General features: G+C 43.2%; 3 protein-coding genes across 4 annotated transcripts; all 3 read right to left on the reverse strand.

Moving 5' to 3' along the window:
- Nucleotides 1-35,037: 35,037 nt before the first annotated feature.
- On the reverse strand, nt 35,038-47,596 carry smek1 (SMEK homolog 1, suppressor of mek1 (Dictyostelium)). 2 transcript variants are annotated; one of them, XM_029425225.1, is made up of 15 exons: nt 46,470-47,596; nt 45,608-45,663; nt 45,418-45,516; nt 44,663-45,280; nt 43,431-43,508; nt 43,216-43,332; nt 41,182-41,298; nt 40,953-41,084; nt 40,248-40,350; nt 39,975-40,133; nt 39,674-39,843; nt 39,197-39,336; nt 37,904-38,094; nt 36,962-37,173; nt 35,038-36,276 (listed from the first exon to the last, which is right to left on the reverse strand). In XM_029425225.1, exons 1-15 carry the CDS (start codon nt 46,609-46,611, stop codon nt 36,148-36,150), a joined length of 2,463 nt encoding a protein of 820 aa, XP_029281085.1. In that variant the 5' UTR covers nt 46,612-47,596; the 3' UTR covers nt 35,038-36,147. The 2 variants fall into 2 exon arrangements, with proteins under 2 accessions (XP_029281085.1, XP_029281084.1); XM_029425224.1 differs by having other exon boundaries at nt 39,197-39,339.
- A 304-nt stretch (nt 47,597-47,900) lies between these two features.
- Nucleotides 47,901-50,069, reverse strand: erh (ERH mRNA splicing and mitosis factor). The gene is made up of 4 exons (XM_029425336.1): nt 49,913-50,069; nt 49,356-49,443; nt 48,792-48,912; nt 47,901-48,678 (listed from the first exon to the last, which is right to left on the reverse strand). Exons 1-4 carry the CDS (start codon nt 49,913-49,915, stop codon nt 48,576-48,578), a joined length of 315 nt encoding a protein of 104 aa, XP_029281196.1. The 5' UTR covers nt 49,916-50,069; the 3' UTR covers nt 47,901-48,575.
- Nucleotides 50,070-50,506: 437 nt separating this feature from the next.
- On the reverse strand, nt 50,507-56,910 carry paplnb (papilin b, proteoglycan-like sulfated glycoprotein). The gene is made up of 13 exons (XM_029426021.1): nt 56,494-56,910; nt 55,736-55,818; nt 55,275-55,384; nt 54,906-54,966; nt 54,687-54,789; nt 54,285-54,415; nt 53,828-54,139; nt 53,053-53,229; nt 52,798-52,948; nt 52,628-52,708; nt 51,880-52,027; nt 51,689-51,767; nt 50,507-51,148 (listed from the first exon to the last, which is right to left on the reverse strand). Exons 2-13 carry the CDS (start codon nt 55,790-55,792, stop codon nt 50,858-50,860), a joined length of 1,701 nt encoding a protein of 566 aa, XP_029281881.1. The 5' UTR covers nt 55,793-55,818; nt 56,494-56,910; the 3' UTR covers nt 50,507-50,857.
- Nucleotides 56,911-60,948: the final 4,038 nt, after the last annotated feature.

Genomic DNA, 60,948 nt, shown 5'->3' on the forward strand with positions numbered 1-60,948 from the left:
TGGTGCTGCCTTTTCCTGTACAAATCCACTTAATCTACCAAAAGCACAACAAGATAACCTGAATAATTATATCAACAAAACACAGGAAGTAATTAGATACATCCTTTTCTTCTCAGATTATTAAAAATAAACAATCCTCTTCTGACTACGATCATGTGTCGAGCCGATGTTATAAGTGCAGCCTGCTGACCAACTGACCTAAAAGTTGAACCTGAAGGAACAAGTCCAATAAAATAACTTCTTCAATAAATACCGGGTCATTGTTTAAGAAACGCCTCAGATACTGCTGCAGGTTTTTGTGCATCATCTCAAGTGCTGTGATTTCTAAGTAGACGAGGGCCTGTGAGGCGCTGCCAGCGATAACAGTATGCGCCTGCCCGCCAGCGTAGCTCTGCATATTCACATGCATGTGGGTGTGAGTGACGGCTGTGTCGGGACCGAGTGACAGGAACCCGTGTGAGTGGTGAATCATAGTGACAGTGCATCGGGGAGAAGGAGCGGGATGGCTCCTGTGGACGAGCGACCTCTGACCTTCGGTGTCAGAACTGAGGCATCCCTAAACAATAGCATGAAGAGACCGAGAGGCCGGCAAGTAGATAAAAAAAAAAAAAGAAAGAGGGGTCTGCTCTGGCTTCCCTGATCCAGCTGTGGAGCCATATCACTGTGTCCATCTCTGACACTAATGCTGTCCTAATGAGGCCGCCGATAATGCCGGCTTAACCGCGGGGATGTGCCGGGAGGGGAAAGGTGTCAGGGGGAGAAGGGAAGAAGGATTTGGGGAACATCGTAGTGACAGAGTGCAAGTATCAGAAGAACATAGCCACAGGTGTGTGTGTGTGTGTGTGTGTGTGTGTGTGTGTGTGTGTGTGTGTGTGTGTGTGTGTGTGTGTGTGTGTGTGTGTGTGTGTGTAGGGTTGGGGTTCAAACCCACTTTTTAAAATCTGAATGCTTATGAACTCCTTATCAAATCTACTTTAATAATACACATTGAAATATTACGTGTAACCGCCTTTGGTGTCAGAATTAAACCCTACATTATGAGGTTTGTAGTGTGTTTTGATTACACACTCCACGATTGTGTTTACGTTGTAAAGCAACAATGTGAAGGTATGCTTTTGTCTCGTCACTGTACAGGAGGATACTGGTGTGCCGTCAACAGCCCCAGTAATCCTGTTATGGTCGTTCATTCAGTATGATGACAGTAAAAAACTGTGACACGCAGAAATGTTAAATGTGTTAAATAAACAGCTGGCTAACACCTTCTTTGTACTCAAAACAGGTGCTCTCAACCAACCCTGCTATGAGCTCTCCCATTGGTTCCCATCAACATGCATTATCCAATACCTTCACAGTTTGTAGTGGAGATGGCCTTGCTATAGGAATGTCAGTGAGAAGGAGAAGATAACCAAGCCTTGTCAACAGTCTCTACTGACAATAGAAACTTGTAATAACACGCAGCTCAAGATGACAAATGACTTTGGTGATGGTCTGATAAATTACTAAATTAGGTGTGAAGTTAGAAAGAATTCAACTGCAGACCTCTGAAGGCCGCTTTTAATTTCTGCTCGAGGCTAGCGGCTCGAGATCTCGTTTTGCATTGTGGGTAATGTAGACAAGGAAGAAGTTTGTGTGGGATAAAAAAAAGACGATATTTCTGGTTTACCTGTCCATCGAGAGTGCAAGGATTGTCAAAAAATGTGTTACCACGGTGCGTCGAACTGACTAGTGAAAACCAATGCTATCTGTGTGTGCTTATACATCTGCCCTCGTCTGCATTAAAAAAAAGGTGGAGGCAGCGATTCTGGAGAAAGATTTGTAATTTGAACTCACCGCCCAATCAAATAGTTACAATAGATTTACCGTCCCTCTTACTCTCACTGCCTTTCTCTAAATATGTGGCCTTTCATCTGTCCTGTGCACGAGCACGAACGCCCCTTGTTGCCGATTGGCTGGAATAGTGTTGTGCGGTTCGGTCCGAGCAACTTGGTTTCTTTCCGGAGCCAAGGCTGTGTATTAAAGAACACACAGAACCCACAGCTAGCGGACCATAGGGAGCAATTTGCTGAATTTGACAAAAGGTGTATTGTATTAGAATCGCTGCCTGCACCTTTAAACATATGAATGTCCATAAACACAACTCCACATACCAAGGTTGAACTAAAGCAACCCGCCCTGTAAACTTTAACACTGCAGAATGACATGCAATGACATTGTGTAAAAGGGCCTTTTTACACCTGTCTATCTTGGCCTGTGTGCCTAAAGCAAACTCATTGCTCAGCTTGGTATCTGCTCTGTCCACACAGTCCCTCTTTAAGCAGGGAGAGGCTCGCGAAGACAGACTCAAGGCTGGAGTATTGACTCACCGGCCGGCACCTTATCACGGTGAGAACTTGCACACATGACGAATGAGTCTATGGCGCGGCAGATAAGACGGCAGGTAAGCGGCAGGGTCATGGGTACAGAGGGTAGACTGCCCTGCTATAACTGCAATATACATATATATAAGTTGAGCATACAGATCTGCTTTGTCTCACTTAGGTTTAGACAGAGGTCAGACACGAGAGACTGACAGAGAAGGACGCAGAGAGGAAGCTTAAACTGGCTAATCTGCCTTTTAAGAGTCTGTTAACCACATACAAGCTGTCAGAAACGCGCCGCGGCACTCTGTACGCCAACATGTGTGCGAGTGGAGAAAAAGACACATAAACACACAATGTGTATGCACAGACACGCACATCGAGTTCAAGGGGCCACTGAGTGCAGGGCAGTAGGTGTTAGATTACAGGAGCGGGCCCATCCAAAGCGCCGCCTGCTCCTATCTTTATTTAACCGCTGATTAGACCGACTCTTTGAAGGCCCCCTTTAATTGCCACGGTGATGGGGCTCTTAAAACCAGGAGGCTTTTTTTTCTTTTTCTTTTTCGTTTTATTGATTCCTCCTTTCATGACACCAATAAAAACGCCCACACTTCTGTTTCTCCTTCGTTTCTTTCTTTCCTCCTTCCCGTCGCTCTCTCTCTCCCTCTGCTGCTTGTTTTTCTCGATCGCCCTCTCTCCACATTTCGTCACTTGTGGTTTGTGATTCAGATTTGCCGGTCACTGCTGCCTCGAGCTAAAAAAAGATGTAATAATAATAATAAAGGCGATACACAGTGAAGCCCCAAGGCAAGAACTCTTTTTGTTGATTATCACATTTCATTAAGTGTGTTTGAGATGAGACATGTTCAAAGAGGACTGAGAACACAGGGAAAGTGATGACAGATTAAGAGACGGACAGAGCTCTGTATTGACGAGCAGGTATTCAGGTGTTTGATTTAATTAGTGTCATGAGCGCAGATCAAATGTTTCCCACACACACAGTCAGACTTCACCGCGAGCAGCTCGGAGAGTCCTGCGTTTATTTGAAGAACTGTGTGAACATTTGCTGCCCTCTCCTTTCATTATTCACAGATTGTTATAAAGATGAAATCAAGTCATTCATTTTTAAAGCCTTAGAAAATCAACAACTTGTTGGCATTTCTGCTCAATAACTGATCAGCTGTTAAAAGTGTTCTTCTGAAAATAAACTAATTAGTTAATTGAATAGACGTTTCAGTACTGACGTCCCGTCAACGTGACACGGCCACTTACTCCATTGGAAGCTAAATATTAGTAAAGATTCTGTTCACTGCTCCAAGTAGCTTTACTTTCCTTTTTTATCAAAAAGAAAAAATGTTTTTAAAGGCAGATGGCATGTACATGTGGAACTTAAATCATAGTAGTGTTACAAATAGTTAGAAACACCTGATCATGTACACATATTATTTTTTTATTTTGTCATTTTGTCAATTCTATGACATTTCTTCTCCATTATTGATTAATCTGTCAATATATTTGTTTCAGTTAATTGATTTGTTGTTTAAGAAATGTCAGGAAACTGAACAATGCCCACTGCCATTACCAAGAATCAACATGACACCTTCAAACAAACGTTTTGAGAAGGTCGTACCGAAGAGTGTTAGACTTTTTTTGCTTTAAAAACGACTTGATAGTGATAAATCTTCTATCAACTAACTAATGGATGAATCGTTTGAGCGCTGTATAATTCCTTTACCACATGAGAACGTAAAAACATTTAAGATTGACACAGACTGACCCTCCACTGGTCATTGCCATAATAGGGCACAATTGAGATTGTGCTAATGAAGGAGACAGTTTACAGCCGTCTGAAGAGCAGAGGGCCACTGAAGGCCTTGACCTTTGACCTCACATCCTACTGGTCGCAACCCCTGCTGCTTCAGATGGCTTCTTCTGCCCATGACCTCAGTCACGGCTCAATTCCACGGGCACGGACCTCCCCCCGTGTCCCTCCTCTCATCAAAGAACTACACTTTTTTTGTTCTCATTGATTACCCAATCGGGCATTAGAATCCACTCCCAGGAAAGCTTTGTGTTTAACGCATCATTAACTAACCGGGGGAATTACCGTTATGACGCATCAACAGGTCTCTGCTGAGCGTTGGTTACCTCTGCTGTCTTTTCTTATTTCTTATGGTCCTCTGATTAGTCAGCATGTCTGAGTCTGAAAGAAAAATAAATGAAGGCGGAAGGATGGTGGGTTTTGTTCTTTATATTCCAAGCACACACGTCTTCGATTCTCTTTGAACTTTATAACCCCTGAAAAACTTGCTGTGATGGATGACAAGCGTCTCTAATATGAGCTGATTTGGTCAGATCCCACCCCTGCGTGAGAGCTGTAACCTTGGGAGGGCTCTGTAGTGACCGTTGGTTCTGATCCCATCACAGACACATTGATCCTCGTCTGGCTCCCGTTCTGCAGCGTCAGCCCTGCTATTGTATTGATTCCAGGTAGAATCAACAAAGGCGCTGACCAGCCATCATCGACTGTCCAGGAGGATAAATACTGGGCTGCCGTGATGCTCTCAGGTGGAGAAAAACTCAATAGGAGGGGGCTATTTCACAGTACCAATTGTACACCAACACCAATAATATCATTAAGCCATCGTAAAGGGAGTCAACAATGTTGGTTAGTAACTCAGCAACCCATGCTGAGACTAATCTGTGTCTGGAAAGTGTTCTTTCTGTTTAACACTGCATGACACAAGTAAGGATGAACAAAATCATCTAACATCAGATCGCACAAAATAACCTCATCCCTTTAAAAGTTTATGTATCGCTTTTAATTTGGGATCCAAATGCTCAAACATGCGTGCAACCGTTTTGTGGACAGACACTTTTTCTAAGTATACCTCAACCTTTAGATCACCCCTGAACTCCTAAAGTCCTCCCACCTCTTCTTCTGCTCATTCTCTCCCGCGCTCAAGGCAGCTGGTGAGACAACTAAGCTGGAGACTGGCACCCTGAGACAGATTAGAGGCGTGTAATTAGGGATTTCCAATCAACTAATTTACAGCACAGTGCCTTGCACATAGCAAGACCTCTGACCCGACCTAAAAAAGCCTCGACATATTCTCTTTGACCTTGGCCAGCATAACTGTGGCGGTGAAGCAGAGGGGCAGGAGGAAAAGATGGAATATATGGGAGGGGGAGGGAGGCAAAGAATGAAATCGATTCTGGGAGCAGGATGTTAGAGAAGAGGGGGTTAAGGATGAAAAGCAGGCTGACGTAAGGACGTGTGGCTGAAGCAATAGCAAGCAAAACTGGTCCGAGCGGTATTCTTTAACAATAACCGAAGAAGCGGTAATTACGTAGATGTGTTCGAAAGCTACTGTGGAGGAGGGGAGTGGGTAGCAAGGCTTGGTTAAGTAATCCTACCAATGACCTGGTTTTATAAAGGTCAACTAATGATGTTACGCCAGCTGACTGATTCCGCCAACACACCCACAACAAACCCCCCCCCCCCTCGGCCGAACCATTCCTAACCCCATCAGCTGACGATGCAACCGCACCTACGCTAAATCAGCTGACGGACGCTAAACCATCACCCCCCCCCTACAAGCCCCTGTCTAGCTCCCTCAACCCCCACCCCAACTGTTCACCTCAAATGAGTCATGCAATCACTCGACCAATACGTTTTCTTCTTCACAGAGAGGTTTCTGAGCGCAGCAATATTTGTTGTACACCAAAACAACATTTCCCGTATGATCGCTGAGTTATCAGCAACTCAACCTAGACTTGATGGCCCAACTTGCTCCGGGGGTGAGACGCAACGCTCATTTAACCAGCGTTTCATCCCCAGCTTAGCCAGGTTCAAATGGTCATTTGGCATGTCAGATCCAGCATGCAATGTGGACATTCTTGTAGTGAAGATGGGATTAGAGAGAATCTGGGTTAAAGACACTACACGGTCCATCTGTTGTTTTGGTCTTTCCCCACCAATGACCACGGGCAACGTTGCCCCTCCCCCTGCCTTAAATCATTCTTAATTTCACCGGAATAAACCGGCAGGGTAAATACTGAAGCGGAGACGATAGAAAGAGGCATGCGATCTGATTATAGCAGCGAGGAGAGAGACAGACGCGCAGAGAAAGAGCAAGAAATAGGTAGTGGCTAGCTTTAAATAACGTGTAACGCATTACGGTAAATCTAACAGTCATCTTCATCTCTCCACAGCAGACAGGAGAATAATAAGAGTTTGTGGGTAATATTTCTTTGTCTCTTTTTCCTTCTCTCTCCCTTCCCTGTAACCCTTTTGTCTTTATCTGTCTTCTGTGTATCTCGGTCTGTTTCAGTTTCCCAGGCTCCTGAAGCTGATAACCCAGTTTAGTGATTTCCACACGGACACACTCGACCCTGGACACACACTCCTTGCCACAGCCACATGCATACAAACACACACATACATACACTTTAGTACCACTTCTATTCCTCTTCACACACCGACTTGATAACTACAAATACAGAGACACCTCTGGCTTCATAGAGGTAAGAGTCTCTCGAAGAATCCTCATTCCCCAGCAGCTTTTACAGTAAATGCTCAATAATTTAATTACAATCAGATTAGGATAACACTCTCTCGACACTCGGAAATAGTCTAATCCATGTAATCACATTAACTAATAATTGATGTAAGCATAACCTGATAAACACATTCAGATGTTTAGTCATTCATTGGAACTATCCGGGCATGTAAACACATCATCTCATTTCACTTAGTGTTGTGACTTTATGCATGCACCACACAGGTCACACAGTGCACCAGATGCAAAGCAGTGCTTCTATATATAACAACAGCATTGCAAGCGGTGGTGGAAAAGTTGATTTAATTAAATGACAACATGCAATCCAGCGAAACTCTTTTTCCTTCCATTTAGCCAAAGAAGCCAAAGTTCTCCAATGTTAAATGGAGTCTGAACACAAGCAACCTTATGGCAGATTTGATGGAAATTAAAAATGTAAAAATTCAGAATCAGTAAATATCTGTTTTTTTTTAAAAAGTCAGTAAACAATATTTGAAATGGTAGCAGACAATTCACCTTTTGGTGCTCAGCCAGGACACATTATCACACCTATAACAATTACTTACACCAAACTAATACCTTAATCTGATTAAGTACAGTAATCAGAGATTAAACCAACAAAGTGTATGATGCAAGTTTGTCCATTAGGCTGTGGAAGAAGTATATTTCTGTCCTATTTCTTAACTATTCCCCTTATAGATTAACCATGTTGCACAAGTTGCAGACAAATTAAGGAATACAGAAACGATGAGCACTGCATCTTTTTGCCAGCGATTGCTTCACTTGGAATCATAAATCTGCTTCGACTGTAACGGAATGGAAATTGAGGATTTTGAATCCTCTTTTAATGGTCACACACATGTACAGCGCACAGCACACACAGTGAAATGTACACTCTGCATTTAACCCATCCTAGTATTAGCAGCAGTGGGCAGCTATTATATTATCAACGCCCGGGGAGCAGAGTGTGGGGGGGGGGGGGGCTTTTTTACTCAAGAAAACCTTGGGAGTGCCCAGGGGGTGAGAACTACTACTATTTTCACAATATGTTTTTTTTTTTTCCACCAAGTGTGGACATAAAGCAGGCTATTCCAATGTAGGTTAAAGGTACACATTCCTATAAATCTACATTTCACCTTTTAACTCAAGATAATGATGTCCCAACTATGGCATTTGCCAAGTGAATTGCAGGCAAGATGAGTATTTAAAAAAAAAAAAACTTGGCAATGTAATGTAGAAATTGCTTGCATCTGTGTTGGGAGCATAAAATGAATGTGTATGTGTATGGTCTTCCACAACAGAGCCATGTGGCCCTTCAGCAAACCCTCCCATGTGTCTGCTCAGGGACCCTGGACCCAACACAGAGGCAATCTTACACCACTGACAAAAAAAAACAGAGGGAATGAGGGAGCGAGAGAAAGGAGGAAAGGATAAATCAAACCCGAAGAAAGACAAAGGCAACTGGCCAAGGGGGCCCAAAGTGTCATCTTGCCTCCACTTGGGGTGAAAAGAAGGGAGGGGGGGGGGGGAAAAGAAAAAAGGAAGTCTAGAGTTTACCAGAGGAAAGTTCTTTTTCTTTTCCTGGACAGCTGAGTGTCTTATTATGGGATTAGATTTAACCAGTGCCCCTCCAGGAATGTGGAACAGAGGGATGGTGGTAATGGGTGGAAGAGTTTGGGGGATGATGTGGGTCGGGCGCTGAGGCGTAGGTGGGGGCCTGGGTTGTGGGGTGGGGTGCCGTTAGGTGGTGGTGGTAGGCCGGGTCAGGAAGGCAGTATGCGGGAGGGCTTGGCAGTGTGCCCAGGGTAGGGGGAAGCCACAGTGCTGGGGCCCGTGTGGACCCTTGCCAACAGTGCAATTACTCCTCATTCTGAACAGCTGGCACATAATGGGTATTCAGGCACTTGTAGTCCTTCGATAGGACATGGAGATCCCAGGTCGTCCCCCCTCGCGTGCCTCAATACAACATGGCAAGCAGAGATCATCCCACCAAGGTGCTGCTGAGGATGCCATCATGCCGATACACACATCGAGGCGAAATGTAATTAAAAATGACCCGTTATACTACTTTGGAAGCGTGAAAGTAAACTAAAAAGGCACACAAGTAGGTGCAAACACAATGCAAGCGCAGACGAACACACAAATGAATCAAAGTGCAAGGATAGGCCTCGTCTGTGTTTGATCTACAGTAATACGCTAGCAGGCTGGGACTCGCGAGTTGAGTGTGGGGGAATTCTGTGTTTATAAATTCAGTCTGTTTGAAACTCAGTCCAAGTTTATAATCCACCCACTGTGTGGCGGCTTTGTGCTTTCCCTCAAAGCGCTCACACAATGTAAACACAGCATTTAAAAAGGGGAGATCTTCTCTCTTTTTTAATCTTAGGTCTAAAACAAAGGGAGCACAGGAAATGGACTTGGTCTTGAAGAGGAAAACAAACAAGACGGCCTGTCAGTCAAGCTCATATGGTGCTGTGATGTCATGGAGGGCGAGATGTGGGACCGTGGAGTTCACCGCGTGTGTGCTCGGGCTACCGCTATTGGTCGTCGGGAGCACATGGCGAGTGCATGTGCGCTCGTAATGTACGCTACATCCGTTAGCAATACAGCTGACTTCCTGTGTTTGAATTCTTCCTTTTGTCAGGTGGTGATAATGATGATTGATGCCTTGTGTGCGATGATGGAGCGGTGAATCAGCCTGGCTCCTGGGCAGCCTCACCGCAATGATTCTAGGAGTCTTTGTGACTCGCAGGAAGCCTCATCCTCGATTCCTCCCTCAGACGATCACACACAGGACGCGCGCAGACCATCAAAGAGGCTGAGTAGGTTGAGACGATCATATCAATACTATTGTGAGCACGCATGTCGCACGCACACATTACGCCTATGCAACTGTGTGGGGCATAAAACAGATGAAAGCCTTATGCTGAACATTATAAAACACTCGGGCCATCTGAGAGAGTTTAACTGCCGTGTTCCACTTCGGTTAAGGAGCAGCAAACAAGGGGATCTCTATGTGCCGCTAAGTCAACACAGACCTTCTTCCACTGCTCTTTTAAAATGTGATAAAAGAGTTGATTGTAGTTCATCTCTCTGCTCTTCATTTTAGCCGCTTTATAATCTCTCCATCACTATTCTAATAAACCTTTCACAAATTCTCATACAGGACGAACACGTGTTAATCGTTTTTTTTCTTTCACAAACATTTATCCAGGGAAGGGTTTATGTGGCAAACATACCGGCCAACCGTTGAGAAGCACTTCTGCATCACCTGGAGATTATGTGCTTTGAGAAAGTCGCTCACAGCCATCGGCAGTTTGGAGGGAAACTTATTTTCACATTCACTTCTCAAATCGTCTCAGTTGGACCAAGGATTCCAACTGGCAGACTCATGGTGCTCACTTATACATCCATGGACTCAAAAAGCAAATAGTACCAGGAACTAAAATCAGGAACTCAAAAGGGAAGTTCCTTTAGTGCATCAATGTTTGCATTTGCAGTGCATCTGGAAAACGACACCGATTAGGAAGATTGGACCAATAACAGACTGAACAGTGATGGCTTTGTTTAACTTACACTTACTGTTGTGGTACAATCAGAGTGGGAAGTGAGACATACAGAGGTACAACAACAGCTTGAAAATGTCAGAGGGCATGATGCCGCCAACAAATGAAGGCTGTGCGAAGTGGTTTTAGTGCCTTACCACATCAGTGCATTGAGACAAACAACAAATAAAGTTGTGTTTCTTTCTTGCATACGTACTGTATATCTCTAATGTGGAATTTAACGCCAATAACATTGCAAAATATTCTCATATTAAGTCTTTTAACTGATCACCTGGATCACCAGTGATGTCACAGAAGGTGTAGATAGAAGAAGCAACATGAGTTCATTCAAAGCTATTTAAATGAGTTATCTTTCAAACACATGCAATTAGAACATATTAATAAAACATCATGGACTAGCCGTTCTTGGAGTATAATAACCAAAAATAGCACTATCATCCCAACAATTGCTTACATTCAAATTTCCGCTAACATTTCTCCGAGCGTCATTCCGGTGCAGAGCGCTGGTGGTGCAGAGCGCTGGTAGTGCAGCGCTGAGGTTTGAGCCTAACATGCGTATCAGCAGGGACCATGCCAAGTACATCAGCTCACGGCTGACCGTAATATGATTAGAAGCACACAACATAAGGCACCGTCTGCCTGTGAGCATAACCATGACTCCCCTGCTCATGGGTAGGATTAAACTAATGTGAGGCCAATGGGTGTGTGTGTCTGTGTGTGTGTCTGTATGATAAAGAGGCAGAGAGAAGGAGAGAAATGAAAATGCTAGCAGCAGTATAAAAAAAATAAAATCACTCATTGTATTGTTTTTCTTTTCTAAAACACTATTGTTTTCCGTCACTCCCATCCTCTATTGTCCTCTCACCTCTCTCTCTCCCTTTCTCACACTTTTCCTTCCATATCAGGTGGCCGGGCCTCAGCATCTGTCCTGTTGGCAAAACCCCATCTGTAGCAGCCAGCAGAGGCTCAGCAGCTCGCTGATGTCAAAAAGACCCTCTTTCATCTAATCATGCTTCATTCAGCAACTCCACTCTATGGCCTGCACTTTACTCTGAGATCGTGTGTGTGTGTGTGTGTGTGTGTGTGTGTGTGTGTGTGTGTGTGTGTGTGTGTGTGTGTGTGTGTACCTTTGGGTGTATTTTCCCCCATGGGGTGGTCCTGAGTTAAGACATACACCTGTTGTTAGCAGTAAAGGAGCCTGGGCGTCCTGTCTGGGTCAGACAAGACGGGTTCAGAGGGAGCAGCTGCCAGGATGACAGAAACCAGCCTTTATAGAAGAAACAGGAGCAGTAGTGATCATTGTAAACATTTGAAAAATACATTTAAATGTAGCCCAGCACTCTTTTTTTTCTTTGTCTGCCATTTAGGCGGGATCTCAAAAACCTATGAAACTAGAAGGTCACTCAAAAAGATCTCTGCCAAAGCCATGCCAAATCTCGTAATGTTAACGAAAATGAAATATCATTTGTGTATCCACCCTGTAATTTGGATCAGCTCCAAAATGTAATGAGTTCTCCCTTGGCTCATGACGCACCCTTCTCCCAAGTTTCACGAAAATGGGGCTAATAGTTTTTCCGTAATCCTCCTGACAAACCACCAAACTGAACCAAAAACATAACCTTCTTGGCGAAGGTAAAGATGGGCCTTCTGCCAAACAAGCCATTTTCAAACGATTACAAATTGATTGACATTCAGATGTGGGACGACTGCCACTACACAAGTGATATTTAGTCCATAATTAAAAAGTGGGGGAGACCGAAATGATACAAAGAGGCAACCAGAACCCTGTGATTACATGGGATTAGTGCCATGTTTTTCTGAGCCATCAGGACGCCACAATCAGGCCAATATTTACATAAATCAATCATGAGTCAGGATAAAAAAAAAATGACTTATTGTCATGGATTAGTGGTACTCAAGGACGTCTCCGCTCTTTAAGGTCACGGGGACTTGTAGATAGGGTCGACCCAAGGGTGCACCCCCACCCCCGAAAAAAAAACAGCTGCTCCTGTTCACACAGTTTGTCCGTGGCCTTGGAGTCAGAAATCATCATCTGAAATAAAGCCCCGGTGCACTTTAAACACTCAGCGTGACATAAACGCAGAGTAACCTCGGGAGCCGGATAACCAAAAATCTAACCACCCGGAGACGTTCACCCAGGGGTCAACGGGGGCCAAGCCTGACACTGGCTCTCAGTGTCTGGGGACATTTATGACGTCTGGGTCCTAGAGCAGGGGTGGCTGCCATGACTTACAGCACTAATCTGAGGGGATATTCAACCCCTAGGAGCTTACAACCGTACCGGCTTTGAAGTCGTATATTGTTATGGCATCTGACTGCATTCCATGGCTCGTAGACGTGATGGGATTGTGTTGTTCGCTGCACATCTGTGTGTTTGCCAGGCAGGATTATTGGCTTGGTGACCGCACTTCAGTCGGGGTGTTTTCTATTTCCGACCCCAGCGGATTTCACATCATAAGAATCTCTGTCAGTCAGACAGGCTTATAATCTATACTGCGTTTAATATCAGTCCGTTTAGTACGGCTACCATTATATCAGACGAAATAATCCCAGTACCTGCGGCACCTCGTCACCGCCGTCACAGGTGACGAGGTGCTTTCATCACATGTTCAATGTCAACTTAGTCGTGAAATGCCTCAGCTGTCATGACGATGCTGGGGTTTTCCAGCAGCGTGTCGGCCAGACATTTTTCACCTCGCTGCTGTGCTCTGCTGTGCCGCTCTCCGCTCGGTGGCACAGAAACATGGGAACTCATTTCCATACTTCTCCCCAAGGAATTGTAATTAAATTTCATAATTACTTTGGGGATCTCAACTCTTCGGCTTCAGCCAAAACAGTAGGAAAGTAGGCTACCGTGTGTGTGTGTGTGTGTGTGTGTGTGTGTGTGTGTGTGTGTGTGTGTGTGTGTGTGTGTGTGTGTTGGGTTACAACTCCCTCCCCCATGCCCAGGTATGTGTGTGTTAGGAAGAGGAGCCAAAGACTGGTCTGGGGTGGGTGGTGGCAGTACAAGGCGTAGAGGGGGCATAAGTGGATGTGTGAGGAGGAAGGAGAGGGGCTCTTAAGTCAGCACCTGTCGCGTGCTGGCCCAGGGGAGTTTTCGTCTGTGTGTGTGTGTGTGTGTGTGTGAGAGTGGATGGGGGACTGAGGGTAGGAGGGGGGAAGAGTAGGAGAAAAAAGTGCTGGAATGCAGCCCAGTCCCTTGGGGTTACCCCCCCCCCCCCCCCCCCCCTCCAATGTCGCCCACCATCCCCCTAATGATTCCTCATCTCTCTTATATAACCCTGTGATCCCCACTCTTGTCACAAGAGGAAGACACCAACAGATACACACAATGTGCACGTGCATGCTGCACAGTGCGGAAAAGGTGTTGGGGAGGTATCATTCACAGGATGGAAGATGTTGGCCGATGTCCAGAGGAGGATTATATCACTTCCCTGTTGCTTTTTACTTCAATACAGGGAAATCTAGTAGAGCCCCAACTGCGCCAGCGCTTCCTCTCCCTGGCACCTCCACACCTCCAGCTGCACATCAACCGGGGATTCAGGGTGGTTAGTAATAGAATATCTACGTCCCGGCGAGCGTTTTGCTGAGCACACACGCTCTTTCTCATCACCGTCATGTTTCACGTCCAGACGGTGCTTACACACACACTTGGGAGCTTCAACTGTAGGTCAGTGAACAGCACCACTGGGCATTTCTGAGTCTTAAGCGCCTTGCTCAAGTACACCTCCAGGGCTGGTAATGAGGACAGAGTGTTATTTTATTCATTTAAGCTTCTTTTTCCTAACTTGCTGCTGCTAAACTCTTATTAAATGTTCATGTTCGTATATCATTTTTATGCTCTGGAAGTGCCCGGTTAATTCTGTGGAGCTAATGGCAATAAAACCATTTGATCCCAAAATGATACGTATCGTTTTCAGACATTAGTCCCATAAAGACTCAAGAATCCCCCCCAATAAAAAGCGTTAAAGTGAGCCGTCTGGACACTTTCACTGCGCCGTGACCTACTGTCGTGACCTTTGACCTGCAGAGTGTACGCACAATGTGGTGCAATGAAACACCAGGGATATGGTAAAGTAGTGGAACTCCCCAAGGTCAGTGACTTTATGGGCCGGAGAGAGATGGAGGGGTGACGCAAGAGGAAATACAAAAAGATGAGAGGAAAAGGAAGTGGGAGCAGAGGTGGTGTTGGTAAAAAAAATGTTTAAATAAAATAATACGTAAAGAAGATTTTATCAAACACACACACACACACAGACACACACACAGACACACACACGCCCTCCTATCTGTGGCCAGCTGTTGTCACATCGGTAGATTTATGTGCTCTGCATTGCAGATGAAGTTTGCCCAGATATATAAATACGAAACACTCAATTTGAGGCGCATCACTGTCACCTACTTTACTTTCTCTGCCTTTCTTCTTTTTTCTTCTCTTGTTACCTTCCTATTGTATTCTCACCTCATCTGTCTTCATATCAGCCTGTTGTCTGGGTTTTTCTATATTTGTCTCTTTCTTTGTTTTTCCTTCTTCTTCCCAGTCTCTTTCCTTTTCCCTAAATCCTTTTGCCAAATCCCCCAAAGTCCCAGAGCATCCTATTGTGTCTCTCTCCATCTCTCTCACTTACTTCATCATTCTATACATTACCTCCTCCTTCTCTCTGCATTAAATTTTCCCTCTCTCCTCTTTCTTTGTCCTTTTTTTTTTTCCGCAGTCTCTCTCCTTCCCCTCCCTCCCTCCCCCTCTCTCTCTCTCTCTCTCTCCTCTCTCTCTCTCTCTCTCTCTCTCTCTCTCTCTCCTCTCTTTATCTTTTTCTCCCTCCCTTGTGTCTATTGGTGTTAGCCAGTGCCAGACTGTTGAAGAGCGAAAGAGAGAGAGAGCGTTGCAGACTCCAGGCGGTTGGTGTTCTTGCCAGCCGTTAGACACACACTCACACACCAACGAGGACAATGTGTCTGGGCTGTGGGGGGGGGAAATGCATGGCTGCGCTGCCACCCTGAGGCGACCGGGGGTATAGCTGCAACAGGGGTCATCGAGGGGAGACACAGAGGATGATGAAATACTGGCAGCTTTTCAGTAACGGCTGAGCCCAGCCGGGGCTGGGTGGGCGGAGTGAGCTGCTGTGAGCTCATTTCTGCCGCTACTAGCTCACGGCTACAGCAGCTATTATGCAAGAGAAAGAAGGGAGAGGGGAGGGATAGGGGAGCGATGCGATGCGAACAACAGCAGGTTCAGTGAGGATAATGCACTGGGTGAGATGATGTACAGAATGTCATCAACGTCGGCGCCTTAAATCTTTCCGACACGTACACACAGACTCATTTTTTTTTACAGCTCCTTTGTCTCCAAAAGTGGAGACTCCTTTCCTTTCTTTAGACGGCATTCCAGTGAAGACGAGCACGTTTTTCCTTTCTGCCCAAGAACAGTAATCATCACAAAAGACAAATGGTGATGTCCTCGGGCACAGCGAGGACCTTTAGCGGATAAATGGCTTTAATTAATCTTGTTGAACATAACTCAGAGATGTTAAATCGATGAAATATGATGAGAATATCCTTAGTTAAATAGATATGCAAATAGTCAACTGCGAGGCAAATTCATTGACATTTGCATTGTTTCTCAACATTGAGTGAGAGTTCAAAGGGGGGCAATTTATCGCGTGCAGAGGAAAACACAAGGTGACCCTGACATGGGAGCTCACATCATTTAAAAGGTTGTGCTGAAGTGGCAAGATTAACATGTTCCTCCGCTGCAGCTTCCCACTCAATATCCATTTTTAAAGGAGTGATGGAGATGATGAGAGTGACAGTCAAGGGCGCGCCAACACTGTAAGTGTGGCGTTACACAACTCTGAGGAAGACGCTGATGGAGGCTGAACGTTTTGCTGAAGGGTTTCGTGAAGGGAATCGCTTTTCTCCCATTCCTCCGTGACAGATCCTTCTCTCTCTCTCTCTCTCTCTCTCTCTCTCTCTCTCTCTCTCTCTCTCTCTCTCTCTCTCTCTCTCTCTCTCTCTCTCAAGACACTCAGACAAATGCGTGCGCTCATAAGTCAATGACGTTCTTCAAAATGTTAAAAAAGTCCACATTCAAGTGTTTTTAAATTAGATCAAGAGGAATTAAAAGCATCAGCTGATTTCAATCTCCTATATGATGCATGGAAAATGTATTCACCCTGACCCTGGAGCTCATGCACTCTGTCTCGTTTGCCTTTGTTTGTGCTTACTCTTCATTTCTATCTCACTCCACTATGCTCTATAACACCCCCCCCCCCCCCCCCCCCCCTGCACACACACACCTGCTCTCAGACTACATTGAATGCTGAGGTGACCTTCAGGATACAGGAAGTGGCACACGTGCATCTTTTCATTCCTAGGTCTTTATTTACCTTCCCATAGGCACATGCTAAGAAATGCGAGTGAGCCAAAGCTTTACAAGCACCAAATAAAAATATATATAATCGTGGATCTTAGTTGCATTTAGTTTTAGTCTGTTTGTTTTCAGCTTTCAAATCTCGTTAATTCTCACGCAGGTGTCAAGTCGGCTTTGTGTTTATTTTTGTCGGCACCTTCCCAGAGCCCTGTCCGCCCAATCAGCACACAGTCCATCAGGAGCATGGGAAAATTGGTGATGAATATGAACCTGAAAGCACCATCAATTAGAAGACAATCAAGGACTGCGAGGACAAAAGGGTAAAGACAAAAAAAGCAGAAACATTTTTCTTTTCACGGCCATCTACGAAGACGGTTTAGATGTGTAAAGTTTTGTGGAATTGAGGCCGACAAGCTCCTTGGAGCCCAGTGGGGTACTTATAATTTGTTGGGGGAGTAAGGGAGGGAGGGAACTGGAGAACAATGGCATTGTCCCTGTTGCACTGGCAGCCTGGGCCGCCGCCACTGCCGGCCTGCCTGAAGATTGTTAGTAGTAATTTGCTTTATGTTGAGTGGAAGCAGGATCAGGGATGAAGTGAGGCGTGCGTTAATTCCTCTGCAGGGATCACATGCCCTTATCAGTCTCCAATCACAACTCCATCAGCGGGGGTTACATAACCCTTGGTACACTGTCACGACGACCACCCAGGGCTGGTCTGCACCTCTGCCAACTTGGTGAGATTACAAGCAACTGGCATCATATAGGGTAATCTGCCAGAAGCAGCATTCATGTTTGATCGGTGCACAGGATCAATATGTAATGCAGGAGCAGAAGGGGTCACTCCGCTTCTTGGCCAATTCTCCTGCAATGCTCAAATTACTTGTTCGTCCTTCCCGCAGCAGCAACACAACAAGGATTGATTATGCCTGGTTGTGATCGATAGCAGACAAACAATTGTCTCAGCGTGGCTTGAGCAAAGCAAAAACCTTAATCCAACATTCAGCTTGGAATAGCTCACATGAAATACTAAATTCAATTGACACGCAGGATCAATAATTGACAGTTTGTCTACTCGTGTCCGGTTAACGGACATCCTCCAGCTTCATTCGTCGTGACAGCAGTAGGGTCAGCGACGAGGGGAAGAGGAGACAGAGAGACTGGGAGACGGAGAGAGCAAGCGAAATAAAAATTAGACACAGCTAATGCGGCAGGACAGTAGCTTTGTACTAGTCATTGTGCTGTCCAGTGTGCGATAGCTTCCCTCAGGCCTCTGTGCCCTTCGTTGGCGGTAATTTGCTGTTGTCACATTTGGTTTATATCAAGACCTGTTCTACAGGCCACATCATACGAAAAGACTTCTACAGTTTCCCTATGCTTTCCCGTGGCTCCTGGTCGGAGGCCTAGCAGAGGGGCTCAATGGCTGAGGCAGCCCAGTGTGACAGCTCTCCGTTTTTTGGGGAGGGCGGCTTGGTGGAGCCCCCGAAGGTTCTCAGCTGCGAGGGGGCCCGAGGACAAGAGGTGGAGGGCCGGTGGAGAGGAAGCACATTTTTCGTTGAAGGGTGTATTGTCACCACCCATCATCTCTCATTGCCCCGTTGTGAGTTGAGGGGCTCAACTCACATTTTTTCTTTTCACTTGCTTTCCCCCCGTTCTCCTATATCACAGGAAAACTTCACAGAATGCATGAGAATCGGTGTTGTAGTGCAGAAAACACCACAAGCACATGGTCTCTCTCACACACACACACACACACACACACACACACACACACACACACACACACACACACACACACACACACACACACACACCAGCTACTCATACACTAATGCTCTCATCAACTGCGTCTATTAACCTCACGGGGGCCTCTTAGGATTTTGGTCTGTCTCTAAACATTTCAGGCTCATCATTGATATCGCAGACACATTTAGACACAGCGGTCCATTCTCCCGTATCCCTTCGGCTTTGATCTTCCATTTTCTCCTCTGCCACGATTGATATTTACATTACATTACCAGTGAAACACACACGCAGACAGACCATATGTGCATACACACACACATACACACACGCCCCATCACAGAGTGGTACTGACACCTCCCAGTGGGGTCCTAGTGGCGGAAGATATCCTGCACATCAAGACCGCAGGGTCGTTATTAGTGCACTATATGGCGAAGAGGAGGCTCCATCACTCAACTAAATGCTGTGAGAGACAGGAAGAGGAGAGAGATGTGTGTGTTCCACGGCGGAGAGGGATTAAGAGACCAAGGTGGGGGGTGGGGGGAGCTCGGTGGGGTTGAAAAAAGAGAGTGATGGTGAGAAGAAAAAGGAAAAGCAGAAGAAGTGTGAGTGAAAACAAAAGAAACAAAGACAAAGGCAAAAATGGGGCAACAAAGAAAGGTAGGTTGCAAGACAAAGGCACAAAGAGAGTTGGAGGGTGAGAGAGAGAGAGAGAGAGAGAGAGAGAGAGAGAGAGAGAGAGAGAGAGAGAGAGAGAGAGAGAGAGAGAGAGACAGAGAGACAGAGAGAGACAGACAAAGGGAGATGATCCACTACCTATGCAGACTACAGCAGGAAAATCTGTCTGGCCTCCCCTCCCCGAGCAGAGCGCGGCACGGCAGGCTATTACAGTAATGAGTGCAACCGCCAGGGTGACGTCATGCATCTATAGCATTACTACATTCACTGATGTATAGGACAAAGAAGATGAGGGAGAAAAGCAAAGCAAAAGAGGGAGGCAGGGATAAAGAGACGGAGAAAGACTGAGAGAGTAGAGGGATGCAGGGGGATTAGAGGGCGGTATACATTAATGAGAAACAGAAGGGGTTAAAGACAAAGAAAACAGCGATATAAGGAAATTAATTTGTGTAGGCCCCTCCCTTTTTTGACTCGTCTGGCTTTGTTACATTTGCAGGTGGAAAAATCATCTTATTAGATAACAGCCCCCCCCCCCCCCCCCGCCCCGCCTCCATCCTCTCTCTCTCCCTCATCACACACCAACATTCAATTCCCCTCCACAGTCCAGTTCACAAAAACAATAAAAACACTTATTGCACACATATGCATGTTGGTGGCTCCTCCACCCGACATGATTAGGATAATGAATGCGGTGACAAAAGGAGACTACCAATTATCTGGTTCTTCAATCCTAATTGGCTGGAGATTACTATCCCTCTCTAATCTGATGCACAAAGCTTCCAAACACCCTGAGCACACAGTTAGACTGAAATCTTGTGCTTGTGCTGAAATTATGTGACAATCAAGCTTATCCTGTATTCATGTATGGAAAGTAATTGAGGCACGCTTGAGCACATTCCCACAGTTCCATGCATTGACAACTGGGAGCTGCCCAGTACACCCAGTCTTCATTTATTGGCCACTGAGCAACTCTGAGCAGCTGGTTCAAGGGCACCTTGATGGTACACTGCAAGAAAAAGAATCCACCCTCTAGAAATAAGCTAAATATTAGCAAATGTAGAGAAAAGTGTCAAACGAAACAACATGCAAATGGAGTACGCAAAAACTCAAATAAACATCATGACGCTACAAACGTCGTCTGAGCTTGAAACTAATGTTAAAATAACATATAAGTAATAAAACTAAAATCAAGATAAAAGGGGAGGAGCTTCACTAGGAGACAGTACCGCAAAAATACAGGCAAAGTTTATTACCTTGACTTTAAAGTTTTCCCTTAATAGATTTCAAGGTTCTGAGCGTGACAACCGTGCAACTTTAACAGTAGATTGAATATCCTTCTTAGAAAAACAAGAGACCAGTTAACAGTCGGTCAACAAGATCATTTATCGTGGATAGTAAGATCCTCCTCCAATGAGATACAATGACTTTCTTGAATTGCCCTTTTTTGCAGTTGCAGTTGCGATCTTTAGGCTACTGCAATTCAATAATCTTTACTTTTTTTAAAGACTTCCAGACAAACCATTTTTTTCCTTTTTTCTTTTAAACATCTTAATTTTGTACATACAGACGTGTCCCCCATTAAGAGTTATGATGAATGTCCGCGTTGGCAGTTGCAACACAAGCTTCTTGGCGGAAGTATATCACTGATGTTTCCAGGGCACAAAAGACAGAGAGGCTCTTTATTTTCAGCAGGCATGGCAGGGGGCGACCTGAGGAGCTATGAAACAGGGGGCCTCTTGAGTGCGACCACCCCAAAGACAGCCCGCTGCCTCGGCTGACACTGTGAGAGCTGCACAGGAATTTACCGTGACAGCGGAAACAGCCTCTCCTCAGGTGGACGTTCGTAAAGACAGAACCAGGGCGTGTGCACACACCACACACACACACACACACACACACACACACACACACACACACACACACACACACACACACACACACACACACACACATGTCCAGACCTTAGCAGTGAACCCTGCCAAAGCTCACCTCCCTGTAACCTTGGTGGTTGGATTCTAAGACAATGTTCCTCACCTTTTGATCCTTCAAATGTTCTCAGCCTGGCCTGTGCAGGGCCACCCTGTCAACACAGTGTCAGATTAACACTTGTATTATCAGATTTCTCAAAGAGCAAACATGCACACTAACTATTAAGTCTGAAGTCTGCCTTCCTGCAACTTTCAGCGTCTAAACAACGCATTTCTAAGTCGAGTTGAATGTTTATGTATGAGCGCAACTAGTTAGTTCCGAGAAGCCTTGTTTCCCGGGGGCATAATTAGTGAGGGATAAACACTTCCTGTTACATGAACAAGTATTTCAAACGTAGTGGTATTGGGGCCTTGGTATGGAACGAGACAGGGCTGTTTACATCATGGTACTGTTGCTTTGTTGAGAGTCCAAAAAAACGTCACATGGCAAAAATGAAACCGAGGGAGCCATTATAACATCCAGTCGCTGTCGTCAAACTAAAGATGGGGTTGGAAGCCGGGGCAGGCCTGTGCTTGATCAGCAGGGCCTCTTCAGCAGGCGTCCAACCAGAGCCAACCTGGTGGTGCATTAGTAACCAGCTCGATCTACTGTACCCGAGGGCAGAACCATTCCGTTCCGATCCAGATCAATCAGAGGGGTATGCCTGTGAAGAACGTCTGAACTCTGCTGACCTGGCAGCGCAGGATAAAACAACGTGCATCCTGGCATCCTACTTCCAGGTATTTCCGGAGTGCACCTTGGGCCTATTTTACAGTGAACCCTCATATCGCCTTTCAAACTGAAAGTAAGTGAATTTGTGTGCATAAGCGCACATGTATGTTGCCCGCGCATGTACTCTCCGCACATATGCATGTGTGTCGCTAACATGTGTTTTTGATGAGTCAATATAGATCTGCATTTCAAATAAAGATAATGGGAAGCAGAGCAAGACTGAATGAAAGGGAGAGGGGGGTGGAGTATGGTATCTATAGGTGGGGGTGGGGCATTCCTGGGGCCTGATGTCGGAGGTAAATTAAAAATATCCCCGGCTGCTTGGAGGGGGTCCAAGGCGGCTGACACACACTGCTCAGTAAGGGAGCTCGCTGCTGATCCAGTAAGCGCTCACTCACGGCCAATTATGCTTCCTGTGATGTGTGTTCAACACCCCACCGACACCCCCGCCACCCTGCCTTTACCCCTCTAGCAACACCAGCCAGAGAGAGAAAGCTGTCAAAGAGCTGGGATCAAACCTCCAATCAAACACTGGCTGTCACACACCCAGGTGATGATTAATGGCTTATATTCTCTGACCCAGAGAAGAAAGGAGAACAGAGAGGGAGCTGCAGATGGGAGTTTTCAACTCATTACAAAGCACAGTAACATGTGTGGAGAAGACCAGGCATCATCCATGTGTTCATGTAGCCCAGCAACTGGCCCTAGCAGGCAATTACGGTGTTAAGAGATGAAAGTTTCACAGCATTTAGAAAGCAAGGTTGTCAAGGTTTTCGTCGCTTCTGGATAAATTAACTAATTAGATACAAGAGGTTTGCTATTCACCTGTGTTTCACTCTCTCGTACAGACGACCAGAGGTTCTCCTTTCCCTTCACACACACACACACACACACACACACACACACACACACACACACACACAGTAAGGGTCTCGCCACTGGCGTCCAACCGTGTTCTGCGGTGGAAACCAAACACTGGCCTGTTTTGACTGGATGTGATCCTCGTTTCCGGGCGGAATGCTGCCAGAGGCGGATTGATGGCTCTCACCCAGAGGAGGACGTTTACAGGAAAATCCTCCTGGCTGGAATTCTCCTTCTTTTTTATATTGGACTCGAAACACAGGGTCGCAGTCATGGCTGCCCCGGGGCCAAGTGTTCCCCAAGTGATAATGAAGGGAATGCTGTGCATATCGCCCCACACACACACACACACACACACACACACGCTTGTACTCCTGTACTCCTGGGGGCTGCCATTGACATGATGCAGTCTCTAGCCCCTAACCTTAACAATCACAACTACATGCCTAACTCTGACCAGTAACCTAACCTTGACCTCAACCTATTCCTAAAGGATAGTTCTGGTTTATTACAACTGGGGTTTCTATAAATAGTTGTGGCCATCGTATCTATTTACTGTGATGAAATAGTGTTCACCGAAGTAAAAGCTTGAGCTCTTACACAAGTGGTCAGATGACCTTGCAGGTTGTAAGCAAGCCAACAGTCATATAGTCTTAAAACAACTCTATTCGTAGTTGAAGCAGGAACTTATAACGGGTGTTGGTTGTTCAATATGACTTCTTTTTAGCAATGTCATTGCAAGTCCAGGCGGTCCCTATTGACGGAAAGCTTTACTATTTACAAATGGCTGGTTTGTGCAGGATGTCCCGTGTTGCGCAAGTGACAATTCTAGTTGCCTGCGATGTTTTAACTCAACTTTATAGTATCGGCTTGGCTCGCTTGGAACCTGGTACCGACAAAATAAAGCGCCAGATGCTATCCAAAACTTTTGTAAAATGGAAAACCAAAAAAGCGTTTAGTGGAGTCGTGCTGTACCATACAGTGCAAAAACTGCTCTTAACAAAATATAGAAGTGCACACACAACTCTCTAATACAGGCTATAGTAGCCCACACATATACACACACATTAAAGAACATACTCGTCCAAACAACCCTTCTCCGTCCCTTTCTAGCTTAAGCACTTATGCGCTCACAAAAGATGCACAGAATGACTTCTTTGTGCACACATACAGTATACGCATAGACCTGCACACAAACTCGATTTACAGTATGCAGCATGCCTCCTCTGTGAACTTCTTGTGTACCAGTAATCATGCACACACACACACACACACACACACACACACACACACACACACACACACACACACACACTGGTTGAATCCATATAAATGAAAAAGCTCCCCTGCCACATTCCTCCTCAGCAGCAGGCAGACAGACCAGTTGCTTCCGCAGTGGATCGATAGAAGAGGAAAGACGGACACGGAGTGAAGTAGCAGAGGAAAAAATAGAGAAAGGCAAGGAGACGAGAGGAAGGAGGGAAAAGGTTGGGCAGGATGTGGAGAGAGGAGAAGATGACAGACTATGTGTGGATAAAGATACTCACACAGGAATCATTTCAATTCATTTAAATATACACTGTTTGATGTAACAATAACGTAATTGATTTATTGGACTTTTTTGTTAATACTGTATCTTAGATTGTGTTTGTGTTTGTGTTTGTGTCACTGGTAGTGTGATCACTTGCTTTGGCAGCATAGGAGAAGATAGACTGTAGATACACAGAGAAAGGGAGGGGCAGGAAATAGAGGAAAAGGCTGAGTGAAGAAGAAGACAGAAAGAGACAGAGTGAGTAGAGAAGGGAGGAAGGGAGAGAGACGGGGAGTGGTGACAGTGACAGAGAGCAAGCGGACTCCTGGGACAGCAGTAGAGGCGAGTCCATCGATCCAGGACAGTGAGCTGGCTCACATTTCACCTCCTCAGCAGTAACACCGGCGCTTTGCCATGGAACTGAGCCCTATATCCCGTCTGGACAGGGTCACCTCCACTGTGTGTGTGTGTGTGTGTGTGTGTGTGTGTGTGTGTGTGTGTGTGTGTGTGTGTGTGTGTGTGTGTGTGAGAGAGAGAGAGAGAGAGAGAGAGAGAGAGACAGGAAAACAGATATGAAAAAAATAAAACAAATATTTTTTGCTACTATTGTGCATCAAATTATTTTTAAAAATCTTGATAGAAATTTTTTAAAAAGGAAAACAAAACTTTAAAACTGAAGAACAAAACAAATCAAAACAAACTGAAACTAAATAAATGATATTTCTGATATGATAGGTATCCCAGCGTAGGAACATGGGTTTATATTGCGCTTCTGTACCACCACATGGCATTCAAAGACTTTATCCAATTATGATCGCTCCCTAAGTCACACATTGCCCTCATCAGGGGCAACTGATAGCCTGAATAAAATCGCATCCATCCGTAAGTGGTGGGCTGTAAAGGGGACTGGGCCCAGCTCTCAAAGCCATCCACTGTCATCGGAGACAGGCCGAGCCATGTGACAGACGACCGAGCATGTGGCATCTCGCTGACCCTTGACCCGGAAACCTTTCCCCTATCTGCCCCTGCTGTTCCTAACGGATGGCCCAGAACCTCGGCGACCACAGGCCACTGGGGCTCTTTTGTGCGAGTGGTCAATCACATCAGAAAAGGTCACATGGGGGTCAGATCAGAAACAGGTGAACTTTGACCCCCCCGGTGAAGGCCGTAGGTTGTGGTATTTGGCTGTGTAGGGGCATTGATGAGACTCGTAGACAGATGACATAATGATTGTTAGCAATGATAGTATATATGTATGAAAACAAATAAAACACTAAGGATATATTTCTTATAGCTAACACACATGACATTCCTTACACGTTGAGCAGAAACAGGACAACGTGGGCATCCACACTGAAGTTCTCTTTTCCTCACGACATGTTACATTCAAGTTCACATTCAGTTGCAGCCCTAGTTCAGTCCAGCAACTGCACGGTCCTTTTTCCAGACTAGATGTTTGACTTTATTCATCAACCACATGTTTATTTTGGCTCTCTGCCATTAACAACTGGGCAGTTAGTGTTCAATATGTTCTGCACCGAGCTGCCTTATTGATTCTCTGTGTGATCTGCAGTACGAACAACCATGCTTTCTGCAGGGTTCACTAAAGCTAAACTTAAGACTTTGTAAGACATCTCTATTACCCTAGAATGTAATTTGTTTTACGGTTCTATTACATACAAAACAAAGGCTAGGAAAATGCTGAAATGAGTGATTTTTAAGACTTTAAGACCTGCAGATGTCACATGTTTGAGAGACATTTGATTAAACATTGCATTTTAAATACTGCTTAATGTAGCTTTAAAGCAGGTTTACACTCTACTGACTGTATCAAAAACGACAGTACAAGATGGAAAAACACTTTTAAAGTGTTTTCCAAACCCTCCCACTAAAACAATGTGCCATCTATTGAGACCTATAAGAGATCGTAAGCAAGTTAACCAAATGCACCATAAAGAAAATCTACAATTTCCCTGGCAGATCTTTTCATATCATTCCAGCTGGAGGCCTGAGGGCCAGCTAAGGACTTTTTTTCTGGACCCGGTCCAAAAACTTTTCAGCACCCGTTGGGTTTATAACCCCACCTGACAAACATGACCACCCAGCAGGCCAGTGACATTTACAGTGAGCCGTTTCAGCCCATTAGCCAGCATCAGATCCTCACGCTGCGGCACCTCGTGAGCGTCATGACCAGCGCGTCCAGGATTTAACTGAACCTCAACACCACCATCATCACCACCGCCTCCTCGGCTTCTGATGGAACAATAAAAGCTTGGTGCTGTAACAGGAAGAGGAAATACGGTTCCCCGTGGATTCTTCCTCGCTGTTCCTGCTACTATTTCACATAGATTTGCACCCGATATCAAGGATGATGGAATGACAAAGGGAAACCGTGGCTAACAGCTCACATCCTCTACATGAGAGGGTGTGTGTGTGTGTGTGTGTGTTAAAGAAAGACCCACATGTCCCACCAGGAAGTAGTATATACAGATACGAGTCATTGATTGATTTACATTAAAAAAAAATAAAAAAAAGATCCTTCAAGAAGTTCAAAGACATAATAATAAAAATATGTTTTAATACTCACAACATTTCTTGGACAGCACTGTAGAAATGTTCATATAGTTTCATTTCCTACACTCCACAGCCTGAACTTGCACTGAGCCAAGGTCAGAGTTAAAACCCACAAAGGACCCGTCACACAGGATCCCTAAACTCACAGTGCTCTTGTCCCAGGTCGGCTTCAGAGCTCGAGGGACACATCTACAACATTGCTAAACTAACATCTCCCTGGTCTCAGGTCGGAAATTAAACACAGGGGAAAAAGAGGGGCTGTGGTATGATTTCGCCGCTTTCCCCCTGGATGTTTATTTTTGTTCAGAGCCGTACGACTCGCATGCAATCAAAACATCCACGTACGTAACTGCAAATGCACACTTTCACACATAAACACACACACATTAGTGATTAGCAAGGAAATTCGCTACGTCGTGCTAACGTCTTATACAATCCTTGAATGTTTATTTATACTCTTTTTTTCCCCCACAGCGGCACACAAAAGACCTTTCACTGCGATGATCTGGACATGCATTCCCTCGCTATAGCCTCCACAACATTTCCGCTCTCTTACAGTAAGTAGAATAAGAATTTCTTTTTCATGCACCCTCGAGGTCAACTGTCTGTCTGTGTGTCTGTGTGTCTGTCTGTCTGTGTGTCTGTGTGTCTGTCTGTCTGACCATATGGCTGTTCAAATGGATAGTGGTCTCAAAAGGTCACGAGAGATCTGGTCCATCGTGACCTTGTCAATATCACTGCTGCACTTATCTGTAATGGAAGACACTTTGTGGGGACGATAGCCATGTGGGGGGTCGTGGACAGGGTGCGATGCGCGAGTGTGTTTATGCATTTGTCTTTCCACATGGGAGCGGTGACTGTGTTCAAAATGATTGAAGTGTGATACGCGATGATCACAGCCAGCGTAGTGCCCTTGAAACACTCACCGGTCAAGGGTGCGTCGGTCAACTGTGTGTTGGCGAGAGTGTTTGAGTAACACAATAAAAGGACTAAGTAAGTGTGTCGCCTGGCTCTGGGAAACTGTTACAGCCTGAAGTCCTTGACTACACTGACTAAGTAACGCAATGTATGCAGGAGTAGCGGAGCCTATAAAAAGCCTTGTTGGATTGAAAGCGGAGCTCTCCTCCCCGTAGCAAGCTGTGATAGCGTAGCCCTTCCTGCACTGGAGCCAGATAATAATGAAACGCTGGTGTCAGACAGGAGACAGAGGGAAAGAATCAGGCCTGTGGAACAGAGAGCTAATAATAGAAACTGAAACTGTGTTATTCCCACCACTGGCTGAGGAACCATCATTACACGTCTACACACTCACACAGACACAAACACACACACACACACACACAGTCTTTGGCACAAAGTTTGAACAGTAACCTGATCAAGCCACTGCAGAAACCAAAGCAATCAAGTATGTGCACAAGCGTGCGTGTGCCGCACAAATATGGGTGTGTGCGGATGTGTGTGTGCGCAGGGAGTAGGGCGAGCAAGCCTAAGATAAATGGAAGCAGAGTTTGGTGGAAACCACTTTTCCCTACATAAAGCAAGGAGCGCATGCCTCTGATGTGCCCTACCAGAGAGGAAAGAGGGCCTTTCATTCAGCATGAGGAGATCTGTCTCTTCTCCTTTAGCCCCTCACTTCCCCCCGCGTCTTCTCTCCTAGAGAGCATCTGAAGCCCATTCTCTCCCTCTCCTCCCCTCTCCATCACCCGCAAATATAACAACGTCTCTCTCAGCGACAAGACGAAAGGCTTTTTTGCTTCTAATTGTACCCAGACGTCACAGAGACGAAAGAGGTGAGCGGATCGGGAGAGAGGGGAGGAAAAAGGAGAGGAGAGGAGAAAGGAGTGAGGCAGGGAGGAGGAGGAGGAGGAGTCAAAGGAAGAGAGAAGAAAAGGAGAAATGAAAGATGTGTTTGTTCAGTACCACAGGCTGACACATCTCTCTTATCTCTTGCCCAGCCAAACCATATGCCCCTAGGCCACAAAGGGAGGGAGGGGAGAAAGATGAGGTGCAAGTGTGTGCGGGGGAGGGTGGGGGTCGATAAAAATACGTCTTAGCAGGATGCAGAAAATCTTAAAAGGAGGCACATGCCATGCGTACAGTAGGTAAAAGTTATTCGAGGTCAGCCAGAAATATAAAGATGAATAGAAACGGGAGCGTGAAGGGCGGACACTGAACAGATACATGGCGAGGCACTGACTTGAACCGAAGGGGGCTTCTGCCTCGACCCCGCAGCCCTCTCGATCTCCTACAGCTTCCCAGCCGCCTGTTGACCACACACGCCGCCTGGCACCGCGCGGACGCCCAACGCCACACGACACAGAGCCGCCGTCAAAAGCCTCAGACACTCCAGCAGCAGGAGCCATCAGGCAGGGCTGCATGGAAGAAGAAACTCAAAGAGTTTTGAATATAAACAGACATTCACTCTCTGGAAACAAAAGTGGACACAAATTGTGAATGTCAAACACCATTTTGACTGCTACTGTATTTTGGGAAAAGTTCTGTTTGGATAGTTTTGTGTTACCTGCAAGAACCCAAAGCCTGCCAAGACATTAACTTATAGCTAGAGGTTTGATTTGTTAAGTTGAATGTACACAGTAGTATCCTGACTGGGTGACCGGGGAGCTGCGTGTGTGTGTGTGTGTGTGTGTGTGCGTGCGTGTGTGTGTCTGGTCCCACATGTTCAACTCCTGCTGAACCATGCGTCCGATTCCCCTATTTATTGCCTGGAAGCTGATACCTTTAAGGGCTTCATTCATGCTACATTACGTGAGGTAAATTCAATAGCCCAGGCATCATGGTTCGGTCATTCACCTTCTTGCCCTGGGTGATTTTTACATGTTGGATGTCTGCCTCTCTGCGTTTCCCTGCACAGAAGCCATTCTGTTTCAGCTGCACAGCCTCATTTCAAATAACACCTCCAGCCCCAGGCAGCTATACACGCCCAGAGGGCTGGTGAAGTTAGTTTTATTTTATTCAGTGTGAGTTTTACGTGCTTTTAATAGGCGCAGAAATTTATACGGTTGGGGATTTTATCTGCTATATCCCAATGCTCGACTTACTGGAGGACCATTAAATGTAAATTCCTGGAAAGTACGCCGCTTCTAGGAATAGATCCAAGTGTGCATGTGTGTGCAAGTCAGTGTGTGACCAGCTATCTGCAGCTCATGGTGTGGATTTGCCTCCAGAGTACACTTCCGACCCATCTCTCTCAAACACACACACACACACACACACACACACACACACACACACACACACACACACACACACACACACACACACACACACACACACTCCTGGGTGCGGAAGGTGCGCTCTTTATCACTGTGACATTTCCATTTAGCACGCAGCCCAAGAGCTCTTACATTCACATCCATGTTTCCTGTGCCCCATGCTGAGGCACAATACCAACCACTTAACATTTAGCAATGGCAGATCAACCCCAAATTCTTCCAGTCCCAACGCGGCCATGGGAAAGCTCATTATTTGTCTTTGATTTAGAGCGACAAGAGTTATGAAGGGACCACGGCCTGCTACCAAGAAACAAAGGAAGCACGGGCTTAGTGCTGGTTTATGGGGGCACATTTAGGAACAGTTGTATCTGCTCTGAACTTAAGCGTTGAGCTGCAGTGAATGCAAGTTATGAGCAGAGCCAAAAGACATGTGTGCAGAGTGTGGTTTCCAATGTGGGGATTGAGACCCCCCTACCCCACCCCAAAAGGCTCCCAAGATAAATCTAACAGGTCAAAATGAAAAGGATAATGAAGATACAAACTCATTTCTGGTGTGAAAGGGAAAACTTACTCTTGTCCATAACTAATGTCCACCCGGGCCATAACCCCCAAGTAGGGATTTTAATTGCGGAATACTTTTTCAATTCACGGTTTAGTATTTAAAATGTCATGAAATAGTGAAAAATGCAAATATGACGTCTTCAAATGACGTCCAAACAGCTCCAAATTCAAAAAGATATTCAATACACTATCCCTCAAGGCAAACTAAAGAAGGAAATCTTCACATTGAGACAATTTTGTTTATCAAATAACGTATAAATGTTCTGTTGGTCATCATTTCAGTTCTGGATTTGCATTTAGGGGTCACCAGCCAAGAGGGTTAGGAATCACTTCACTAGACTTGCAAAGCATTTAAAAAGCAAATACCTTTGCAGAGAGGACACATACTCAATCCAAAACATTTCAGAAGTTCTGTTTAGAAAGGCCCTAATCATTAGGTAGGCTAGTTTACATCCAGCATCACAACTTTCAAACCAAGAGATGGGCCTACTTTGTGGTTGGGATCCATCTTGAGGAAGACGTTTCTCTCATGTAGAAAACATGGGGCCTACATACAGATATTTAGGATGTATTGAATATCATGATGTCAGTTTGGAGACTGACCTCTAGACTCTTACGTCTTCAGAGTTCAGTAACTCACCTAAAAGGGAGCTCTGATGAGAAGTGTGGTGGAATTCACTGTATCTCACCTCTGCCTTAATGTAAACCAGATGTGACGGATGATGACTTTTCTCAACTCTACCGACAGATGAGGACCCGAGGCGTCATGGCTGCCCGGGGTCCCTGTCGGCCTGCCGCCTCTCTCCGCTCCGTTGATTAATCACACGCAGCGGCGGGCGTGCTGTGCTGAACACGGCCAATCACCTCCATTAGAGAGGGGCTGGGGGGGGGGGGAGCTCCAGCGGACACAGAGAGCACTGTGTGCCGGGGAAACACAGGTCATTGTCCGCCGCGACGCCAGGCCCGGTGGGCAGACATGAGGCTGGACTTTGTGCGGGTGTTTTGACAGCCTCGGCTAGATTTCCGAAAACCGCATGTGTGCCACATTTCCTATTTCATATCCTGGCTTGGTTACCTGGACTATGTGGGATTTAAATAAACTGTTTTGTCATTTTACTGTTATATTTCATTCAGTTTCGGTTACTCCACAAACAGTATGCAGCAGCAACAACAACACAAGTTTGTGAACAAACTAATTGACAAGTCGTTACGGCCTGTGAGCTAACGAGGAGTTATTTCTTTATCTCCACAAATGGTCTCCAGCGCCCCCTACAGGTCCTGCCATGCTGTTGCCAGTTGTGTGAGTGACCTACCGTACATTGCAAATACAAAAGTAGTTTTATTCTTAACTATTAACTATTGAACCAACTGTTTATTACACTAAATTCTAATAATTGCTAATAAAAGTTAAAAAAAAAAAAAGATTACTACTTGGCTGAAAGTATTGTGTATTGTGTAACAATTGTGTGTTTAAAATCCTACTTAAGTTAAAGTACAGAAGTAGTTGTACTATTAGTTTTTGATCATTTATATACTGTTGATTTAATGGGGTACGAAATGAGAAAAAAACACAGCTCCGCTACATACATTTTGATTGATTTTTCAGCATTTCTGTGAGATATTGAAGAGTTTTGATGAATGTGAGAAGTTTAGAGGGAGAATGTAAATTCTCAATTGAAAAATTGTACTTAAGTTACATTTCACCATCAAAGTTCTGTTAAATCTGGCTGATTTCTGTGTGATAGTGGTTTGTAGTGATTATCCAAGACTTAAATGCTTTTGGTGGACTTCAGGTACTATATATTACAAACTTAGTGTACTTTTATCCTTGAGACATGATCTGGTTAAACTGTTACTCACTTCGATGTCACTCTCTTCATCTGGAGCTTTTGACTGTAACACATGGCCCACACGAGCAAATTAAGTTTGCTCGGTTGTTGTAAAAAATGGTCAAAAGCTCCAAAATGAGCGAGTAAGTACAACTTAAATACAACTTAAGTACAAACACTATCTTTGAGTTGGGATTGTTTTTATCAACTGCTGTTTACAGGGTCAAGAATGAACCTTCAAGCTCAAGTATAAATGTTATTTGAGATATAATACAATAATAATATAATCAAGTAATTGATCAAATATAGCTTAGCATTTCTAATGCAACCTAAAAATAAATGTTCTCTTCCTAGGACAGTAGGAGAGCGCAGATCTCCGCCAAAGGCCGTTCTGCTCCAACATTTAATGGGTTCTTCCTTGGCCCGTGCTACACCACTCCACCAAGTTTCATGAAAATGGGTCCAGCAGTTTTTCTGTAAATCCTGCTGACAAACACACAAACAGACCAACCGGAAAACATAACAAGTGCTCAACAGCACTCAGTGATGTCAGGAAAATGACTATGAAATATTTGGCGGTGTGTTTGAGTTAATTCAACGTGTATGGGAGGATGGCAGCAGGATAATTCCTAGTTTCATCCTTGCTTGCAATATGTAATTATGGTTGTGTCTCATGAAAATACGCATACAAACATTTCCCCAACACAGTACACTGTGGTATGCAGCGCATCATCACATGCTGGATATCTACTGATGTGATCAATCCAGAGACAGTTGATAACTGGCAGACTGGGTGCTTAGGGAGCCGAGCCAATCAAGAGAGCTGTCAAAGAGGCTTTTCATTGGCCCAGCAGGAAGCTGGACAGCAGTGTCACTGATGGGGACTCTTCAGTCTGGCAGACATACAGGCGGGCAGAGTCGGGTGAGCGCCTTGGCACTGGAAGTGGAGCCGGCATTCTGGTGGAGCAGTGGCTGGCACCAGGAGCAGACTGGCCTCTCCAGTGGCAAAGAGGGAGATCACACACACACTCTGCCACACTCCTGCTGAGGAGCAAACGGAGGCTGGCAGGGAGGGCTGCTCCTGAAAAGCTGCCGTTGTCTGTTGATGGCTTTCATGTCAATGGGAGCCTTAATAGGCGTTGTGTGACGGCTCTCGCTGCACGCTGAGTACCGCGTGATCCTCTTGTTGGCTTATTTAATTAATAAGCAATGTTTGAAGGCCACAATGCACTTGGAGGGACAACACAGTGACTCCTCGGTGGCCTTGATGCTGTTTGTTTTTGAGTCGTACTCAAACTCCCACTGAGGTGACCACATGAGCTGGGAGGTGCTGACATTTTTCATAAACTATTTTCTCTCATTGTAAAAAATAAAAAGACTCTTTTAGGTCTACCCGTGTGCTGTGGCTTTCAGTTATGATACTGAAAGAGTATGTCGACTCGACCTTTTATCAAACTGAATAACAGTAATTATGAGCAAAACAATGTTACACAGTTAAACATGTAGGTGAAATGAATCATACGCACATGAAGACAACTTTCAATAATCTTCTAAATAAAGAGCACTTGTTGGTATAATCGTGTTATTACTCCAGAATGTGAAATTACTGCGTTAGTCAACGTGGAGGATTGTAGAGTTATGATTCAATATTTAATTAGATCATCATATTTGAGTTTATAGTGATGCAGTGCCTTTTTTTGAACACTTACCATCATGATGAATGTGACAAGCCAAGAGGATCAATCTGCCACTTTATTACATTACCTACAAAAGATACCCGTCCATCTTTGCTAAAGCAGTATTGATATAATTGTTATATATAATAACTGTAACGACAGCACCAGAGCCATGTCATGGGCAATATATGAATCAAATGTTCACTTAAATTTTCAGACAGTGTTAACCGAGGGAGTGCTAAATTGACACCCTCCCAAACATATTTACTGTCAGTTACAAAAGGGACAGGCAACACGTTTCTTTTATGGACTTATGGTTCCACCTGGTGGATGATAAAGACATCAGCTACTGAGGTCTGCCCATAAAAGGAACTAAATGTAGAAGTAAACCTGATTTTCACAATATAAATGACATTTATTTTTATCCTGGAAGAACTCCAAGATAGGTGTGAAATTCATCTTGAAAGTGGAGTCAAATCATGTTTGTCCTAGTACGAGAAAATCGGACCATATATTGTGTCGTCTACATGCTTTTACATCACTTTGTTGGGAATAACATGTTTCAAACTATTCAAATGTTTTCTAAAAGTTCCCATTTTTACAGTTTCAGGGTGCGATTGGAAGTCTTTAACCTTCAGAGTTTGGAGTCGAGTGGCCTGATAATAGTTTGTTGAACCCAACGGCACCTTCTGTGCTACAATTATAGGGGTCAACTTCTTGTAGTGCCAAGGAAACCCAGACTGATGAAAAACAGCACGATGCAGCAAGGAGACACCTGAGGTATTAGGACATCTTACAGCAAAGATCATTTTAATGGTCCCAAATATTCTGAACAGCTATGTGTACACTCATGTAAAATGAAAATAAAATAAAAAGATATGACAAAATTCATCACATCTAGAATTCCACTCAATCTTTAATCAAGACGGGATTACAAATTCTCCAAAACATCTGCAGTTTCAAAGGGCAAAAAGGGTAAAACTAGCTCACCTACGGAGGTCTTTAAAAACCTGTTCAAGTGTGACTGAAAACGTCCTGAACATTTAAAGGCAGGTCTTTTTTGTCGTCATTTACAAAAAACAGGAGAACGATTGAGACGAGTAGAGAACAAAAACAAAATAATGAAGAAACTGCTGGCTTTTTTTCTCTTCAGAGAAAGAACGTCCGCTGAGGAACGACGACACGGATGACATCATCAAACGACAACAAGGACAGCTCTTTGCAACATGCTGCCTCCCGTCTGGTCCTATATACTAACTTAAAAAAAAAAAAAAAGAAGTGACAAAAAAGCAACAGACAAAGAAAGGGAGAAAGAGCAGAGGAGAAAAAGAAGTAGAAAGAAAAACGGAGGAACACGAATTCTAGGGAAGGGGGGATGGGGGGTGCGAGTGGTGGTTCTGGGTCTGAATTGGCCGACCCGTTTGGGCCGCTGTGATGTCCTTCCCTGAGTGGGGGGCGGGGGGGGGGGGGGCAGTGGGTTATGGTCTGAGCTTGCGAGCTCTCTGGGATTTCAGTCGGCGTGTACATGTGTTTTCGTGTGTGTTCTTTTCCTCAAGTTGCTAAATAACCAAACTCCAACCCGTGTCATACTGTCCGAGTCTGCCGACGATGAATTGAGTGCGATCTTTTCTCCCCCAACTTTCACCCGTCCGCTCCACGTTTCAGACGGTTTTTCACTCCTGGTTTCCTGATTGGCACTTGTATGAAGTGGGCTAGTCTGAGGAGGCTTCGTATCCGTTCACAGTCTGCTCCTCTTGTGGCCACCCACTGACGGCGAGGGGGTGGCTTTTCATTCATTCAATTTGTTTACAAGTTTGATCATTCCTGTGTAAAGTCTATGCGCTGAAACTGTCTGAGCAGAGCGGAGCAAAGCAGAGACAGTGAAGCTTCTTTAGGAACTCAGTTTGGACTTCTTCGAAGGTGGCAGAGGGTCCTCTTTACTCTCCACATCCTCCTCCTCTTCCTCCTCCTCCTCGTCGTCGTCATCATCCGGATAGTCCACCAGTCCCACTAAACCTCCCTTAAGAAGACAAAAGACACACCAATTAGTCACACACTTAAAAGTATAATTTAGTCGGGATAATAATACCAGCCTCCAGGTATTCTTCTGGCTTGCTAAGCAATACTACCTGCAAATGAATCAGACGGGAAACTTTAAAGGCGTGTGTCCATGTAGTGTTTTTACAGAAGATCTCTGGAAGTCATCATGTAGTGCGTTTTGTTTCTATGGCTCTCCACAGAAATCCATCAATTGTGGGAAACATCTCAACGCACAAAGCACCCCCCGTATTTTGTCTCAATTCATCGCTTCGTTACCGTCGTTATGTTTCTCTTGTGCATCATTATCATTTGATCATTTTGCTCTTTTAGTGACGTGATGTTGCCGTCTTTGTTAATGCAATCATTTTAAATCTGACTTCTGCGGTAAATCACATGGATGTGTTTATGGGACACCCGTAGTCTGTCTCCCTCCCTCCCTCCAGTCTAAATAAAGCTAACAAATACAACGTGTGTACAGTCCTATTGCACGCTGGTGGCGATGACAATTCTTTGTAACACACAACAAGGATAGCGGTGGGAAGATTCATAGTTAAAGCAAAATTATGTCTGGCTTCGTCTGTAAACTGTTAACACTGAAGATAAGTGGACTGTCCTCCCAGAACACAACTTAGGTTAAAGATCTACAACTTTATGCTGACAGGTACCTTTGTGGTTACAGTTGTGGTGGAGGGTGAGCTCCGTGCCCCTGAGCCTGGAGAGCCTGGTGATCCCGGAGAACCTGGGTTCAATGAGGCAGATGAAGGAGGGCTGGACAGGCTGGTTTTAGTGGCGCCGGAGAAGGAGAGCTTGAAGCTAGGGTTCTGCCGGCCTGATAAGCTCGACTTCCCCAGTACGTCTTTGTCGTCTGTGTCTTTCACTGGGGGGGGGGCGAGAGGGAGTGGTAAACAAGAAATGGTCACTCTCTCCATTTAACAAAAATGTTTTACAATTTCATGAGTGAACAAAATGCATCTTCTGTAACCACGACTTCTTTTTACAAGGAAACATTTCCTTTTTGTTACGGGAACGTATTGTGTGTTTAACCCAACGAGTGTTTCTAGAAAAAGGCCCGGCTCAACCATCTTAACAGACCTAACTTGTGTGTGTAGAAGTAAATGTTTCTGAGTGACTGAATGTGCTCAATTACAACCACGTTTCATCAAGCCAGAACATGCAACTACAGTTTTCTGTACATTATATTCTAAAAAGGGAGACATACGGGACAGTTCCCCTCAAAATACATATTTTCCCTCTTAATAACTGTAGTGAGATGCACTGAACATTTATCATGACTGCACCTAAAGTAGCACTTTAACAACATCAGAAAGTTTATGGCAAAAGGTTATCTTTTAAAATGGCATGTTGACTAATTGCAGATGAGTATTTAGAGCCTGTAGATAAAGCTATGTGAACTTTGTCCTGATAGTAATCCCTCCTAGATCTTTCTCACACTGATAACCGTCATAAAAAGTGCATCAGCCATGAACCAACATTATTACGACAAATATTCTGTCCTGTAATAAATATCAACAAGATGTGATTTTCTCCAACCAGTTTCACCCCAAAGTATCTAGTGAAGGTGGAAAACAATGCATTTCAATACGTACATTTCTTTCTCTCCATGAACTTGCTTATAGGCTCCATGAGGTCTTCCTCGCTTTTCATCTTGTCAGAGGGAGGAACCACTGCCTCACCATCCTCGAGGTCATCCTCATCTGTGTTGAACCACATCTCCTCTTCATCCTCCAGCGTCCGTGCATCCCGACGGAAGCGGTGGTTCCTCAGGATGGAGCGCATGCTGGAGTATAAAGCACCGCTTAGAGGTCAGAAGACAAAATACTTTCACTTTCTTAAATATTATGAAAGGTAGTTTTGGTCAAGTCCTTGGTGTATGATGTTTTCATGCATTACATGATTTACAGGTGTAGTCAAAAACTATTCCACACACATGTATGGACAAAACATTCAGTCTCATCTACCGGGACCAAACAGAGGTATGATATAATGCAGCTGTGTGTATTGTAATTGCATTTAAATTGTAGCTGTAAACCACAAGCATATGAAATGTTAGTGATAAAAACATTGTGTAAGCCCACACATTGGTATAAAAAAGAGCAGCAGAATAAGCATGAACCGTTCCCGACTGATTGCCGTGTGTAGTGGTTGATTAACAAAACAAAAACAAATCAGAGGCTCAAAGTACAGCTTAAAAAAAAGGAAACACCCGTGGGTGTTGGCAAGTATGCGAGTTTAAGTTGCGGCAACATGATAAGTGTGAAGCTCTTGACTGTGTGAACTTCAGTCAGAGTCACAGATGAGTAACTGGTTCATTGCACAATCTCGGCCAGTCACAGCACTCATTCCCTTTAACTGAGAAACCTGTAGCACAACAAGTGTGCAAATAAAGTGGACAATATTAAAACAAGACGACACTTGTTGGTCATTTTAACACTTTTACACTGACCTTGTTCTTTCCATTTGTTGTGAGACAGTCACAGACAAAGGATTGCCTCACTCATTAAATCATTAGTGATGGTGTAATAGTAGTAATAGTAGTAGTAGTAGTAGTAGTATTAGTAATAGTAGTAGTAGTCGTAATAGTAGTAATAGTAGTAGCAGTAATAGTAATAGTAGCAGTAGCAGTAATAGTAGCAGTAATAGTAGCAGTTGCAGTAGTAATAGTAGTAGTAGTAGTCGTAATAGTAGTAGCAGTATTAGTAATAGTAGTCGTAGTCGTAATAGTAGTAGCAGTATTAGTAATAGTAGTAGTAGTCGTAATAGTAGTAGCAGTATTAGTAATAGTAGTCGTAGTCGTAATAGTAGTAGCAGTAGCAGTAATAGTAGCAGTAGTAGTAGCAGTAGCAGTAGCAGTAATAGTAGTGCAGCCTTGGATTTCTCACCTATCCAGTTTGGGGTTGTCTTGCCTCTCTCGCTGCTGTTCATACCGCAGCTTTAGGCCCTTGAACGTTTGGACATAGTCAACATCCTCCAGAGCTTTCCAGTAGTTCTCTACTATATGAGCTGTGAGAGACTTCACGTCCTCCTAGGGGCAATGGGAGTAGAGAGAAAGAGGAGTGTAGAGACACAGTAGTAGGGGAAAAGTATGGAAGACGAGTAGTTTAGAGTTTTAGGACAGAGAGCCAGAAGAGGAGGAATAAGGTGTGGAGAACATGAGCATGAGAAAGAAAGAGAGGAGAACACACCAAACAAGTTAAAGTAAAATCAATAAAATGTTGTATGTTCCACAATTTATCACATTTGGTGATGGGATTTGACGGCCTTTTTTTACTTAAGATTACCCTATCATTTGCCCAAAATATTTGTTTTATAAAACTGTTAAGAAATAATAATGTGGGAAAATTAAAGAAAATACTCACCACACGGACATACTCAAACATCTCAATGATGGCCGAGTTCATGAGATTGTAGCGTGAGCCGTTATTGAGGAAGGCCTTGATGACCGGCTCGAAGAGAAAGTTTCTCATGATGTAGCGATTGTAGAATTCATCCTTCAGACCAATGATCCTCCGCATGAAGCGTAGAGCACCTGGGCACAGAATAATCTGGATGAATATTGAGCTCAAAACAAAATTCATTTATAATCAAAATTTGCTTTAAAAAAAAAGTTTAACGGCGTCCCAGTTGACAGGTGTCAAAAGGTGATTATATGTGACTCACATAGTGCCAGGAAGGCGTGCTGAGAGGCAGTGAGCACCAGTACCCTCCTGAGAATGTCCTTGTTGATGATGTAGTTCTTTATGTGATAGGTGTGGTGCTCAACACAGAATGTCAACAGCTCCAAAATCAAGGCCAGTAACTGGGAAGTTTGAAAATCATCTAATAGAAGAAAGAATGGAAGTAGTAAGTGATATACATGTGCAATAATCTCAAAGTTTGATTACAAAACCGACACGCACACACACACGCGCACACACACACAGTTTACATTACCTTTGCTAGGTTTTTCGTCTGTGGTGTTGGCCAGCAGTGGAGCTGAGAGGACGTGCATACAGTGCTTGTAGAAGAAGCTCAGGAACTCTGTCTTTTCTGTTTTCTAGAAAGTAAAAATGGGAGAACACATTTTTTACAGAGTAACACGACTTTGAGATCAACAACAATTACATTTTTTACAGTATGCTACACTAAAACCATGATGCAGAGCTCTGGCCCAGAGCCCCAGCCAGCCACCAATGTTTTCAGCTACTGCAGAGGAACTTGATTAGCAGGAAAGTCCAGCGGTTTGGATATTTTGTTGATGTTTTTTTGTATGACTATTGTATCTGTACGCTGCATCTGGATCACATGTTTGTATTTTACATGTACAGAAGTGAACGTGGCACTTCCAGATGTACAACACCACCTCCCATTGCTGCTTGTAATAACCCCGTCCTTCCAGTGCTGCCTAACTCTTTGGTAGAGTCTTCACTCTTGCATCTTTTAAAATTAAATTGAAGGACCATAAAAGGTTATTTTTCTTTATCCAGTTTGATTGAACTGAATTGCGCAAGCAACGCCTCCACTTCTCACAATAACAGCAAAACAAAAACGTTCAGAAGTGCTTCTGGACAAGCTTTGTCCAAGTATCAAGTACTCAGGTTGACCGCCAAGTCATCGTCCGAATAAACTGACGTATTTAAGAATAGAAGGTAAACTCACATTTGCAGTAGCCAGCATGTTTTCAGGGTCCACAAGAGTCCGCAGCAGACCCATCAGTTGCACCGCTCCACCGAGCTCTGGGTCTGTATCACAGATCATGTGTTCTATGATCAGGTTGATCAGGAGGATGTCCTGGAAGACAAATAAATAATCATTAGTAACGTGACACTCGTCATGATGATGAATATCATTCGCTGATATTTCTTGCTGACTTTGTTCATATACTCACGTCATCATTCTGCTGAGACTCCTGCATCACAAACTCTCGTACCATGGAGGGGTTGTACTCCACCAGATAAGAGAAAATATCTGTGGCTGCCCCACGCACCTGAACGTCATCCATTCCCTGTTTGATGAAATGCAATTATATTTGTCAGTAGATCGAAAAAGATTTGTGTTATTCTCAATACAAAACGGAGACAACAGAGATCATCAAAAAAAGGACCAAACTGCATATCATTTCACCGACACTGATCATTTCTTCCTTTATTCTTACTTTACTTCTATGGGTTTGTGTGTAATGGTGCATTACTCTCACAAATGTCTGAATGTGTAAATGTGTAACAAGTAAACATCTCAACATATGAGCATGTGTTTGTTTTGTTGTGTACCGTTTGATGTTTTAATCTGATATTTTTCCCTGACCTGGAAGTGTTATGCATTACAAGGTTTTTCACAAAGTTTAATCAGTCAGGATATTTAAACAAGAACATAACCAATGCATGCTCAGAGGCTGCCGAGATGCAGGAAGACCTGCTGGTTTGTGGTGTTTGAGAACAATTTGGCTGGCTAATCGTTCATTCTTCTGCGGTCACTGGTGTGGTAGTAAAAGTAAAGTCACTGCTATAACCACAAGCGCTGCATGATGGTTTTATGTCACACACAGCAGCAGACAGTAACGGCCCAGCCACACATAGACCCATGTGATGGATCGCACACAGCAGCAGCTGCGGCACACTGTACAGCCACACACACACAAACACGCATCATGTCGACGATGTGGAAGTTCTTCAACTGAGTTAAGAAGATATGAAGCTTGGAGTTTGTAACATCTGCACCTACACCTGCAAAATAAGCTGTGGAGCGATAACCTTAGTTTTGACAAGAAAAGTGACAGAAACGTTTGTGTATGCTGTCAATTATAGTTCTTTGAAAGAAAGAAATTAGGAATCGGCAAAGATCTGATTGGACAGGTCAGATTTAGAAAAAGAAAGTTGCAATCTGTGCATCTCTACGTAAATCTTCCTTTAATGAAAAGTGTTACAAGAGCATCCCCTTTTTTCAATTTGTAAACTTCCCACCCCAAAACCACAGAAATATAAATATATATAATATAATATATAACATAGACCACTACACAAATTGCAGCTCATCTATTATTCTTATGTTTTGCATCTGAAGAGCCAGAGACTTTTGCAATATCAACATTCTGGGCGGCATTACATCTACACATGAATGATCAGGAATGTGGCCTTGCTACCTCTGAATGTACAAAGAGAGAGAGAGCGTACTCTCCAGACAGAAATACAACCAGATATGATTAGACCAGTTCAAGTGTTTGATAAGACTTGGGAGAAGAACTCAGAGGTTAATACAATCCAAACCAGCAGATGCTCCTTTCTTCAGACCAAATACAACGACAACCTGCAGCAGCCACCTTTAGGATTGTTTTTTATTTTTGTGTGTGCTCAACTATGCATGTTCAATGTATAGCAAACCTCAAGATTTAACATTATACAGTCAAAAACAATATTTGGTTTGTTTTATTGCAGTCCAATAATTTCATCTGCTTGTTCAATAAACAAAAAAGCTGTGTCATGGTCATAATGAAAATCACTTAAATACCCTTAAACTAGTTTTTAATGTCATTGACTTCCAACAAGAGCTGCGCATACAATAAAGCAACTCATAAAACCTGCTCCTCAGTCACAACACAACGTAATTTATCACCAGTTTAATGTGTTCTTGTGGTGTGCACAATCCATGGAAACCAAATAGCATTGTATGGAACAAATGCACAATTGTAGCAACATAATGGCAACACTCTTATATCATCTTCACTGACAATATTGAGTTGTTTCTTGTTTTGAATGTCACTTCATTCAACTTTCCATTTTTTTCAAGGGACATTCCATGATCCGAATCCAAAAGAAGCTCATCCCACTACCAAAGCTACCAACAACAAAAGCCAAATTCCTTGTAGGTCTGAGCAAACTTGCCCAATGAACGTAATTCTAATTTATGTTACGGTTGCTGCACTCACCAGTATGACCTCTAGTGCAGGTAGAATGCCCATGTTTGACAATGTCTTGAAGAAGGCGTCTCTGTTTTGAGGTTGTAATGTTTGTGAGAATGCACAGAATTCCTTTAGGAAGTTCACCTATGAGGAAGAAACAAAACATGGCTCTATAAAACAAGGGAGGAGGGAAAAAATGAGAGCAATATTTGATAAATAATCTTTGATAAAAGGTTGCATACCAGTTCATGTCTTTTGTCGTCATCTGTAGCCTCATCTGTTAGCTGTGCAAAGAGGTCAGTCAGGAACTTCTCATCGTCCTGACATCAAAAAGGGAGGAAAGATGAGAAGGGGGGAGGATCACATACATAAAAGGGGCAACTAATCAGGATATGGAAAAATCACCTGTGACACTTATCTAGAGCCAATTGTGCACTCTGTTGAATATATCCTAACAAAGTTGCTGTTGATCTACAATGATACGAGTCAGATACAAATAACCAGGAAACAAAAATAACAAAATATTAAAGCCACAGACATTGACATGAACCGTTTTAATGTGTAATATGATCGTGTCTATGTGTTTAACTTTACTCACTAACTTGTTGTTTCTTGTGTTTGGTGAGCCAGACACAGTTCTATCCCGGTGGACAATAAATATCTATTTTAATCTAACATCCACCATATTTACCAGTGACTGATTTTGAAGTTATAGTGTGACGTAATTTGTCTCTACAAACACCTTTTTAGATTCAATTTACAACCATAAATAATAAACACATATTTGTCTACTGTTATTTGGAACCATTGCAGTTTACATTAAAGAAAATCTACTGTATATAAAAGTTTTAAAAAACTGGATTGTTGTGATGGGGTTATTTACATCAATTTCTTTCACTGACAAAATCAGTTCAGTTCAATATTATCTACAATCCAGTATGAAGTGCTAGTTTAAATAAATACACAGATATAATACACTTGGTCTGTTCATGTAACAAGGTAACAAGGTCTTATGGTAGAAAAAGGTCTTTATCAGTAGTGTTTGACTTCAGAACTTCACATAGCACCGTGTACCAGAGTCAACAGCGTGCCAGTTCCAGTTTTCCTCTAGCGCAGCATAACTGATTTACACAACACTTCTCCATCTCTATGGAGACAGCCATACATAAACACTGCTGAGTTGACACAGTACAAAAACACAAAGGTCACATGACCATAAAAGACTAGCAGACAAACTCAGACTGGGTAAAGCACATCAGCCAGAAATAAAACCTTTGTACAATCCTACAATTATTGTAATTTCCAGTCCTCACAACATAAAAACTATTAAAAATATCGATATACATATGAATCATTTGCTTTTGAAATGAGAACATTTTAAAAGTGAAAATATGGTGCACACACACACATCTTATTTGAAAATAACAAATATCCTTCACTAGCAAACCTTATAATACATGTCTGCCTCTCTCACCTGTAGCATGCCCACAATCTCCACCTTGTTGAAGAAGATGAAGGAGTGCAGGGTGGACAGCATGTTTTCCTCAAAAACAGAGGGCGTTGGCAGAACCATGTCCTGAATGTACTGCACCCGATAAGTCTGGTGTATTTTCTGACGCAGTTCAGGATCAGAGATGGGGATCACCTCCTTAAAGCGGGCTGTCTTAGATAGAAACTCCCGATGCCGCCGTGGCTGCGAGAGTGCTGGATCAAACTCCAGACAACCAATGACGTCCATGATGCACTCCTCAGAGAACATAACCTCAAAGAGTGCAGTACGATTGAGCAGGAAGATGCCTTTAATGATTTCATACAGGTGGTGAAGTCCCTCTCTGTTCTCCAAATCCTCACACACGCGGAACATTTCCAGGAGCTTGCGAATGTAGCCCTCATTCTCCACAGCCAGTGCCAGTTTCTCGCGCCGCAGTGGTGATGGGAGTGAGGAGGCCACCAGCTCAGCCAGGTCCTCCAAGCGATTTAGTTCACATGGTGGTAACTCCAGACCTGGCGATGACATGTCGTCAAAGCGTTCCTCCTCAGACTCGTCCACCACATCCTGGGTGATGTCCACTGATGGGTCCTTTCCCTGCACCTTAACAAAGACAAACAAATGACAGATGTAGGATATTGCAGAAACTATCACCAGGAAAACACAAATACACTTGATATCAAATGCATACACAGATGCAGCAGACAAACACACACCAATACAAAGATAAGTGCAGTTACCTGGCATATTTTCTCCCAGATTTCATCACAGCCAGCCTTCTCCTGGAAGCTTAGTGCCAGATCATAATTCTCAGCCTCTGACCATACTATCAATGTATCCTTTCCAAAGGAAAAACAAGAACATTTACAAATCAGGACACAGAGAAGGAAAATCCATATTCTAGAAGAGTATCCTGCACTGTGTACGGACCTGTTGTTTCTGGTAGGCTGTGTTTGGATTGATTTTGGACTCCAGCAGTAGGGAACCTGTCAGGTTAAAAACAAAGTTGACGCACAAGTGTGTAAAATTACTCATGAGTAAGGTAAGTTACGAATATTTGCTACATACAAGTGAGGGTTAAACGCATGGTTCCTAGCTGATAGTTGGTTAAAAGAAAGTGTGTGAAACAGTATCGTTTGTATATAGTAATTATTGAGCAACTTTAACAGAGGCTAATACTCGCAAGTGATCTCCAAGTTGGCTCAATGCCTGAAGGGTCTGGCTCACACATCAATTTAGGATCTCAATAAATGTTGTCCCTCCTAGTTGTAGCTGAAGAAGAATTGACGAGCTTGGAAACATTGATGCGATTTACATTTAGGCCTGTGAAATAGGCTGTATGAGTTTTGCTTAACTGCAAAGTTTATTTGTAATTTTTAGGGTTCTATGTCGTAGATGAATGCATGCCAGAAGGCTAGGTTGTAGGGGACATGCTCACATTATCAAAAGGTAAAAAAAATATTAAAACATGATCAATGTTTTTATGTTGTTTTTTTTGTCCCATGCAACAATTGACTTGTCATAATCAGGCCCCTGTAACAGAATGTGTGAGTTGGCTGTATGTTAGCCCACTCAGAATGCATTATTTTTGCTCGACTAGGTGCTATGATGGCTAATGGGACATACAACAATATAATCAAAGATATTGTATATAAATAAATAAAAAGTATCAAATAAAAGCACGTCAATAAACTATACATGTCTGGAACCTTGATGTGATTCTCATTTCCCTGTGTGGCTCTCAGTGAAAGTGAGTTTGACACACTTGCCTTAGATATTTACTTCGCCTTACCATCACTCTCTGCTCGCACCAGCAGCGACGTGCCTTTCAAACGCTCCACATAGCCCGAAGAGACGTGCCCGGTCCCACGGTCATCCCACTGTCTGTCCTCATTGAGGGTATAGACTTTGACTCGTCGACGAGTGTCCGTCATCCTGGCAGGTAGTTGTGACCGGTTTCCCCCTTCCGGAACTTCTTTGATTTTACAGGGTGTCTGCTTCACCTAGTAACGCCACAACTTCAATTCACTTATTTTACACCTGGTCACTTCTACAATGCAGTACCAACTTAACTAGTGTGAGGGGTCAACCAAGCTATCAGTTCTTTGAAGGAGCTTAAAAGCGGTACACCCGGACGAAAAGATTCCCCGATCGATTCAAACTACAATATCTGATTATTATAACGAGCTGCCTTAAAACTTATTATTGTTGTAGGCAACGCACCACACAATATCAGCCATTGTAGCAAGCTAACGACCGTCTAATTTACAGTGCGGAGGGCATTGACGTTAGCTAACATGTTAATCGACTAAACAAGCACTGACAGACATTGGGAGGTCGGAGCACACAGTTGACAGAGGAGTATTCAGAACAAGCCCCAACGTTACGACCTCTGGCCCCCAAAACAATCCGCCTGCTTATTAGTACAGTGTGTACGCTTGCGGGCAACGTTAGCCAGTTACGTTAGCTAGAAAACCTAACGAGTTAACTAGCTAGCTAGTACGCTAACTGCCTACGCTCAACATATTCAACGTTTAACAACCACTTGAAGACAAATGACCAGAGCGGTGCACCGATAACACTATTTCACACTTGCCGATCGCAGACAACGTGTTTACCCTGCACTAATGTTTCTAATTATGTCTGAATAATACGCCAGCTAGCTAGCGTTAGCTGCTATTTCTTCTCCAAGTGTTCCGCCATGTTCTGGCTCGGGGCCGCGGAGAGACCACTCTTCCCTTTTTGGTATACATGCATCCCAAAAATTATGGAAACCAACAAACTGTAGTCGTATAATTACTTGAAGGTTACGCTTTACATTATAATGCTATTTGCCATTCATTCCCGACGTCTTGCTCAGATAATTGCTAACTGCCCCCCCCGTGAGTAATCAGCCATCTTGGGTCCCTTCAGAGTCAGTACGGGGTTTCCAGTACAGCAACAACAGGGCAGCCCGCCACATTTAAAGAGACAGTAACATAACAGCCCAGAAATTCAATTTCTAAGGGATCAGCAGGAATCCAGCATCAATCTGACCTTTACTTTTCATATAATTTACCATCCAGCCACTCGGCATAATATTAAACAGATAATCCAATAATTTCACACATGGATCCAAATGTAGATCCTTGTCAAGCAGCTATTTATATACTGAGACACTGAATAAACAGGAACATGTATTCCTCATAGTGATAATGGTTGTACATTTAAGAGCGGAGACCAGTCAGAAAACAATAGTTTATTTTTGTTTAAATCAAAGAAAACAGAAACAAGGTTAGCTTAAATCAAAACGTTTACAAAAACAGCATTTTACATCATGATGGGTAGGATAAAGTAACAAAAATAATAGATAGAATATGGAAAATAAATCTTCTGGGATCAGTTACAACAACGAGTTGGTCATTCTGCAGATTGTTCATCTCATTCGAAAATAAAATCACCTGCATTCAAAATCAACAGCATGTCCAAATCCAACTACCCATCAAAAGGTATATAAAAAAATGTTACAACTTTTAGGGAAACGTAACTCATACTACTACAAATTTGACAAAGAAAAAATAGTTTTTAGCTAGCCCATGGAGCATTTCTCCATGCACGGATCACTCTCCATCAATAAGTTAATCCTTGCAGCCATTAGCCCCACCCTGACCTTAGTGTAACAAATTACAAACATACATAGGCTGCCCAGCATGACTCCATTTCTATATAAAGCCCCAACTTTCTGACTTAATCAGTTTTCAAACCCCTTCCTTGCCCCATGTACAGTATAATATGTAAACCCTTCCCTTGTCAAACTGACAATGTTGTCCTTATACACAGATCTTCAAGACGCTGTGGAAATAGTGCAGCATAAACTCCTTCCAGGTGTGTGTAGCAGGACAACTCCTAACTGGTGCCTTTACTTTGCTGCCTGCTGAGCCTGACGCCGCAGCAGGACATATATCTTCTCCTTGATCCAGTCTTTGTTGTATGGTTGGTATGTTTGAGTGTCAGCTCTGTACCTGTATAAAAAAAATTGAATATTTTTACTGGAAGTAATCAACACATTACATTCAATGCAAGGTTGATTTTTTCATTCAAATCAATAGGCATTTACCAGCCAAATCATACTTACACAAGACAGCTCAGGTCGGCCAAGTCGTCAATAAAGTCAAACAACTGACTTATGTCGTAAGTGATGGAGGGACTGTTTGGATTCATCCTCTTAAGATGCTCTTCATACATTTTGCAAACACCTGGAAGAGAGGTGCAGGACATGCTGAATAGAGGCAAAACTATTTCCACAAGTGTGCATCAAAATGAAAATAGCGAAAATGGCAGCAATAACAATAAACCTAATTTACAAAATAAAGCAGCTTTCACAACAATTTAAAGAAGGTTAGTCCGAGAGACTAAGTAAATAACAACCAATTACAAAGGAGACAGGAGAAATAAGAACATTTTAATGAAAGGAATACAATTTTAAAACTATGAATGAACTCTTATAGGTTCAACTGCAGTTTATTGTGCATGTTGTGTGTTCCAACATGTCGCTGTGCATTGTTTGAATAAAAATGTAATGTTTCTTTTGGTACTTAAAACAAAATATAAGTTTAGACTACACTAAATACACCAAAAGGTACAGACAAAACAGCACCGTGACTTATTCGTGAAAACTATCTAACAGCTGAAGACTCACCCTCCATACATTCATTCACTGACTCATAGTCAGCATATGTGCGGCCCTCAGGTCTCTTGGTTGGTTGGACAAGCAAAATTGTGTGCGACTGTAAAGATGAGCAATAACAATAAATACACACAATAATGCCATCTCATTATATTACACCATATCACTTGAATTATTCATGCCCAGATTTATCTTTTGCTCAGAAACGCTAAACATTAGGAGTAATCTTCTCCCAGAGGTCTTCAAACAGGCGATGCACGGTGATTATTTAGATCGCATCACTGACTATAACGTTAACGTAAGAGCTATTTTCTTTCTCAAAATGTCCCACATGAGTAACTTAATCCACATTTAAGACTACAAACAAAGATGAGCTAATTAATTGTTAATGTTATATGTTCATCGCAACAGAAGACTATAGGGCAAAATACACGTTTGACCGAGTAACGTTAGTAAACGTTAGCCTCGTAGCTTGTTAGCTTAGCGTTAGCTATGATGGCTTAACAGGAGCTAATACAGCGAGTACTGCGTGTTTTTGCCTGTTAAAATCTAAAACAAAACAGTCTTACCATGTTTTATTGCGGACTGTAGACACCGAATATTTGTTGGAAATGAAAAACTGCAAAAGGAAAGCTGTTTTATTGCTTCTCAATTCCCCGTGCGATGTAGCCAGCTGTTTGAGGAAAATATTCAGAGGAAATGAAATACGTTTTTTTCCGGTTGTAAAGTGAGGTGCCTTCAAAATAAAGTGTTTGTGTCAAAATAAAAGTATGACCTTAAAACTAACCCTAACCCAGGATCCGTTGTATTTCTTAATGTGTATTATAACATTTTGTCTGTGGTGAAATAAGTATGTATATCCTTTACTTAAGTAAAAATAATTACAAGTAAAATTCTAGTATAAGAACTTGGTTATCAGGTAAATAAGTTTCAAAAGTAATATTGCTCCCGCCAGAGTTATATTGCAACATATTTTATTACTAGATTATGATTATTGTACTACATTGATGATTAATGTGTAACTAGTATTATAATGTTATAGCTGTTTGCAGACCAATAGTTTAATAAAAAGGATGTCAAATTAAGGTAAGTACATTTTTGGAAACATTGCAAAAACAAGTGGAGACAAAGACAAACACCATTTTTTTCAAGGTTACCGGATAGCTGAACATTTATTGATTAGGTTTATAATTTAACTTGGGTAATCACATTGGCATTATTTTATTGTATATGATCTAAAGGGCAAAATATATAAGTGAATATACTGAGCATCATAAACAAAATACAAACAGACAACACAATTAGAACTATGAGCTGGGATTGTGTCAGATATAATGTGAGACTATTTAGTTCATTTCTAAAGTCTGATGTTTAAATGAAAGGTAGGATGTGGTAAGTTTTACAATACATGTTTGTGTGTGTCATATATGTAAATACTACGTGTGTACAAAGATCATATGATTAGTGTCATGGAGACGGCACTGATTTGGAGGTATTAGTGTTGAGCATCATGGTTACGCCATCGCCCTCAAAGCACCGCTGGGTGTCCCTCTCCTTGGGGTCCCTCTGCGAGATGGAGGTGGGGTTTCCCTCATCACAACACCCCCGCACTCTCTCTGACATGCTTCCAAGGACAGAAAGTTATTAGCATTGCCCTGGCAGCTTCCATACCAGAACTCAGTACATTTGCCAGTACCAGAGTCGTAGAAGAAGCGGACCTTCCAAGTATCGCAGGAGCCCTCATCACGAGGCATGGAGCACACATTTCCAGTGGATGGAGGTGCAGGAGCAGGTGGTGTATGTTGCTTAGAAAGAAGTTCAGAAAGAGAGAGATAGTGAATCTCCTGTATAGCCAGTAAATTTAGCAAATATAAATATATAACAGGGACTATTTAGAGGGCCAGTTCTATAAAATGAAGTATTACAGTGTTTACAATAATAGATTAAAATAATAATGATCAAAACGTGTGCAGCAGACGCCAACTTGTCCTGATTTGTAGTCGCTAATATGGGTCAAGCTCCAAAAACAACAGGATCCTACTCTTCCCATAATGCAACTCAAAAGTTTCAACAAACCTTCCCTTCCTGGTGAATTCCCCTTATGTTTCAAACTTCACTCCCTCGATTTGTAACTCATGCTTTCTGTTATACATTTGTACTTAAAGTCAAGTTAACACTGATGAAACCTAAAACATCACTCAGGTTATTTTCTCAGACTTGTCAAGGCTTCTCCAGAGCCACAGATGACCCTTTACATATTTTTCAAAGGCTACATTATCCATAAAGAATAAACTCATTTTGACTTGTGAAATCAGTACGAGTGTCCTGCTGGATGTGATTCTTACCACAGCTGTCAGGTACTCAGGACATCCAGCCCTTCCAAATCCTTGAGCTGAAGTCACCTCATCCAAACAACAGCCATACCTAAGGAAGACAGATTTATTCTTTAAATGTTAGAAAGGACACACTTTGTATTCAGCCAAAATGCCATTCATCAGTTTCATTCACAAGAATTGGATCCAGGGAGCAGTGTCACCTGGAGCGAACACAGTCATCTCTGGAGCAGCCCTCGTTCCTGGGCCCCGTGGCAGAGGTGTGGCCGTCAGGACAGCAGCCGTAGTGTGACAGTGCACATTGAGGACCAGCCACAGGAGGGTAGGCAATGTTTGAATGTGGTCTGGAAGCTAAAGAAAGTAAACACAGACCCAGTCAAACGAGCACATACTGTATGGACATGGACCTGTGAACATATGTAGTTATCCCTTTTTGAATGTTTAGGATTAAATTTGGCATTAGTTAAATTCAGCTGGATATTTATTTTAGAATGTAAATGACGAGTGAGGGGGTCGGATGTGTGTGGGTAGAGGTGGGAGGGGTGAGCTAGTCTGCCATCTATGTGATTATATTCCTGTACATTGTTGCATCACTCAGCCCTGGGCTGTTATGTTATTAAACCGATAAAGATAATGTTTGAAAAAAAGAATATGACTTTCAGTGGTAAGGTAGAAAAAGAATCCCTTTGGGCCTTGGGAATGAGGAACAAGAAAGCAATGAGAAAGCAGTGCAATCATGGTATAGACAGCAACAATTACAACATCTTTATCGCCCGAGGGCGCATTCACTTGAAAATAATAAGTATTACCTGCGCTCAAATAACTGCTCAAATAAATTCTTTCTACGTTTTCTTTACTCCTGCTTTTGGCTACACATATCCAATGATTGCATGTTAAATCACGCATGGAATACAATTTCAACAAAACATCCTCCACATGCTCTACACATACCTGAAGGGTCTTCTGGAACATGGGGCACGAATCCTCTCGTGGTGCTTTCGTGTGCCCTTGGGTCCTGTACACTTGGGACCACTAAAGATAAAGAAGTGCATTGGTTAAATTAAAAACAAGCACAGAAAATTAAACCTAAAGAGTGTTTGATTGCTTCGGATTTGGCTCACTTTGTGGCGTGAGGCACGTCTGTGAGTTGCATGTCTCCACAGAGGCGGGTCTGCTCGCCGCACCACACCGGGCCTCTGGGTAGGGGTTCAGATCTATATCAAAACAGGCCACTCTCCTCTCCCTCACTCCGCCACCGCAGCTCCTGGTGCACTGCAGAGACAAGACAGGACTAATGTGGAGATAAAAAGAGAGACCAAAGTTTTCTTCCCACACCACAACACTTTTTTTGTTTGTTGTTGCCCAATTTCACCCACCAGTCCGTAGTCAGTCACATGCCAGGTGATGTGTGTGTGACAGGCAGGTCTGCGGCAGGCCTGGACAGAAGGAGGTCTTGCCAGTCCGCTACAGGCTTGGTCAGACAGACGTTCACTTCCCGACCCCACACAGGTCACCTCCCTCTTCTGCTGGCCTTCTCCACAAGTCACAGAGCACTGACCATCATATGCGACAAGATATTTTGTCAGTCCCACCACAAAATAAGCATTAATATATGTCCTTACCAAATATATCATTCTCTGTCTGATTTTGTCGTATGGATTTACTAAAATGTAATTTTATTATGTTGGTTTGTTCTGTACACACAACATCTATTGCGAGTTATCCGTCCTGGGAGAGGGATTCCTCCTCCGTTAATCTTCCTGAGGTTTCTTTCTATATTTTTAAAGAGGCTTTAAGAGTTCTCTTATCTGAAGCGAGGGTCAAAAGGGACAGAAGGTTTCACACTCTGTTCAGATTGTATAGCCCCCTGAGCCAAATGTGTGATTTGGGATATTGGGCGACATAGATCAAATTGACTTGACTTGAAATCAATTTTGATACCTCAGGAAAATGATCATAAATGAGACCATAGTCAAGAAGGTCGTAGACTCCAATATCATACCAGTTACAAACAAATAAAGAAATGATGACATCGGTCATAAACCTCAATGTTTTCAATGATAAAGATAATGATGTGTCTTTCCACCCTTAGGCAGTGCAGAAATACAGCAAAAGTGAATATTGATTAATATATTTATGTAAGATACGAACCACACTGAAGCTGGAGACGCTGTACTCAGCAGCACACGGATGCATGTTGCAGGCCTGCTGGCTCTGTGGCCTCTGCAGGCGCTGGGTAATGCAGTAAGACTCTTCCACCACATGGGGGTTCACTGTGTCCTGAACCCAACACTCCACGCTGCGATACTGCATGCCTCCATTGCAGGAGGCAGAGCACTGGTCATAGACACCGAATTTGTAAATGTATGTCAGCGTCTCCCTTGGGTGAGGAGCAACAGGAGCAGCAGAGTGTACGGAATTAGTGTCGTCATCCAAGCCCATAAACTCTCCGTGGACCAGAATCTGGAGAGAGACGCGTTATTTTTAATTACACTGTGCACTTGTGCTACTAATTAAGGAAAATAGACAGTGACATCGTACAGATAAACAGTACAATATAGGGAAAGTCTGTCATTATATTGTGGATCTCAGTTTTTTTTGTTCCCACCCTGCAGATGCCGTCCACACAGATATCAGTGCGGCCCACATAGCATCGTGTCCCATCCACCACTGCAGGCCTGTGTCGGTAGAAGAAGTCCTCTCCTCTTGGGACACAGCTCAGCTCACATGGATTGGATGCTACACAACAAATAGTACACAGATCAATACATCAAATAGTATCTGCACTAACTTTTAGTATGGCTAACTGTTTGACTGCTATGAACCAGGGTTTTCTATATACTGTAGCGCTATACAGAGAGTGTCAGAATGTCTATTATGTAAATGTCACTTTTTCTACAATTAACAACTTTGTTAACACACCTCTGGAAATCCAAGGAGGTTAAATAAAAGAAGAATGATTTTTCCTCAGACTCAGTTAATGTGATTGTACAGTACATAATAGGGATACCTCCATAATAAGGCAGCCATGTCTGGCGTTTGCTCTGGAAGTCCGACCTGTCGAACTTGGAGCACTGCTCCTCCCTGAAGTCCCTGGATCCAACAGGACATTCCTGCAATGACACAATGTTGGATTATTGGCATGATTCAGGATAGGTTTGTACATACAGGTTGTGGGTGGATTATAAACAAATTACAAAGAGGCCGGAAATTGTTTAAGGATAATTACCTGTGTGTTACAGGTTCGGAAGGACTTAGACGATCCTATGCAGTTATGTCCGCCATCTGTCCTGTAAGAGAAAGGAAAGAATACTATTAACTTGCGAGCCAGATGCCTCTCTTTATTGTAAAATGTGTTTGGCTTTATTGGTCATGTCTTAAATATTTAAATGCAGCTCATGTGCATAACTTTAAAATGATTATAACATATTGTGAAAATATAAAAGGCAATGCAGGATAAAGGAGAGCGATCGATAGGAAAGATTTTAAAAGAATGATCTCCATTATTCAAAATGAAATCCTCATTAGGGACCCTCATTGTAAAATCTTTAATAGATGAGACGTCCCATCCTATAACCCCTACGCCTTTATGTCCTACCTCGAAGTGATACAATTCCTGGTTCTCATTGCCACTCCTGTGCCGCAGGTGCGGCTGCACGGCCCATAGGCTCCAAACTCTCCCCAGTAGTCATGGGAAGGCCGTATCAGCTGAAATGAAGAAAACAAAAATGATTCTACTCACCCAGCCTCTGGAACACAGAGTGCACTCACACATCATCATAACCCACCACGAACCACTAACACACACCAAGACCATGCTAGAGAGACCAAAATAGAAGCTGGAACATGTAGCCACAAACGCTCCCCAACACGTCGCAGAAACCCTCTCTGTGGCATAGAAACATCACATGTGTCAGAAAGTACATGCTGTGCTTTTTTTATGTTGAGATTTTGGACATACTGTACTTTGCTATTTCCGTCTGTTCTGAAGTACGTGTTCCTGACACGGACATTGAAATGGTACAATATTATTAATATTGAGATTATAGTGAGACTCACAGTGAGAGCAGGTACAGCCAGCAGCTGTAGGACACCAAGGACTTGCAGGATGTTCATTTTCACCAGAAGTTACTGCAGAACTACTGATGAAGACGAGCAGCAAAATAAACCAGTAGTGAAGGAAGTATTCAGACATGTAGAAATACCACACTGTTACAAGTCAAAGTCCTTAACTTAAGTAAAAGTATGTACATATAATGAGGAAAATTAACTTAAAGTAAAAGTACTTAAACAAAATGTCCCCTGAGACTGTTGTACTACTATATACTGTATATTATATGAATGTATTATTGTTACTCATTCATTGATCAACTAATCGCTTTAATCGACTAATCCTTTAAAGCTGCACTTATATTAAGTTGGTTTACTTTAATTTATCATAAAGCATCATATATTATATGCATCGTAAGCATCGTTGTGTTTTAAAAATCTTAATGTGTAAAGCTGTCAGATAAATGTAGCGGAGTAAAAAGTACAAGATGTAGTGAAGTAGAAAGTGGCATGAAAAGAAAAGACACCAATATAAAATAAAGTACCACCAATATGTACTTCAATACAGTACTTGATTAAATGTACAAACTTTCCATGCTATTTATTGTAGATGGTAAATCCATCAGTGCATGTATATCAGATGATACCTGCATTTCTTGCTGATTTCTTTACTAATATTTAACACGTGCATTGAATGCGGAAAAGTGTTTTACCTGAATATATCAAACAGCTCATAACAAATGTCATCGGATCCTGTAATGTCTTACCGTGTTGAATTCCCCGTCTGGTCGATCAGCAGTGCAGAAGGATGTGCACCTCAGTAGTGAAGGTAGGCACCGGCGCTCAGCTTTCTATCTCCTCACCCTCGCTGCTCACCAAACCCACAGCCCATAAAGTGTCAGCTTTCAACCACACATAAACAGTTTTCCCTCCCCAAAAAAACATTTTGACTTCTATTTCTATCTTTGAATATAGGTTGTGATAAAACATTTTTTTGGAACAGGGGTTTTCCCAGTTTGCACCCTCAGGCTGTGAGGCTGCTTCCTGTATGTTGTAGTTTTACATCAAGTCCTTTCATTAGCAGTCACGTGCTTTAGTAAAAAGATCAAAAAACATAAATGTGCTTTTGTGTAACAGTAAAATCCTTGTTTGTTCCAACACAGAAAAAGAGGAAGAGAATATTTTGGTGCACATAATTTAATAGTTGCATAAACTGTTACATAAGAAACTCACAAAAAAATGAAAGAGATCTTGAAGTTACCCATTCACTGATTTCTTTCAGTTTGCTGACCACTGATTGTCCCTTTCACACATCCCAGAACCACTAAATACAGACCAGTAAGTCCCAGCAGGGGAGCTGGTGGGAGATAAACATCACCCTGAGGCTCGATTTAGGTTTATTTTAGTGAGAAACCACAGTGGAGCTTGGATGGGAAGAGAATATAGAAGATGTAGGAACAGAAGCGCAAACAAGAAGCTGGAGGAGCCATCCAGGCTGACGAGAGCAACGCACTTTAAATCTTAACTGTCAACGAAGAATACCTTTGTGGTGGGAAATGATAGCTGTGATGTGTGTGTGTGTGTTTGTTAGTGGGTGGCAGAGGGGGGGGGGGGGAAACCGATGACAGCCGAAGGCATCTTAAATCATTTGCTCACACGCAGCTCCAGATTATGGTGTTGTCATTGCTTGTGTTAAAGACAGCAGCACATGGCAATAGTAAGAAAGCGATGCAGCAAATTGTACCCTAAGCTCATAATGTTTTATGACTTTATAGTTGTTTTTTAAAGACTGTATGCATTGTCATATATTTACTGCATTTTACACATTATTCTTCAGTGGACGTGGTTGACAGATATGGACCTAAAAAGTACAAACTACAATGTTATATAATGTCATTTGCATTGCTTCAAAACCATCAATCTCACCCCACCACAAACAACCCCCCGCCCCCCCCCTTCCAAATGTTGACTCCCACATCCAAACCATCAACCTCACGACCCCACAGTTTTGTTTTCCTCCTCAAATAGCAAAAGAACTGTCACTGTCACTTTCTGTCCCTCAGAGCTGCCGGTTCAGTTTCTGTTCTTGCTTCTCTTTGGCTTCGAAGGCAGTCTTGGTGCTGAACAGGTCGTCCACTGTGTCGATGATCTCCTGCATCTCTCTGGACAACTCAGAGTAACCCTCCTTCAGCTCTTCCTGCTGCTGCCTCAGGTCCACCGCCGCATGCATCAGCTCGGTGGCCTGGTGGCTGCAGTGGCCCCTCAGCTGCTCCACGTCCGACAGCAGCACCTCCATGCTCTTCATCAGCTGCTCCAGCCGGTCGCTTGTTACCTCAAACTCGGACGAGTCCAGAGAGGAAGTGGAAGTGCCCGCCTGGGTGTCGTCTGGAACCTGGGCCTCAGACTCTGGCTCTGCATTTGACTCCATCCTGCTGTTGTAGCAGCTTTCAGGCACCTGATACTCAAGTCAGACTTCAGTGAAACAGATATCTGAAAGAAAAGGAAAAGGTTGTTGTCTCTCTCAGCTGGTAACGACTTTAAGCTCCTTGCAGGGGGTGAAAACTCACCTTCTGAATAAGCCTTTCTGCCTGTGCACCTGCGCATACAGTGTGTGTGTGTAGGTGTATATGTACGTCTATCCAGGTGCCCTTTAACTGACACGTGCTCTCCTGTAATCCATTTAAGGAAGCTATCCCAAGCATCACCCTCACCACTCCAGGCGGGACATCAAATTACGAGGTTATTCCTCCTCCCAGCCTTTTCACTGTCATGGCTGTCTGAGTGGACAGATTAACTTCTGTCCTAGTGAATTTATCTCTGGGTGTCCTTGTCCTCTTTTCTCTTCCGTCTAATCCCCTGCCGCCTCGGCCCTCAGGCATTGCTCTAATAGTGAACGTCTCACAGTGTGTTTGGGTCAATCTGTGGGAGTAGTTACAGTAACACCAGTTGGCTTATGGCATGGCTATTTTCTGGAAACAAAGCTGCATCGAAACATCAACAACTATCTTTATTCACTACATCACAAATCTACGTAAGAGAAGAATCCACAAATCTAAATCCTGTCATTTCACCATGATTACTCCACATTCAAAAGGCAAATCAATACCTCACACATGTAGTTTGAAGGTACATGAAAAAGTCCAGTAAGTCATGGTGTAAAGTGCAGACAATTGTTCTATTAGAAAGAAGTGAGATGACGCCCTCTGATGGCTCATTTGGGAAAGGATGCTTCTTAAAGGATGATAAAAATATATACTCTACCAACACTAGGATAGAAAGTATAATATACATAGTATAGAAATACTAGAGCAAAGTATCCTCCAGTGAAACATGGGACTAAGTTAAGCAGTATTTCAAGACAGAAATGTGTTTAACTATGTGTGTGTGTGTGTGTGTGTGTGTGTGTGTGTGTGTGTGTGTGTGTGTGTGTGTGTATGTGTGTGTGTGTGTGTGTGTGTGTGTGTGGTGTGTGTGTGTGTGTGTGTTGTGTGTGTGTGTGTGTGTGTGTGTGTGTGTGTGTGTGTGTGTGCGTGTGTGACACATATTGTTCTTTTAGATATAATAACCTGAAGTTTTGTTTTATGTAATGTTGTAATCATTATGAATTGTGCTTTGCTATATGTCGAGTATTGCTGTTCCTGTTTTAATGTATTGTATGTGTGTTTGTAGCTGTCAGTACACCTGCCCATTTATTTTATTATTTATATTTATTTAAACAAATATGTGGAATGTGTTAATTGAGATTTACCGTGAACTTAGTTCAAGTTAGTCGAAGTGTGTAAGTAATGTAAAAGTACACCTGTTCTATCTATTTTTACATTTCAAGTGTTTGGAAATAATATGCTTTAGTTATTCTTATAAGTGGTATGCCAAGGGTGCTTAAATATTATTGTGGCTCATCTGCCTGCATTTTAGAAGAACTCTACTGATGTTCAAGAAATATGACTTTAAATATGTTTGTTTGATTAATCTTTGTAGAAGACAGAAGTCACAACATTTCATATGAAGACAGTGTATTCATGAACATGTTCTCTAACATGTCCAACAGCAGATTGAATGATAGAATGACATAGTGGAACGATCCACGTGTTTAAAAACAAGTTAAAGAGCCGGCATAAGCTCCAGCCCTTTAAATGGCTGTAACGATAAGGAGTTAAAATCTAGACCGCACCACCTCCAATCTCTTATCAAAGCCAACCAACTTGCTGCAGGGGGGCCGGCGTCAGGGGAAGACTACGCTCTTCCTGAGAGGTAAATACAGCGGTGTTAACTTTAGCTGTATCAGAAGGGCTGTAAGTCGTAATTTAATTAATTAGCTGCAGCAATTAAATTATTGTTAAAGAAGAAACATGTAGACGTGAGCACACAGTAAAGCAAAGTGTTAAAAGACAAAGTGAGAGCAATAATATAGTTGTTTTGTTGCACCTTAGATCAATGCAAAGACACCACGGTAAGCGGAGGAGCATATATTTGTTTTGTACTGTCTGTGTGTAAAAAAGAAATATAGCTTCAATACCAAAAAATATGGCAAAGAATCTCTGATCTCTTAGATATTCACATCGAGCTTTATCTCGACAAAACTGATATAATAAAAACAAATATTACAAGGATGCAAAAATATTATTTACCAAAGAAGTATCAGTTATAAGTAGCAGTAGACGCACAATAAACACAACAGAAGAAAATAAAGGAAACACTGGAAATATGTAGATTTAGTCAACAAAAACACATTTTCTAGCAGACATAATTACCTTTAGGCATAAAATGAGAAAATAAACTCTTACTTTTTCCTGTGGTTATTAACTGTGAGCACCCAGGATGTTTCAACACGCAGGCTGGAGATAATGTGAAGCATGGATCTTGTCAAACCTCACAGCGGCTCTAGTCACTCACTGTGACGATGGTCGTGATGTTTCTATTTTAGACACCGAATGCTGCTTATCTGCCGTTCACACAGAAACTTAAGTCCTGTGAGGTGCAACAGGCAGCATCTGTATAGTTCCTGTGCCAAAGGCATCTTCACACTTATATGATGAACGTTACATGACAGTTCATTTAGCTGACGCTTTTGTCCAAAGCGACGTACAAAAAGTGCAAACAATCTCCAACTCCGAACAGCAAGAATCTTGTAAGTACAATTGCTTCAAATAGATGCAATCGTTTAAGTGAAGTGCAATATACAGAAACAATAGAATACAAATTCAACTATTAGCTATAAATAA

Source organism: Cottoperca gobio, chromosome 24 (assembly GCF_900634415.1).
Source record: "Cottoperca gobio chromosome 24, fCotGob3.1, whole genome shotgun sequence".
Classification (NCBI taxonomy): domain Eukaryota; kingdom Metazoa; phylum Chordata; class Actinopteri; order Perciformes; family Bovichtidae; genus Cottoperca; species Cottoperca gobio.

Bases quoted from the DNA above. Each gene is read 5' to 3' on its own strand.
- smek1 (XM_029425224.1), bottom strand. From the start codon at position 46,611: ATGACGGACACTCGTCGACGAGTCAAAGTCTATACCCTCAATGAGGAC. The intron at 43,333-43,430 runs GTATGCAACCTT...TCTTCCTCATAG, and splicing joins ACGACAAAAGACATGAACTG to GTGAACTTCCTAAAGGAATT. The intron at 36,277-36,961 runs GTACCTGTCAGC...TGTCTTCTTAAG, and splicing joins CCACAACTGTAACCACAAAG to GGAGGTTTAGTGGGACTGGT.
- paplnb (XM_029426021.1), bottom strand. From the start codon at position 55,792: ATGAACATCCTGCAAGTCCTTGGTGTCCTACAGCTGCTGGCTGTACCT. The intron at 54,967-55,274 runs GTAGGACATAAA...TTTCTCTTACAG, and splicing joins AGGAATTGTATCACTTCGAG to GACAGATGGCGGACATAACT. The intron at 51,149-51,688 runs GTAAGAATCACA...CTTCTTTCTAAG, and splicing joins CTGAGTACCTGACAGCTGTG to CAACATACACCACCTGCTCC.
- erh (XM_029425336.1), bottom strand. The intron at 48,913-49,355 runs GTGAGTCTTCAG...CCTCTCTTCCAG, and splicing joins AGTGAATGAATGTATGGAGG to GTGTTTGCAAAATGTATGAA. The intron at 48,679-48,791 runs GTAAGTATGATT...TTTTTTATACAG, and splicing joins GCCGACCTGAGCTGTCTTGT to GTACAGAGCTGACACTCAAA.